The following is a 61,287-nucleotide window of genomic DNA, read 5'->3' on the forward strand; positions in this document are numbered from 1 at the left end:
TATGAACGCCTTGGACACTGTCACCCTGCACGTAGGCATCAGTTATGCATGCAGGCTGTGGCAGAAGTTACCATCACTGGCTCTTCCCTTGTGCTGGAGGTTTCTGCTGCTTTCAGGTCCAGGGTGCAGGCTGTGGGCTGAGAGCTTCCCCTCATGCACAGAGGGTGTAGCTTGTAAAATGAAAATACTAGGTTGCTGCTAACCTGCCCCCATTCAGGCTGAAAAAAAAACGTGTGAAGCATTCAAGCACAGTTCAACAAAGCATATCTGAAGGGATTGTAACCACAGGCTGGGAGGATAACCTTTTCTGCCAGCACATTAGCTTGGGAGGACATGCATCTGTAGCCCTGCCCCCTGTGTGGACTTTGTTAGATTATCTCTAGGGAGATGATTGCAAAGAGACCTGCTGCTTATTTCTAGCACTAAACCATGCAGCTCCTCCTTTGGGCTGCCACTGTGCTCCAGCTAATGGGGACAGCTACTCGGTTTGTCCATGTCTGCCTTAAAACTGGGTGAGACGTAATCTTTGTGTACGCCAAGCATGAGGTGGCTTACCCCTCCGTGAAACTCAGGTGAGCTGCTGCTTTGCTGATTGCAAACCAAGAGCATCTTCACAGGGAGCTTTGCTGCTGAAATCAAAGTGAAACTTTACCCTTGGCTTTCTTATTGCTACCTCCTGAGTCACCACATCCTTCTCTTGTCACCACCACTTTTCAGTTTAGAAAGTGGCAATGAGCCACAGTATTCAGCAGTAAGAGAGAACTGGGCCTGCGTGTGTGTGTGGAGGGATGAATTTACAGAGGGGTTAAATTTTGCTTTTTGAAAGCAGTGAGCACTGAAGGGTCCACCTGGGGAGTCAGTTGTTGGTGTGCTGTAATTTTACATTGCTTCCCTATGTTTCTTGTGGAGACAAGCCCCAAGGAATCTGAAGACTTGGCTTAGTTTCCTGATCCTGCAACAGATTTCCTGTCTTGCCCGGCCATGGGTAAGTCCTTTAGGTTCACATATTCAGGCTTGGGCTTTAATTTTAGCCCTGTAGCTTAAGATACCCAGAATCTGTCTTGCACATGTATTAATCACTTACAGCTCCAGCCAAAATTAACAGAAGCTGCCTGTACACAGAAGTGCACTGAAAATTAGATGCTACTTGGAAAAACAGGGCCAGGTCAGTCTTACTCAGCTAGCTCATATGTTTAGTGGGGATGATAACACCTGTCCAGCTGGGGAGACATCAAGCTAAACTAATTAATGTTAGTAAAGGATGTGAAGCTTTTTTTTTTTTTTGTAGCATTACTTGCACATGTAAAGGAGAAGAGCTATTTGAGCATTGTTGCTCCTGTTTTGGTCTTTTATTGGATTCAAATAAGGATAAACATTACCTCCTTCGCAGCAAGCTCACCTAAATGTTACATGCCCATAAAGAGGTTAGTTTTGCTTGGAAGGATTAGGGCATGAGATTTTGGTTCCTCTCACTTGTTTATGAGCATGAATTTACTACACATAAATCATTGCAGGTCAGAACATTGCTGTTGCCTTAACACAAGGTAAGAGAGCACAGAATCACTCTTTAATGTTGTGCAATTGGACAGGATTTGGCTTGTCCTGATTTTGTGTTTGGAGAACTCAGGCTGCCCTTTGTGCTTGATGTTTTACCTCTTTTTCTCTTGAAGGTCCAGTGGAGAAATCCAACTAGGCGCATTTGCATCACTCACTCACTGCCTGTTCTTTGTCTGTGTGCAGTGTTTTGCTGAAATTAAAGCACAGAGTTTTCCCCTTTGCTCGCAGTGGGATTTCCCAGCATTTCACAAGGCTGCTGTTGGATGAACACTCCAAGCTGGCACTGATGCTGAAAGAAGCAGTCATGTTTTCTTTATACCTGTTCCCTTTTATCTAGTCCAGGGTGCACGTGGCTGTAAGGTGGTCCAGGGCAAGGAAGAAATGTCGCTCAGAAAGTAACAGTTTCTGGGTTTTCATCAACCTTGCTTTACATGGTTCAGTTTCGTGACAGTGCTTAGCAGCAGGGCAAGAAGAGAAGCTGCAGGGAGCCAAGGCCCGATTCTTCAGGTGGCCTCGCATGGAGGTGGCTGCATGTGGTCTTACCATTTGCCACCCTAGGTCTCTTTGTCTTACTGCCACTATCTCTTGGTGGTGGGGGTGGTGGCAATAAGTTAATGTTACTCAGGACCTAGCAGCAAGGGGGTTGCTGTGGATAAAGACCCATATTGTGTCTTTCTGAACCCAAGGTTATCCCCCTCCCCCTTTCCATTCTTTGGTTTACTCAGCAGAGCTACCCTGATTCACATAAGCTAACAATCTGTTTGAGAAGAAACAATTAGGCCTGTAGAAGTTGTTGACATCGTATTTTTTTTTTTTTCAATGGCATAACGGGTACTCCAGCTAAGCTTGTCCCTTTGTGCTCTCCATCTCCAGCATTGCTACCAGATGCAACCCATGAGGATGGGGGCAGAACACTCCCCCTCCTCCTCCCCCCCCCAAATGGCCTGGACCAACAGGCTGCCCAAGACACTTAGCATTTCTCACAGCCCATGACGTGGCTCTTGAGCAGGCTGTTAATTGAAAACACTGTGCATTTCACTGCTCAAACTGGGCAGGCTCCCTGGCCAGCTGTGGACAGCTCGCCACGACCCCTGAGCCCACGGTGCTGGCAATTGCTGGGATGAGCCGCAGCGCCCGGGTAGGACGGGCTGTGGTTGCAGGAGGCCATCGGATCAGCTCGGGTGTCTTTTCCAGGAAGCTGAGTGCACGCTCCCTGCTTCTTCTTTTTCTGTGGTCGTTGGTTCAGCTTAAATCACATCCTGAAAACAGCATCCTGCTACAGAAGCGGCAGCGGTCCTGGAAACAGACTGCTTGTATAAAAAATCTTACGGGAGCCAGATGCCCCCTACCCTGACAAGGGTTGATCAGGTGGCTGGTGGTATCACCTTTCACTGCTCTTTGGCAAGGGGGGAAGCACAGAGTGACGGTGACTTTCCAGGTGGAGATGTAGTTAATTTTTGTTTAGGTGCTGTGGAGGGAAACAAGTCATTGTACACCACGCAGTGCCAGTGTAGAGACGGCAAGGGGGACTATAGGTGTCTAGAAGCACAGGAGTAATTCCTGAATGCAGGCCGCTGTGGATTTATGCTTTGTGAGGCTGGGTTAGATCGTCACCATGGCAAAGAAATCTATTAGCTGTATTTCCCGGGGGTGCCGGAGGCTCCGTGCATGTCTCTTGGGGCAGGGTGAATCTTCGGACGGCGGCGAGGGGAGAAACCCACGCTCAGCTGCGCGGCGAGCCTAACCCGCTCCCTGCCGAGGCCTTTCCCTGCCCAGGCTGCGTGTAGCAGGTGTCGCCGCGGAGGAAGAGGAGGCCGGGGCCCCGCTCCCAAGCCCGGCCGCCGTGTGCCGCCAGAGGGTGCTGCGCCGTGCCACCGCCCGGCCGGGGGGACAGCGGGGGCCGAGGGGAGCGAAAGGCTCCCCGGCCCCAAGGGGGAACGGGCCCAGCCCCGTCTCCCTGCCCTCCTGGCAGCAGAAAGCAGCTGGTTGTGGCTGCGGGCGTTGCTCGGCTACTTGGTTTGCTGGCCCTGCGGGATAGCTATCGCTGCCTGACAAACCTCAGCTCCCCCCGAAGAGAAGGCGTGTGGCCATATTGATCTGAGAGGGGGGAAATGTCGAGCACGCAGAGCGCGCGGCTGGCACATCTCGGGGCGGTGCGTGTGGAAAGCAGCGTCCGAGGCCCTTGAAAAAGGTCAGGTTTTGAGTGGGAGAGGTTTAAGGCAGCACCAAAGGCAGCGTTAGTCTGGGAACCACATCCCTCCGCTCGTCCTGTGTGCCGTGCAGCGTGTGACCGCTCCTCTCCCCATCAGCCGCGTGCCTTAGCGCCTGGTGGCCCACACGTCTGGGCTGTTGTGCAGAGCATTCCTTATACAGGCATCTCTTGGCACCACGGCAGTCCCCGGGAGCAGGATCGTAGGTTGAAATTCAGCCTTCTTGGAATAAGTAAATAGCAGGGGTTTATTTCCTATTAAGCTAGCTAGCAGATAGTTTGCTCGTTTTGCTGCAGTTTGCAGTCTCCAATGAGATACGGGTGGATACTTCTTGTTTTCCTTCCTCTTTATATTTCCAGTCTGGGAAACAGCAAAAAGTTAGTAAAAGAGCAACATCTGTGGGAGAGGGAGAGAAAGAGAAAGGGATGAGGCAGGCTGGCTAGGCAGCCAGCCTCAGGAGATGGTAAGACAGAAGAGCTATTCATTGTGAGAGCCAGTTGCTCCTCACCCTGCTAGATTATAAATTGGACACCTTATTAAGAGCTGATCCTCCGGCAGCCCCACCCAGGGCTGTGCTCACGCTCCTAACCAGAGGAACGTAATCCTGTTTCGCTCTGGGTGCCTGTAACTGGTTGAGCACATGTGCAAGCAGGACGGAGAATACGAGGCAGAAAGAAGCAGCAGCCTTCCTGGTTTATGTATCCTGGTTTAGGAAAATAAGCCAGGCTTTGGGGAGGGAACAGGGAGGAGGCTGCTTTGCACTAAAGCTTGGGCACATTATGATGCTACTTGCCTTACCAAATAATGAAACCTTTTTTTTTTTTTTTCTTGTTTTCGCAGTTGTAACTTAAAAATGCTGACTCATTGGCACTGTGTGCCAACCCAAATATTGCTGCTGGAATCAATCATCGGGAGAGCCTAGCGAGATATAACCCCACAGTGGCACAGGTTTTGGGTGGGCCTCTTTGGTGATTCCACGTTTCTTCTTCTGATGTTTTGCCCGGTCACTTCTTCCCTGTCACAGGTTTGGGCAGACTTAGAAAGATGTCATGTTGAATGGTTACTGTGAAAAATTCATGGGAATGTAAGGCTAACAAATTCAGCAAAGTTGTATCATCTTTGGCAAGACTTCTGAGCTTTACGACCTTCACACACCTTTTAACCATTCAAAAGGTTCTTGGACTTGCATTTGAAACACACAAAAGTATTGCCAGTTGTTGTCATAAATAAATATCTGATGTATTCTTCAGAGCTAATTTTTGTGCTGAAGAAAACAGAAATTAAAGACGCATATTCAGGTGCATTTCAGTGGTATTTTCTAGACTTGTTGACTTATTTTGCATCTCAAATAATTGAAAAGCAGCTTTTGTGTTTATTTTAGTTTATTGTTGTTTCAGACCTGATTACCTAGGGCACTGTGGTGTGGATTTTTTATTTTATGATTTTCTCTAGGTTTTCATTGCCTAACTGTTGCTGTTCTATTGAAAGGCTTGTGTGTGACTTTATGTATCTGCCTGTAATTACTTTATGAGCTCTTGAAAACAAACACAAAGCACCTTCAACATTTTTTTATTTCTTTTTCTCTCCTACATTTTACATAGGGCACTTTTTAGGTGTGCCAGCTTTGTTTCCTAATGAAACAATTTCTCTAATTCATGCTGTGTGTGTGTCTGTGCATGTGAATCCATTGTGCCCTAACTCCCCACATCCCCAAAAGTGCGGGCCTGCTGGTCAGTTTCAACTGAATTTAGCAAAAAACAGAGATTTCAAACTGAAGTTCCAATAACATTTTAAAAAGAAGAGGCACAAGAGAGAGCTTGTTCGTGCTAGAAACATCACGATGCTGTCAGCTCAGGTCACCTTTTGTCAGGCACCGGGGAACCCGCACTGGAGTGTGCCCTTGGAAATCAGACTTCATCGTGCCTGCCAGTCATGTACTACTTGTTAGTACTGGTGGTTTTGGTACAATTAGAATAGAGAAGGGAAGGCTGGGCTGAAAAACTGGAGTTTCCCTTTTGTTCTGGACTTCTGAGATTTATGGTTTTCTCCTGCTTTCTCCAGTTGGTCAGGACTCTGTAGTTGTGTCCTAGGCACCAGGGAACCTCTGTCCCTGGTGCACATATCCTTCAAATTGAGCATTTATTTTGTTACAGAGCAATATAACTATCAGATTCCAGTATAACTCTGGCTGTCCTTACACCATTATTTTTTTTTTTGCTAAGGTGATGAAGGCTTTGAAAATAAGGCCTTTGATTGACTGACACATTTTTGCACAGGGTATCTTTTCTAAATGTTTGTAGCAATCAAGCATAAGGGCCAAGTTCAAACTAGCAAGTCATCTGATCAGAAATAGTAGTGAAGGACAGAGGATTTTGTAGCAGCAGCTATCGGAGTTACCAGGAGGAATGAGTTCAGATAAACATTAAATCTCCAGTTAGTCTTAATGCCAGTGATGGAGAATGAATGGTATTATGGAAATGTGAAATACTTTCCTCCAGCATCGTCAGCCCAGGCTCTTGTGACGATTCAGCTTCTGCCAACATCTCTTCATTCATTTGCTGATCTCAGCCAAGCCCTTGAAGAGCTGGGTAATGGTGTTATTTGCATGGGAGGTGAAGATGATGTAGAGATGGGTGTCATATGTGTACTGCTGACAAGTCAGTCCATGGTGCCACTGAATCTTCTCTACAGGCTTTATATAGATATTGAACAGGCTGGCTGAGGGGAAAGAATCTTACATTATTCAGCAGGTGGAAAAGGTTCTGGAGGTTAAGGAAAGAGCAAGTGTTTATCATAAATCTCTTGAGTGTACTGGAGATTTATGTAAGGTTGTCTGAAGATGTACCAGCTCAGTTCCACAGGACTGCGGACAGACATTAATTTTCAAACAGCTGAGCTGGTTGGAGATCTTACAGCCATTCCAGATGCTTGCTAACAACCCTCTGCTGATGGCTCCTGTACCCATTGCTCTGCTGTTAGAAAAGGTGGTCCAAGGTCTTCCTAATCTGTCAGGTGAAGTCTGTCAGATAGTTTTCAGTGCTGACAAAGATGGTGTTAGTTGACCCAGCTGACATTGCTTTACCTTTAAGAGGGAGCATTTGCATTACCATGGTCTTTAGTAAGGAGGGACGGGGAGAAAAGAAGGCTTCAGCCTTTCCCACAGAACATGTCTGCAGCCTCAGACAGCTCCTGCATTGCCTCCTACAGGTCTGAAGATGGGCAAGGCATGTGTGTGAGGCTGGATACATCTACTGGAACAGATAATGTTGCTGCTGTTTCAGGTTTGTTTTTTTTTTTTTTTTTTTTTTTTTTTTTTTTGGGGTGGGGAGTAAATACATACTTGGATATTTTGTAAAAATCATGTGTACATGCTTTTTACAATACACGTAAAGTGCTTGTTTCTTACATGAGCAACTGGAACAGTGTGTGTGGAGCTGTGTCAGCCTCCTGTGTAAACAAGAGCTCTAGGGGATGGGTACCCAGTGCAGCAAAAACCCAGATACCTAAAAGTTTGTTATTATCCAGATTTACCAACAGCGATTTTACAAGAAATTTATGTTAATTATTATGTTAATACCACTGTGGTTAAAGCTGAACCAGAAAGTTGTAATAAAATGTGTAAGAATATTCAGTTGGGGCGAAGAAGAAAGCTCCTTTGCTCAAGGGTTCATTCAGAAATGTGAGAAAGCAGGAAGAAAATGTGCATGTGTTTTTTAAGGATTCTTCAGGATTTCCACATCCAAAAATACAGAACCATCAAAGAACCCTTGACCTGTACACAGACAAAACAGAGCAAGCAAGAATACTGGTCATCCTTAGTGGTCATCCTGATTCTGAACTGGGCCAGAATGGAGCATCCTACCTTAACAACAGTCCAAAACTGTAGTGGAATTTGGATTTGGATCCAAACTCAAGGCACAGGCTCTCCTCTAAATAAAAATAACTTGATCACAAGCTATTTCTGGGTGGTGACTTTCAGACAAGAAACGTAGGGCATACATAGGTTTTTACTTCTGTTAAATACATCTGGATGCCTTACTCCTTCCAGCTGATACTCTGAAGGTTCTTTCATCAGCTCAGAGCCAAATATCCCCAAATGGAAGGTAGAAGCTGTAGAACAACTGATATTATTCAAGGTATTTTTTTATTTTATTTTTTATTTTTTCCCCCAGAGAATATTCTGCCATTCTGGCGGCGGCTGCTGCTGCTGCTAAAACTTCTGTCATGGCCTGTGATGAACAGCATGTAATGTCAGTGCAAGATAAGAGCCAACAGTGTGTTGGAAAGACTTCTCCAAGTATGAATCCCCATGGATCTGGCTTTCTTGACAGGGAGGTGGTTAATGAAATAGCCACCCCTGACACCATTTACATAGCTGCCAAAACTGCCAATCACCATCCTTCTCCCTTCCCATGGCACCTGATAACAAATCTTCTGTTTTTTGCCTGTTTACTTGGATATACCTGACAGGATTAGTTTCTCTTCATGAAGAATGTGGTGGGATATAGCTGGCTTTAAGGTACAGGAAGCAAAGGAGGAAGCAGTATGCTGGGCCATTATTGTTAATGGCAGCAAGTAGCAAGTGCTAAAGCATGTTTTACATCAGCGTATTACTTTGTATGGTATCCTACTGGGAGTACTTGTGCTGTGCGCACCAGATGGGTGGCAGGAGGGTTTTGCTGCTGGGTTGTAAGGTAAGAGCGCTTTTCACCTTGGGAGCTCCAAGCAGGCTATAAACTTCAGTTAATTTAAAGCTCTGGTCCTTCTGAATTATTATACTGTTGTATTGAGGAGCACAGTGGATTTGCTGAAGATGTCACAGGAAGGTTATAAGCTAGAGCTTCTGACTCATAGCTGTGGGCTTTAATCGAAGGAGTTTTCTTCCTCTTAATATAACCTGCCTTCCTTCTCTTTGATATTATCCCTCCCTCTCCTAATCACTGGGTGACATCTGATCTCTGTGGCTCTTGTACAGCCTCCAAGACCTATTGTATTAGGTCCAAGACCTCAAGTTTCATTTCTGGCTGTTCTGAGTCTATCCCTGGCAATTCCAGGAGGCTCATCCTAAGACCAGCTGGGAGCCCCTGGAAAGTGGGGTACACCTTGGCGGTGGACCCTGCTGCGGAGCAGAGCTTTCCCAGAGGAACCAGCCAGAGAAATGATCACAGTGTCCTCCACTAAATGCTAGTGTGGAGGACACCCACGTGCTTCCTGCAGTTTCTGTTTAAGCGTAGTATTCTGTGCTCTCTGCCTGCGGTTGGTATGTAAAGCTGCTTTCTGTAGATTTAAAGCTGCTGCCTCCTTCAAAGTGGCTTTATTTTAGTGCCCAGTTCTGTGATTCCTACAGAGTCCTTAACCTAGGTAGTATCTAAAGTCCAAATGCTTTACTTAGACTTAAGTTAACTCATAGCATTGCTTCTATTGACATTAGATTTTCTTATCTTTAACTTCACAAATCGTTCTAGGGTTACTGTCTCTTTTTTCCTCTCCTTTAAGGATTTGCAGTTTGCCCTATGGATATCATGGCCCAAATCCTGCCCTAATTTACAACTGTAAGACCCCTGGAGGTGCATACATGCACATGAGAACACGACTAATAGGATGCTGAAGTCATCTCACTGTCCTGAAAAGTCACAGTGAGGACTGATGCTGGGAAATGTCATTTAAGATTATATAATTCTTGAATCTGTAAAATCCTGATGTACAGAAAGCTTTTTTCCTGGTGCTGTACTTTTATAGATAAAGGGAATTTCACTTTTTTTAATTTCAAATTTTAGATGCTGTACTACTAGATTGCCTTACTGGAGTTATAACACTTTTGTAACAGCATTTTACACAACACAGCACTTGTCCTGTCCTACCTAGTGGTAAAAGTTTATCTCCACCAGGAGATTTTTGTAGATTGAGAATTGAATTAAAATAATTTTTGACATTTGTACAGAGCCTGAAAATTCAGTTTTAAGTTCTGTTTTATAGAGGATAGTGTTCAGATTTTTTTTTTTTTTTTTTTTTACACCCAACTCCTTTATTTGCTTTGGGTCAATTGAAAGTTTTGATTTTGAGTTTTGCAGCTTACCTGATGCAATACAAACAGACAGAAAATTAAAATGACAGTCGTGTTTAATTTTTTATTATTATTATTATTATTTTTTTTAAAAAAAAAAAAAGCTAAGTTGCTCTGCAAACATAGTGAAAATAAATGTTTCAACGCTGCTGGAACACTTTGTTTTCCTGGTTTTCTTCCTAAACAAAATCCTGGCGAAACTAGCTGGATTTTGCGATGTGTTTTGGCTCCAGCAGAGCAGGATCCCAGCAGCATTTCTTCTGATGGATTGAGAAGAGCAGGAGCAGCAGAGCTCCCCGTGCGGAGGGTTTTGTTCCAGAAGAAGAGCACTCCCTGGCCCGTGAAGAGGAGCGATTCAACATGCCTTCCGTCCGGGGGTAGGAGGGGAAGGAGGGAGAGGGGGGACGAGGGTGCTTCCTTCGCAGTGCTCGCTCGGGGCTTCTGGCCAAGAATGCGAGTCTAAATTCAAGTCGGCGAGTGCTGTGCCAGATCCAGAGAGTTTGGGAGTCCCTTTGTCCAGAAGCTTGCAATACTTGAGGGAGTTGCCAAATGGGATGTGTGGCATCCATGTAATACATCTGACGCATGAAAACGGGTTCCCGTTGAGCTTACCGTGCTGCCTGAGGCAAAAGTACTTCTGATTCCCTGCATGATGCAGTAATCACCAGACTGCTGCTGCTCTTCTTAAACCCGGCTACAATGGCAGTTCAGGACAACCGCCAGCCTCGGGTCAGGCAGAGGCAGATGGCATGCATGCGGGGAGGAAAGGTAGGGCTGCCTTTGACCCTGCTCTCTCCCTGGGAAGGGAGGACCTGATAGCATTTGCATTTCTCCCTAGGCTCAACCATTAAGTCTGATGACAGAAATGAACCTTTCCCCCTGGACATGAGCCAAGAAACTTTTTTTTTTTTTTTTTTTCTTTCCCCTCCCGTCTCTTTCATAACCGTCATTTTCACGTATCTCTGGAACATATCACGTACTACTGTCATGTGCTGTAGGTGTGCTCCTCTTTTTATTCAGCTATGTTCTGCTTCCCATCTGCCAGGTGAGAGCCTCTCCTTGGCTAACTGATGCTCATTTGCCACAAGTAACAGGGCGGGCTGGAGCCATTGTTTGTGCCCCAGAGAGAGCCTCTGCATATTGAAGAGAGGGAAGTCTGCTCTGGAAACACCATTTAGCAGCCACTGTGAGCTGTGTCAACAGGGTCGTAGCATCCCGTGGGATGAGACTGTCTGTTTTCCCGTGCCTTGCCGTAAAGTTCAGCCAGTCGTGTTTGTGCAAATCCCTGGAGGGCTCTGAGGCTGAGCAGGTGTCAGCAAGGACATAGCTGGGGTTGCAGAACTCCTATTACAGGCTGTGCTGGATAGAGAGGAAATAGGTCTTGGTAAAAATTGTCTTTGTGTTTCATAGGGATGCCACTGGAGGACAATAATCAGGGGGAATCCTGCAATGACATTTCCCAAGCTAGTAGACTAAGGTGGGTTTCCCATTTTTCTACCAATAGGGGCAAGCCTAATATATATTAGTACCTCTGTTGAGTGATGTCCTGTGTCAATGGGTTGCAGAGGACTGCCTGTGGAGTAGCTCTGATACAGGACACATTGTCTTTGCAGAGGCGTCAGTTCAGCCGAGCTGGAGGTGGAACACAAGCAAGGTGGTTCAGTGCAGCGTGTTTCTGTCAGGTATGAATCCTTGCTAATGTGGGACTGAAAGAGCCCACTGAGGTGTGTGTCAAGAGGTTTATAACCCAACTCTATGCCTGGACTCAGACCATTGCTATAGAGACTAATGTAGATGCGTTCCCTCTAGCCCACATCCTCCTGAGATCAGTCATGATCCTGGCACACGTTCCTCCGGCTTTCTCTGACTTGTCAAAGCTGTTCTGCTGCACTGAGAGCAGGAACTTTGGACCAGAAAACAAGAGCTAAAGCTTTATTATTATTATTATTTTTATTTTCCTAGGGCTATTGCAGCCTGGGCAACTGTGCTGTTTCTTGGGCCATGGTTCAACCTCTCCAGCTCCACAGAGAGCAGCACTGCTTGTCCCCTGCAGCCGGTGCCAGGAGTGAGATTTCCATTGCAAAGCGGATCATGGTCTCTCCTGCCTTCCCTGGGTCAGGGACTGGAGAGCATGTCTTCCCTGGATATCTTATCAGCACAGGAGCAGGGGCTGCCCAACCCCTCACCATCTCTTCCATTTCCATCAGGGATGCTTTTTCCCTGTCTTCCCTGACAACAGTGAGCCATCCTCTGCCTTTCCGTCCCATGCTGGCTGTGAGTGAGGCTTTCTGTGTGTTCCTCCGGGGCAGCAGACTCGTTTCTAGTGCACTACAGGCAGGCCTCTATTCGGATGAACATCCCTGTTAAATATGTATGAAGCTGATTGACTGCAGCTTCCTACTTGTCCAGGTTTTATTCCTTTTTTTGTTCATTCGCAGATGCCTCCTGCTTTATTGGGACTTTTCTGAGAGGAGGAACGTGCTTGTCTCCGTGAGTTTTGACTTGTCTGAGAGGCTGCCCTCAATCTGTTTGTCTTTAAAACTTCCTCCCCTCCTCCTCCACTCCATCTCTCTCTTGCAGCTGCTGGACAGCTTTGTGACCACCAGTCAGGATGGCTGTTTGCCACTCTCTCATGATTGCTGCCATGTGCTGCTCTCCTTGTGCCTGCTGCCTGTGTTCTTCCCCAGTCAAAGAGGGATTCTCCTCCACAGAGGCTGGACACAGTTGTCCCTGGACTGAAGCAAGAGCTCATGCTTAGCTCTGACCCCACAGAAAGACTAACTTTATTTATTTATTTATTTATTTTATGGTGACCAGTGATTTTTGCCTTGTGTTTCTCAGTACTGTGTGAGGTTTTTATTCCCGTTCTGTCTGTAAATGCTTGGCATTTACATACCCATTGTCAGGGCTTTGACTCACCTATGCTTGGCAAGCAGCAGTGGCAGCTTTCTCAACCCAGATGTTTGCCGCCGCTCTACCACAGCCTACCAGGCAAACGAAACACATGCTCACACCTCAGCAGTGGCAAGGCCAAGCCTGCCAATTTCTTGAGAGCTCGTGACACAGCCAGGGTTGTGGCCGGCTCTCCTGTGGCTGGGAAGGCAAGGAGGAAGGGGGTGGCTTCACCGTGGCCACAGCAGCTCGATGAGCTGGAGCTTGCTTGTCAGCATTTCCAGTACTGGCAGTGAAGGTGGATCAGGAAGCTGGGGCTTTATAAAAAAGCTCATTGTTGTGAGTGGGGCAAAAATCCTATTGACGACGGTGTCTGCGTAAGGGCATACTCATCTAGTGATCTGGTTTAACCTACCTGCACCGTGCCTTAGGGCTTTGGCTGGGGTTTGCAGTAGTGCAAAAGGAACTTCAGTATCCAGCTGCTGCTGAAGTTTTGCCTTTCAGAGCTTTGGACATTGTAATTTCCTTTCCTCTCCAGTCATCAGGGAATCTCCCAGGATTAAATAAAAGCAAGAGAGATTTCCACATGCAGGCAGTGGCCTACAAGCTGGATTGTTACTTGCTGAAGCAAGGGCCAGTTAAAACACTGCCTTAGCCCAGCTGCCATCGTTAGCTCAGGGATTTTGGAGCGTATCAGCACAGTGACAAGACGTTTTGTCTGGAGGTGCAGTGTGAGCCACTTCAGAGGCTCCTCTCAGCAGCCCTGCTGGTGCCCCTGGGTGCCAGCTGGTAAGCCAGCTGATGCCTCAGCTGTCACTGGCCTGGGAAAGTGGACATCTTCTGTGCCCTGCTGCCTTCCCTAGAGGTTTTGTGCTGGGTGACAAGCACCTAGATAGGCCGGTGACATCAGGTGTCCCCATCCTGCTTCACCAGGGTAAGGAAGGGCTTCCCCCCTCCAAATCTGCCGTGCTCCTTCATCTCCCTGCTCTGACTGGGGCAGTGCTGGGCTCCTGCTGACACCCAGCCAAGGCTGCCTACAAAAGGGCGGTGGTGTGGATCAGGGTGGGCTGGCACCTGCTCTCCGGCCCACGTGGGCCTGGTGCAGAAAGGGGAGAACCCTTTGTGGCCTCCACGGCCAGGCCTCAGCATCCATCAGGGTGGCCTCTCTACACCACCAGGGCTCTTGTTTCTTTGGCCCTGCTTGTCCAGGTGAGCGATGTATTCAGCCCCATGGATGCTATAAATATCTGGTTACTTTGGTATTGATGAATCAACTCAAAACAACTCTTGGTAAAATCTCAGAAGGAAGAGCAAAATTTTTGTCGCAAAACTGTTAACCCAGGAGGCTGGCTGATGCTCTCATCCAACACTACAGTGCCTTTTCCTTTGATATTTTAATATGAAGCCATAAAGCCTGTCACTTTTTAATTTTATGATGGAAACACATTCACAACAACAAAAATATCAGGGAATTTAATACTGTTGAGGTCAAAGGATTAAAAAACATCCATCAATTTGTTTATCCCTCCACCTATGTCTTTTCTTGCACCTGTTTCCACAAGTGCTGGAGCATTCGTGTTTCATCTGTCTTTTCTGTGGCCAGATGAAATCATCCTGGAGCATGGGTGCGGTGGTGAAAGACGAGTGTGGTGGATTTACATCTCTGGGATAGAGAAGAAGCTGAAGAAAGATTCCCCAGTAAGCTGTCTCTTATTGTCAGTGTTAGCATCTTAGTCAGCACAAGCCCAGACTGCCAAAGTTGCGAAGTTGTGTGCTGTCACAGCCACAGCTTCTGCAGCTTCCTGGTTCCTTGGATTAAGCTGAGGATGAATCCTCCAGGAGCTGCTGTCCTCTGGCAGGGATGGCTGAGCACTGGTCGGATGAGTGTCAGGTGTCTGAAACTGAATGCATGGCCTTGCTCCTCTGGAAATTGCTAAAACCCCTCCCATTTGATTTTAGCAAGTAATCCTGAGGCCAGGTCCTGTAGCATGTTTAGTATCCATGGACACTGTCTAGAGCTGAAAAGTAGCAGGAGAAACCTCACACTTTGGAGAACTGTCTCCATGATACAGACATGATACTCAAGTGAGATATTGCGTAGTTAAGTGCCCTAAGTTTCTAGGAAGCAAGGATGTGCAGATATGTGACTCACCAGTGAAAAATTACTTCTAGTGACTCAAAGGCTTGGATGCAATTGTTTCGCAGTTTATCTCTGTACTCTACCATGGGTCCAAAATCCTGCTTCGGAGACTGGAGAAAGTTGGCAGTCTTAAGGATCCTCCCTGCTCTGGTGCAGCTCTCTGGATGGAGAGATTAACCTCTCATTGCCTCATCAGTACAGTCTAATTCATTTTGGGACTGTTACAACAAATGTGTCAGTAGCCCAAGGCTCCAGAAGCGTATTGGTGGCAGTTTTGCCTAAAAGGTGGACTTTTTTTTTTTGCCTAAAGGGTGGAAAGTTTTGCCTAAAAGGTGGCAGTGCAGGTCACTTGGGCTTTGCTGGGATTACTGCATGGTTTAAGGAGTCTCTACAAGACTCCTTAAAGGTGGTGTGCCAGTTTGGTACTGATCTTGTTATTTGAGGACCCTGTGGGTGCACTGAATCTTGGGTGGTCATGTCCAGGAAGAGACAGATCCAGATAGATTTAAAGCTGGGGAACCCCTCAACCCTTCCCTTTTTTTGCAAGCGGACTGTAGGAGATAGCAACCTTTGCCCTTATTCCCTGTGGTGTGTCTGATCAACCAGGAAACAGTTCCCAATGGGCAAAAGGTGAAATTTATATCCTCTGTAGTTTGTGTTTTAGTTTGCTATGGTTATCGCAAGGAACCAAACTGTACAAAACTTGAGTATTATGCATCCAGGTAGCTCATCTCCCCTGTCCTAAGACCAAAGCATGTGCTGCTGACAGCCTAGAAAAATAATATATTCATGGATGGGAGCAAAGAATATTTCTTCTCAAAGTTTGTAATAAAATTGCACTTAATTCATACCTCAGAAACCTAGCAAATCATGTTTATAAACTGAGTTTTCTTTTTCTTAAAACTAGGTCTTCAAATATAACTTGCCTTAAATATCTGAGACTGAAAGGCAAGCTTTTGAAAGAGAAGAAGCATGCCCTCATGTGGCAATATTTTTTCCTTATAATACCTGTTTATTTTGGTTTTAATTCCCAAATAATCTATTACAGTGAGTGATGTCATTACATCAGAATTGGCATACAGAACAGGCATTTTGATACAATGCTGGTGTATACACAAAATGTTCAGAAATAATTACATGGGTTCTGACTCCCTAGTTACTTGAGTCTGTGCATGAGTGCTTTTATTCCAAAATAAGAATAGCTCCACACAGGAATTCTAAAATAAATAAGGGTGTGAATTAAAACTTGTCCTGTCCTCTGCTATGTGGGAAAGTTGCTTTCCATGACTGAAAGCAAAGTTTAAAATTGTTACAAAGCCATGCGTGGACAACTTTGTTCTAAACCAGAATAATTGATCTTGAAGTCAATTTTAGACTAGGCCAAAATAAATCAAAAGCTAAGCAAATGGTCACAGAGCCTGAGTTGGCCTGAATAATTCACTTCAAAAATCCTACTATTTGTTGGGCTGGTAGAACTTCCTCACTGTGTCAGCATGAGGCCTTGCAAATGTGGGGGTAAAACTTTGGAAAAGTACCTGCATCTGTTGTAAATTTACATTTTTGACACAGAGATTGTGTTTTAAAAACCTAGCTGACACTGTTCTGATAAATGTTTTAAGGATCAGGAAGTTCTAGTCTTGCCTGAGATAGCATCATCTGCTTTTACCATAGATGGATTTTCTTTCTTTATTCCCTGAATTTAAACAGCAAATCTGATTTATAATAGTAACTGTGTCCTAGCAGTTTTAAAGTGCTCTTTTATAGCACTTTTTCACAGAATCACTGAATCACAGAATTGTAGGGGTTGAAAGGGACCTCAAGAGATCATTGGGTCCAACCCCCCTGCCAAAGCAGGTTCTGTAGAGCACGTAGCCCAGGTAGGCATCCAGACGGGCCTTGAATATCTCCAGAGAAGGAGACTCAGACTAAGATGTTACTATATTGATTCATGTTGTTTCTACTTCAAGACTAAACAAGTCCTGTGCATCTGTATGGGCCTGAACTACTTAAAGGCTTCGTAATAAAATAGCATCTCTGTATGTCTTTTTCAGTATTCAGAAAGCAGCCAACCAAATGATGAAAGCTAGGAAAGTTAAGTGTCTGAAATCCAGCTTATCCAGGGAATTCAACAATTTACAAGCGTCTTTTAAACCCTAGCATAATAAATAAATAATTTGTGCGATTACAGATGGATTGATATGTTTCACCCCAAGCACCATGAGGAGAATAAGCTAAAAAGGGATGAAGGTCATGGGATACCTGATTTAGAGGTATGTGACGGTCACCACCCTCCATTTCTGAGGGTGGTTTCCATGGGTCAGGGAATATGAGAAGTAGGAAACGGGGCAGCTGGCGATCGGCTAGGCTCCCCTTCACTCTGCTGGGGAGACCTGAACATGCACGACAGCTGTGGGTGGTCTGAGTTTTGGGTGCTTGAGCTGGAGGTTTTGGATATCAGCGTGGATATGCAAGTTCCTTTAAGAAGGCTTCAGGTTGAATGAGAAATGAATTCCTTAAATCTCTCCCCTAGGGTCTAATTGACTTCAGTGGAAGCGAAATCCATCCTCAAAGACAACACAGCAATCTTCATTCATCACATCCTCGACAATGCTCTGCTATTGAGTTTCCTTTGAAAAATGTTTTGTGCTGTAATCTTCTGGCTGGTTTTTTAACTGGTGCTGCTTACAAACCGCCGCTAGTTGTTGCATGTCTTGTAGTTTTTAGGGTTTTATTTCAGCTGCTTTGCAAAGTGTAAGGAAATGGATGATTAGCAAAATTCTTCCCAGTATTTTAGAAGCATTAGCAAATATTGAAGAAAGGGCAGTCACACCGTTGTTCTCACAGGAATTTTAACAGAAAGTAAGACTGCTATATTAGATACAATCCTGCTCTTAGAGTACCAATTCTCATACACCGTTTTTTGTACCTTGGTGCAAAACTCATATGTGAGAATGTGTACTTGTATGAAGCCAAATAATTCAGCACCACAAGAATCCCACCAGCTTCGTCTCCACACTAGTAACGAACACGGGTCTGGACACGTTCAACCAATTTGTTTGCCTGCAGAAACCATCTTGTACTGTTTACAGTCAACTATAGCAATGTCCTTCCAGTGTTGACTTTGATGCAGTAAACAGAAGTGCCAGTTCTGCTTTGCTTTGTCTTCTTGCTCTGCCCTAGGCTGTTCGTAGCTGTACTCCTCTTGCTGTTACCAGGCAGAGACGCTTTGGATCTGGAAAAAGGCGAGTATGGAGGCTCTGTTGGAGAAACTGAGTCAGCCCTCCAGTGGCTGGTTCATCCATGTGCCTCACTGCACGTTTGCATGGCCTCGGTCCCTGAGCTGGTGGGTGAGTTTCCAGCTGTGCCTGAGCAGCGCTAATGTCCTGGCAGCAGCTGCATGGGGGACCAAAGTGTACCAGCAGCACAGTTTAAGTGGAGCTGTTTGCTGATGCTGCTGACTAGATGAACTGGTCGACCGGCTAAATACCAGTGGCGCAGCAGCTTGAAAAGCTGCTCTGAAGAAGTGGGTGGGTCCCAGACACCTCCCCACTTGCTTTTGTGTCGCGCTCTCAAGCCTGGTTTCCGTCTTGTGGACACCCTTTGCTTCCTGCTCTTCTGCTTGTTTGGCAGATGCCAGCCAGCTGGCCGTGGTAGGCATTCACAAGTGAATAGAGACCTCTGTCAGACAAACAAAGCCTGCAGTTTTCTGCCCAGACCTAAAACCTTGAAGAAGGCACGAGACATCCAGTCACGATCCTGTCACTAGACTGTCAGTCTGAGGGAAAACCACAAGGAGATGAGTGATGGTGGCATCCCAGGGTGCAGCATGCTGGATGCTCTGCAGTTAGACCTGTAGTGGTGTGGCCTGAGGGCAGGTTGGTGGTTGTGAGATGTAGGATGCTTAAGGCACTGGATCTGAGTCCTCTCTTGGAAGCTATTCTTCCTAAGTCCTTCAGCAGTTTTTAATGTTTTCTGTTCAGAGTTTGGAATAGGCAACGCAGGGCTACAAGGCTCCTGTCACTCTTCCATGAGGGCCTTCACCCATGCAGGCCTGCAGAAACCTGCTGTGGCTTCCTGTAGCCATGGAGGTGCCATGAAGGCTGTTCTTGCTTCTCGACATACCCCAGCAAAACCCCGGCTGCTTGTTCTCCTACGTAACCAGCAGCACCAGTGGGACGTGGAGGTGGCCAGGAGGAGCAGCTGCTGAGGAACAGCCAGCTGTTCCCCCAGCCCCACAACACACAGGAGATGCTGTTGAGAAAGGTGGGGAACAGGCAGGGAGTGATGCCTCTGAGAATGAGCTGGGCCACTGCACTCGCTGTTCCCCGAGCCCATCTGCCTCTGCTTGTCAAAGGCGATGTCTGCACGGTGGTGGGAGGCTTTGAGGCATGTAGGCTGCAATCCAGCTGGCTCGGGTGCTGACCAGCTGGGAATCGCTGCCCCAGCCTTTAACCACCTGAGCGAGTCCCTGCGCTGCCACGTGAGGCTGGAAAGCTCACCCTAAAAAAGGCAGAGCTGCAGCCTTTTTGTCCTTGTTACCCCTGTTTGCAAGTGTAAAGGCAGTGGGGTTGGGACTGGGTGTCCTGTCTCAGCCAGGTTGTAGGGCAGCAGGTGTATGCATAGCCCCCTTCACTTAACTCTTCTTATGGTCCTCCAGGTTGCTCAGGCCACCTCTGAGGTCAGCTCAAGGTCCTGATATCTGATGGGTTCCATCTTTGACTTACAAGAAGAGCAGTGGTTGTCTGGGCCAGGAAACTCCCCAAAGCATATTTCCAGTTATGCTCCTCTTCCAGAAAGCCCTACAACAACAGGAATGTTGTACAAGAAGAGGACTTAAACTGGACTGTGGGATTTAACAGCACATGGACCCCCTCTGCCAACTGAAAGTTTGTGTAAATACCTTTTCAGGTAATGAGTTTTTCCCCACAAGTGGGGAGGGTATGTTTAGAGGAATGGCAGGTCTGCTATGCCAGGACTTCCAGTGAGAAATGGGTCTAGTACCGTCCACTAAAGGTAGACCATCTATTTGGAAGGCTCAAGTTGAGGAAACTCTTCAGGATAGCAGGATTTACCTTCATGTTTTAATGTGTGGAAGTAAATTTTGCCAAGAAGCAGCTTCTGTGGCTGTGGCAGAGGGAAGACCAGGAGGCCCTATGACATCTGCTCAGAAAACCTCCATGCAAGTCTGATGGACCAGAGAGATGTCCATACAATATACAGAAAGGTACTGTCAAAAACTGCAGGAGGATCTCTGTGCTGTGTTCTCTGGTGGTGTAAGAACAGCACAGACAATGACATGCAAGCTGGTAGATGAAGTGCCACCTACCCAATCACCACTTACGGTATATTCAACCCAAAAACCCAAGAGCCACCCCTTTTTTGAGGAGAGGTTTGATGAGATGCTAAGAAAGCAGAGGAGAAATGAGTTCATTTAGAGTTACTCTCCTACATTCTTTTCCCTGGTAGTTCTCAGAGAATTTTCCAAGGGATGCAGTTATTGTTACTCCAGCTTTACCAATGGGGAAACTGAGGCACACAACAGTACAGTGACTTATCTGTGGTCAGTGCAAAGCCTGGAGAAGGACCTTCATGTTTTGGGTCCTGCCCAGGTGCTCGATATGTGTTAAGTTATAAGTGGTATAAAAATAGCTGATCTGACATCTTAATTTATAAAGCCTAATTTCTGAAGGGAGGCAGGTAGAGCGGGAAAATTGGTAAGCTCTGCTGCTGCTGCTTTTTCTTGCTAGTCCTCCTGTCAGTTCCCTTTTACCATTTTACATATGGTCACTTGATACCAGCAGCTGCTTTGGGACATCTCTGTCTGTCACATCCTTCTTTTTATTGCAGTGTCCAAAAGCTTCAGAGTGCCACCAAAAAAAAAAAAAAAAAAAAAAAGGCATTAAAAAAAACGTACACTGTAGTAGCTGAGTTTCCTCCCAGGCTTGGTTCTAAACATGTCACTTTAATGATGTCTAAACTACGCAGTGCTTGATGAGCAAAACATTACTATCTTCTAGCCACATTTGTTTTCCCTGTCTCCCAGAGCACTATAGTCACCCAGGGAGAACTGCGTGTTCTACTTTGCTGCTGTAAAGCTATTATGGGTATGAAAAGTTCCCATTAATCTGCTCCACACATGGATGTTTCTGGATAAAGTTCAGTAGCCAGATCCCTCTTTCTTTGTGTGCATCAAACGAAGCAGAAAAACGCCTCCAATTTAAAGACACCAAATGAATAACCAAATAGATGAGATTAATTTTTGTTTAATCCACGTGGGCAGCAAAGCCAATGGCCAGTGTTTGTATGCAGACTTCTCCTGGGAGTTCATTACCAGCTGAGCCTGTAATAAGTTAATGCAGAGATTCCATGGAAATAGGGGGTTAATTATATGCAGAGGATGTTGGCCAATGTACAGCTCTGAACAACAAAAATAGCCCAAAGTCTTGTGCTTTGGATGTGGAATCAATTAACGAGGTCCACGGCATGTACCAGAATTTGTTAAGATAGTTGTTGAACTATAAGGATGCTTCATTATTTTTTTTTTCTCTAAAAAAGCTAAGAAAATAAGTGGATAATAGAAGACCAAGGACGGAAAGACATGAGACTGGTAATAAAACACTGGACTTTGGACTGGGGCCAGAGCAAGCTTTTCAATGGGCTTGAAGTTTGGACTGCAGCGGAGTTTGAACAGGCTTTCACTAACTTTCTGTAAGGCTGCAAGTACTAGACAGAGAGAAGAGGTTGCTGTTAGTTTACCAGCTCTCTGCTCTCTGCTGGCAAGAGCGTTACGCTGCTAATATGCTGTAGTCCTTAGACTGACTGATACCAGCATGTGGTACGGCATGCTGCAGGCTCAGCTCCGAAACTGAAGCATAAAAATCCTCCTCAATGCTGGCTGGCACAAACTTATTTTTTTCCCCCCTTTCCACATCTGGTCCCAATATAAAATGTGTCTTTCCGCCTTTTTTTTTTTTTCCTTGCCACATCGTTAGAAATGGCTTCTTTAAAAAAATATAGTGTCCCCCCTGCTCTGTATTTCTAGGTTTTAGAGTTGTGTGTATGTCTGGTAGTTTAATAACACAGTTTGGGTACTGAATAGAGTGCTGTGTGTTTCTAAAGGGATGTTGTTTCACAGAAAAGGCAGGCAGAGAACAAAGTGATTGCTTTTACTTCTCTTCCATTTTCAGAGTTATGAAATAGACTTTTGGTCATTACAAGTTTTCAAGGATCCCCTTGAACAGGTAGAATTCAAATTCAAAAGAAAAAGATCCAACCCATTTTCATCCCCTTTCATTTTAATACAAGCCTTGGGCATGCTCCAGATACTTCTGAACTTTCACAGCTTCCACTGCCTTTGTCTTTTTTTTTTTTTTTTTCTCTTTCTCTTCACAGACTTCATCCCTAAAGCCATTAGTTTGTTCCTAGAAATTATCTACTTCTTTGTGGTGTTTGTTGTGTTTTAGTTGTTGTTTGTTTTCCTCACAGAATCCACAGGCCAAAGCAAACAGCACTTCAGAAAAATGTTGCAAGACAACTCAGTTTTGAGCCAAGTGTCCCTGATAACTCCCCGGCACCTTTGCTGAAGCAGTAGGATGGTGTCACCCCCGGCGGAAGAAGGGGCTGCTGAGTCTCCATAGAAATCCCATCCCGTAAGATTTTTTTGAACTAATTAGTGTAGTCCTGAACAACTCTGTGGTCTTTAATTTGTGGGGTTCCCACCAGGTTCTTCTGTTTGTGCTCAGCCCCCTGTGGAGAGGTTGGGCTGGGACCTTTTAGCGTGTGGACCCCTGGAGGCACCTGGCAAGGTCTGGAGATTTCTGAGGGGCCCACATGAGGCCAAAAGTGCCCCTGAAGCCCCCTGCCCGGGCTGGCCAGGACCAGGGCAGGATTAATGCTGGGTGGTGGATCTTGTTGTTTTACAACAGTTCAAGGAGGCCAGCTGCAGGAGCGGGGACATGCTGGAGAACTGGACTTGGTTATCAGAGGCGATGCACGGGGACCACCCTGACCTCTGGCCTGCCCGCCTGGCTGCTTGCGGTTAAAGTATCACCAGCAAAGGTAGCTGTGGCATCTGCACAGCAGAGCTGGTGCGTGCCTCGCCTCCAAGGGCACCTGGGGACAAGGTTGGAGCAGCAGGAGGGGAAGATTATTTTCATGGCAGCTCGTTAGGCAGACGGGGAAGAAGACACAGAGGAGGTCAGGCAAGAGGAGGATGTAGTAGTCAAGTGGAGGCAACCTGCCTCAGGCAGGCAGGTCCATGAGGAGACACAGAAGCTATGGGGCTCGTTAGTTAAGGGCCCAGCCTGTCAAAGAAGCCATCACTAATAAGTGTGTTTTCTTAGACGTTGCGTGAGCATGGCCACCTTAGTTTGCCTGCAAGGCTACGTTTGACTTCAGCCACTGAGTTACAGGTGTGCTACCAGCGAACTTGGGCACGGCAGCATGCAGCTCCCCCATGCACCCTGTACCTAAGAGGTATTAGAGCATTAGGGGGCTGTTTCTGCTCTTTGGCTTGCCACCATTTTAGATGGGAAAGGTATGTCCCAGGTACCGAAGTTGAATATTATCACTCAACTGCCTCATTAGTATTCTGCAACTGGTTCAGTTAGGGTCAACATCAAAGGAAATATGAAAGTCCAGCCCCGTGCATAAATAAAGTGTAAGATAATGTCATTTTCTTGTTTTCTGAAGAATTTGGGGTTAAGGAAGGGAGTTCTGACAGCCTCTGGATTTGTTGTTTTTAGTTCTTCCTTGTTTGGAAGTGCTTTAGGATGGGGCAGCCAGCTGCTGACACAGCTGTGTAGTGCCACGTCCCGTGCCTTCAACTCAACTGAAACTATTCACAGAGCAAGAACAGACGACAGAGTCTAATTGCTTTGTAACTAATCTGAGTAAGGAAGTATAATTATGATAGCTATCACCAGGGGATGTTTCAAAGAGAATGCATGCTAGATACTGTGACTAAGCACTTAATTTTTTTCTGTCAAATTGCTTCCATCCCAGAAGCTAGAGCCCTACGTACATAATAGCTCTGTTGGCTTCAATGAGATACTCCAGCTAAGGTCAGTCGAGTACCTGCCCTGTCAGAGTGGGCCACAGGGCAGATGTGAGACACTGTGGTGTCACCTCATCCACACCTTTCCTCTCCTCCTGCAGGCTCCCAGCCCACAGGCTGCTTTTCAGCATTTTGCCTTTTATAGTTTTAAATGGGTCAAGCTACATCTGATTTACCTCTTAAACTACTTGATCATTTCCCTGTTGAAATTCAGATATTTGTTCACACTCAAATAAAAATACATATCAATATTTTATAATTTCTGCAGTGTATCCCCAGGCACAAATTATATTGTAATATTAAATTGGCTAGCTTGTTTTAATAGTTCCCGGCTTTTGGTTTTACGTAACACTGCAGGTGTGAATATAGTAGAAATACCGTAGGTGTGAATTGTTATGTTAGCGTAATAGTTTGTACTTTATTGTACTTTATTGCTTAATTGGCTTCTTCCATAAGGTTTCTGCAGTTATTACTAGGAAATAATGCCAAGCTTTTCCAGGAAAAGAGTGATACAGGTTTACTAAGGTCAGTCTGATTTCATTGCATGACTGGGTGTGGGAAGTGAATGAAAGATGTCATTAAGTGAATTAAGAGAGTGCTTATTGATTTTTTAATAAAAAGTAGAGCAAGCTAAAAGATGCTCCTTGTTATGCATAGATATTTGTAGACCCTAAGAGCCCTTTGGGAAAACAGCTGGTTGTATTTTCTGGCAAAGGAAGCCCTCTCCCATATTTCGGGGATTCCCAGGTGGTAGGTGCTTGCATACTCTGTGATCTCCTCTTCTCTCTTTGTCCTTCCCACTGCCGTGCTTCTGCCAGAAGACAAAAGAAGATCAAAGTTGTTTTTACAGCAACACATAGGCCCTGATGCCATGGCCACCGTAACCTAAGGGAACACGCCCCTGAGCCACCCCACCCCACCCAGTCCCAAAGCAGGGGGGATGCAGGCAGCCCTTCGCATCAGCACAAGGCCCCCCAGAACCTTGTGGGTCTCGCTGCTGCGCCAGTGAATTGAAAGGACAGGGAGAAGGCACATGGGTCTGCCACTTGAGCATCAAGATATCTCCTGTAGGCATGGAGACACTGTGGTGTGGGGACCAAGGGTATATTTCAGTGGTTGGAATGAGTGAAAGCTGCTACTCCTGTGAGTCACTCAAATTCCCTCCACATAGTCTTGCAAAATGGTTTCTCCTCTCCCTTCTTCTCCTCAACAGTTTGCCTACTCATGCTCAAGTTCACGTTTGCTTCTGTTCTTCATTTAAGTTCTGTTCTTCATTTAAGTTCTGTTCTTTGTTTAAGTTCTGTTCTTCATTTGGTGTCTGTCTGGAACTGCTGCCTTAGAGTAGGGATATATATTTGCTTTCAGCTGGGTGAAATTTTTATACCTAGCATCTTGTTTTGAGGAACAGTAGGGTAACTGAATACCCTACTTTCATCATACGTTCATTATGCAGAATCGGAAACTTTTGATTTGCCCTTCTTGTATTTTCCAAAAAATTAACGAAAAGCATGTCTGGGCAAGAGCTACAAAATATGGATGCAAAGGTAGGTTTCAAAGGTGCAGCGTTTTGCATGGGGTCCCCAAAACAATGGGATATTATGTGTGCTGAATCTTGCCATAACAGAAATCAGACTGAAAATCTTCACAGCTGAAAGCCCAATGCACACAGCATTAACTGTGGGGTTAACAGGACCTAGCAATGCCATGGATTGTCCTTTTGTATGGCTGAGGCATATAAAGTATAGTACCTGTGTCTTCCTTTTTCTGGGTCTCACCAGGTCCAACCCCTGGAGAATGAGTACCTTTGATCTGTGTTTTGCTGTCTGCCCAGGAAAACCTATGTTACTGCAAATCCAGGCAAAGCATAAAATGATCCTCTTTCCTATCTAAGCAGAAATGCAGTGTGCTCCAACCCTGCTGACTCTGAAAGCCAGCCCTGCCCTGTTTTGGTCCATATGAATGGTAAGGACTATTGGAAAAGCTCAACCAACCTCAACAGCATAATCTACACAATGAATTTTGGAGTACTTTGGGAAGTACTTTTTTTTTTTTTTTTTTTCTTTTCACCTTATGCATCTCCATGGAAACCCTTGTAGTTCTGCAGGTACATACTGAATTATGAAGGAGCTGGAGGCACTTAGAGAGCTGGAACATGATTAGTAACTGTCAAATTATAGGTAACACTTAAAATCACTTAAATATCTCCTCCCCCCTTACCTTCCTATCTTTGTTATTAGGAACTGGGACATGAGCCTGTGGCTAACCTGTCATTCCTTGATGTAGTCTGTTTGTGGTTGGAGAAGATCTGAAGCCCTGGGCAAGGAGTTCAGAAACTTTAGGACAAAGTCTTGACCTGGAAGAAAAATGCAGTATCGGTGAGCTGCAGCTCCAAGGATCACATGAGGGAGTAGCTGGTATGTGCATGCCAACACAAGAGTCCTCAGACTCTTTCATCATGAGAACCACATCTTGACTGCCAGATAAACCACCTTCTTTTGTACTTGCAATTGCAAAATAGCTCTTTAGCAGCTCTAGCAATTGCTCAGAGAGAAATGAAATAGAAAAACATTTCATGCATCCTTACTATAGCAGGTGTTTCTACAAAAAAAGACTAATTGTGCATTTTCATTTGGCCTTTTGCTGCTTCTCTGCTCTGTGTCTGAACTGCTTCCTCTGCCAGGAGAAGAGTAGAGCCAGCCAACTTTTTGCAGACCTCTGACAGTGTGTTTAGGCTTGTCAATTTTAGGGTTGTTTTGTTGTATGTATTTTGGTATTTTTTTTTTTAGATGCACCGAGTAAATTGTATTTATTCTGCTGTCATGCGGTGTTTTGTAGAAAAAAATAAGAAGCAACATTTCTTTCTCATTCCTGTTTGCCATGAAGGCCTCAGTCTTGTATTAAATTACAGGAGAAACCCAGAAACAGTTAATCGAATGTTAAACAAAACGAATGAGGCTTGCACGGTGCCCCGAAGGTCATTAGACTCAAGGTCTGAGCGGCTGCCAAGGGGAGCGAGCTCCAACGCAGGAGCACTCATCTGAGAAATCCCCACTGCTGGATGTGGAGGGGTCGAACCTTGGCTCTGGCTGCAGGCGCCTCCCAGCTGATCTCAGCTGCCATGGCTGGACATGGGGTAGGACCTCTTCCCTTCTCGTACTCTAGTCCAGAGAGATTTGCAGGTGGGTGGGGTGGAAGGACTGGCCTATTGCTCCAGCCACTTAGCTGTGGAGCTAGCAGGTAGCTCTAAAATCATAAAGACAGACTGTCGCTGGAAGTTAAGTCTGATGAAAGGGCCCCTGAAGTTTGGAAGTGGCACAGAGTCGAGGAGTGGAGTAGGTAGTGCAGAGGGACCCCAGTGGTCAGCTATGCATCTTCTGAACTGTTCTCCATCCCACCCACATCTTTCTCTCCCCAAAACAGTGACTCTGTGGAGGAACTGCTGGTTTATTTTCCCCTTGAGTCCTGTCTCTTTCCAGCTTTGAGGTGGGAGTAAAACCACAGGATATGGATGCAAGATGGAAACAGAGAGGCACATCATTGTCTGTTCAACTTAAAAGTTCTTCCAGTGCCGCTATCTGGGTTATAGAAGAGCTTAGACTAAATGGAGTCATGAAGTGACAGCTCTTATGAGCAAGGATGAAGATGCATCCAGGTGCCCATACACTGTTACTCATGAATGTTAAGCCTATAGATCAAACTGATTCCTATAGATCAGTTTGTGTATCTGTAGGATGGTCTTGCTGTTTTATTCCTCATTCATGCCATAATTACAGGAATCCTTTATGCCAGTGTAAACATTGATCTCACTGCATGTTGGAATTACATAGTATTTAAGATGGGGAGAGCTGGAATAACAAGAATGTGTATTTTCTGAAAAAGTAGAAGGTTTCTGAAGGAGGAGTTTTCCCAGAGGGAGCTAAGTTTACAGATCTAACTCATTCAGGCCTTTCTGGTTCTGAGGCTGACACACACATGCACAAACACACATGGTCCAGTATCTATTTCATGGACACATTCTTCCCATCTCAGTGCGTAAAGGTCTTGAAAGCAATAGCTACTGGCAGTACCCCAATTCAACATAACTAATAGGTCCTTCCCAGTTACAAAATCACTAAGGACACATGCCTAAAGGAAAGCGTTGCTTAAACTACCTTGCTGTCAGAAGCAATGAAACAAGCTGTGTGTCCTTTTGGGCTTGATTTGTGGGTTCTTTGTTTTTTCAGTCTTGGTTTGCTGACCGCATCTCAAGAACTGGGTTGCTAGAGCAACCTCACTACCATAACTCCTGCAAGTAATCCAATGGTCTGCAGGAGTTTTTAGATATAATAATAAACTTGAATGGGGTCTTTATTATTGTCCAACTTTCATGGATTAATAGGCTGCAACCGGAAGAAAAAAAAGGACAGATCTGGCTCTCTGTAAACTATCTCTGACTCAGTGGATCTGCTTGGATTTAAGAGGGCATGTCCTACCTCTATACTTAAAACAGGTATTTTGGATCAGCATCAAGTGGCCTAACACTGCTGACTTACACATAGCATCTTCAGTTTACATCTTCTTAGTGTTTGAACCTGGTGTTACGTGTGTAGACATGTAATTACTGGAGTGACACTGCCTCCTTGCAGCTCAGTATTTGACCTTCTGCTTACTTGTGTGTGTTTGTAGCGTGAGTACAGAGATATGGAAGTACATCTATGAACAGAAAATATCTATGCTTTACTGTCTTTTCCTGTGTACCTAGGTGGGAAATCTTAGCTACAATAACTATCCAAGAAAGCTTTTTGACGCAAATAATCATCAGAGGAAACAAATGCCCTTGTGGTTTCTACAGGGTAAGTACATCCTGAATCTCCAGGCTAACAGGAACAGTTCTTTACAGGCTGACATTCATTTTCCAGGTCTAAATTTCAGTTAAGAGTTTGTTTTTACATTGGCATCCCTCCTAGCAATTGTTACACTGCCTATTCATACTTCTCAGCCTAGAGGAGCCATGGCGAGGTTTTATCTTAGTGGTCTCTATCTCTATGGTCACCAAAACAGTTTAGGCATATTCTTTGAACAAAATTAATTATCATCAGGTTATCTAGGAGTTTGACTCAGGCACTGTATTTCACTAATAAGCATCCATTTAAAGAGCTTGTATTTAAAAAGAATTGTTATCTAACGCTTACTGGCAGGTTTTGAATCTTACATCCCTGTTGAGATTGATTTCCTGTACATGCCTAATTACTGATGACACAGTAAGATATAAGCTGAAGAGCTATCTTGCAACTGAAAAAAAAAAAAAAGCTTTAAGCTAAGTTCCCTTTGGCTCTTCATTTTTTTTCATTTAGTAAAGTCACCATGGAAGGATCCTCCTCCAAGTACTTGCAGCAGTATAAGCAGTGTGTACAAAACAAGTCCAGACATCAAACAGGGCAACTCCCAAAATGTCTCTGCATTTGTAAACATGCTTCACATCTGCTCAGCTTTGCAGTAAGCATGAAATCTAAAACTTGGGATATCTGTTCTATTCGTTTGAATGGATGCTAGTTCATGCTGTGGTTTGATGAGATGGAGGCTGCAGCTGCAGCTGGCTTGAGAAAGTGTTTTAAGAAAAATAACACCCTGAAGAATGAAAGATATTTTTGTTTAAAAAAAGAAAAATAGAAAATGAACAGTTGCCTGATTTGATTTACAGTGCAGCCCAATGAATAGCTGTAGGAGCAAATGCCTAAGCACTGCACTGCAACATAGGGAAGGGGAGAGAACAGGAAGCCGTAAGAGTAACTTTTAGCCTTTTCTTGGGAGCCAAGAAAAGGATCGGAAGGATGCTCACTGATGATAAGAACATGGAGGGAAGGAGGAGAGCTTCTGTTTCACAGAGATACATGTCCTTTATGCCAGAGTATGTGTGAAAATGGCTGGGGAGCCTTTACTGAAGTTGTGTTAGACCACAACTATGGACTGGCCTGCTTCAGCAGGGGTACTTTCCCAAATAAAATCTTTCAGTGAGAATGTGAGCGTGACACTTTATATGTATGTAAAGGGCAAGGGCTTGTTCCCAAGTTAGAAAGATAATACACTTCATCAGTGAAAGGCAGTTTTATACCAGCATAGCTACCTGCATAGCAGGGACAGTACTCTTAGAGACTACATCAATTAAAAATGTATATATAGTAGTACCCACCTATATTTGGTACATAATTATAACATATGGAGAGTGTGTGGAGAGCAGTCCTAAGATGTGTGCCTAAAGCAAGTGGCATGAGATGACCTTTGTCCATGGTAGGACACTAAATAAAACTGTTTTAAGCATCAGTGCAATGTTGTAGGCACTACAACGTCTCCTGGATCCAGCTGCTGGAAGAAGTTTTGCCCACTGTCCTTTTTCTGCAAGTTACATTTCTAAGATTTACTGACGGAGCTGATTATCTGATCTACCTCATGCATTTCAGTCACAAATCTACCTGTACATCTGACCATCAGAAAGGGTGTCAGCCCATAGCCTGAGGCTTTTGGCTTGGGGGAAATCATACTGAGTACAGGAGTGAGCTGACCAAGACCAATCTAGACTTTGAAGAGTTTGGGCAGTCTGAAGTTAAAAGAAGAGTCTAACCATTTTACAAGCTTGTATGCTATTTGATTCTGTAAATACAAGCACTATGAATCATGCTGTCACCGGACCACTTTCTTACATTAGTTAGTTTAACTATTTTCTTTCTCTCCTCATGCCAGTGTCTGGTCAGACTTCCAGCCTAGAGCATTTATTTCCATGGGAAATGCTCTTCTTTGTTTAAAGGATTTTTGTAGATGTAGAGACAGTAAATCTGTCACCAGTTAAATGTGTTAAGCACAATTTCAAGAGTGCTGCAACCTCCCAGAAAACCTTGGGCTTCAGGATGTAAATGTTAAATAACGTGTAGCAAAATCTGTGTGTATATGTCAGTGGGGGAGAAAGGGAAAAGTAATGCATCCTAACAGGTAAGTCGATGTCTGCTGCTCAAGGACTTGAAAATGGCTTGACTTTCTGTCCGTGACAAAACTGCACTTTATACGTGCTCTGTGGCTTGTGTCACTTGGCCCTGTCCCAGCTGTAGCTCTAGTGTGGCTGTATGTCAGCTATCCAGTGTGAGTTATTATTTATATGACAGCAGAATCCAGAAGATTAAGCTAGGACTGTACCCCATTGTGTAAGGCACTGTGCAAATACATAACTAACTCTGAAGATCTTATGCTCTGAAAAGACCAGCAAAGAGAGCAGGAAGGAAAAGGGAAAGAGAGGGAGAAATGAGGAAATACATCCAGGGTCGCGCAGCATGGAAGCAAGGCAGCAGAGCTTCTGCTCCTGGGTGGTGGCTGTTCTCATGCCTTCCCAGCAGCAAGTGCTGTGTCACTTAGTACTGCAGAAGGTAACTTTTGGGTAAGATCTATGCACAGGACTTTTCCCACTGTGACTGTGACAATGTAAGAGCATTTCTCTTCCTGTATGACTGCTATATCCTACTGCCAGAGTTACTGTCCTAATGCCCTGGTCAGTGAAAAAAGGCTGCATAGTGGTCTTTCTAGGGCAAAGTCCAGCTTTCCAGGTCCAAACTGCTTGCGTTCAACAGGTCACTGGTATAGCTGTAGGTAATGCCCGCTAGCCTGCGCAGACTGCTTCGGGCTAAAAGATGCTGTGCGAAGGATGTGACGTTACTAATGCAGTCAGTTATCCAAGGGAGCTAAGGTTATTTTTGTTCTTTGTTGTTTTTCTAGCTCACAAAAATGTCAGATATTCTCCAGAGTACAATAGACCTCAGCCATGCCGCTCCTGCCTGTTTCTATTCATCTCCTTAATAGGAGTGAGGGAGCAGCGACAGGGCAGCCCCCTGCAATATCACCATCCTTCCTGAATCTTGTGAGTGACGAGGCGGGTAGGAAATGATGGCAGAGTGCTGATGAGATTAGCACTTCTTGATCTTCATGGTGTAAGAAATCCCCAGGACTAACTCATCCTTCAAGATCCTCAGTGAGTAATAGGTGTTTTATCATCCTTTCAATTAGAAAGCATTTATCAGCAATCTTTGCTAACTCACTGCATGAACTGACCTGTCATTCACAGCCTCAGCCCTTGGAACTGGTAATTAAATTTAGCAATGTCTCAACAGCTCTGACTGAAATATGCAGTATGTTTCCATGTGGGCAGGCAGACACTTTGGGTTTTCCTTCCCGAAAGGAAAGGATTTCAGGAAAAGTGAATGAATGGTCCCAGATGCATAAGCAGACACAAGCCAGTACCTGCAATCATCAAATCCTTGCAAGCATCGTGGGACATGGAGCGGCTCCGCCAGGGCTAGGGTCTTTTCTTTGGGTTAGTTGACATAAGATAGGACCAACACACAGAGCTCTCTAGCCAAACATACCTGTTTCATCTCAACACTTACCGAGCTGCCTGGTTTGGGGCTGTGAAGGAGAAACATGCCTCATTCTTGACCCCTTACTCAACTTCAGAGTTTCATATCCATACCTAAACTCATGTCAAGCTATGGCACCAGAGGACATGTTTTATTGACGATGTAAACATTAAAAAGTCAGCCAGTCTCATGCAGAAGGAGCTTATTTAAGGAGTTAGACCCTATGGAAAAATGTCGAAATACTGTGTGTTACCCTGAGATTTCCCAGGATTGACCAGCCAATAATTTTACATGCATGAAGGTGGTGAACAGAGGTCTGTTCCCCTATAAAAGAGTAAAATGGCTGCATTTTTGGGTTTGCAGGGATACGGTTTTGCAAACTGCAATTCCAAATGGACTGGAAGTTTGTTTTTCATGGTGGAGCTGTGCTGTGTTGGAAACAACTTCCTTACATCAAGATTACACTGTAATAACTTGAAGATAATGCTAGTAATATCACTGGTACTGCTGACATTGAGACTGTATCTCTCTTGTTATTTCTTGGCTTTTCTCTAAGGTGTCCAGGTATCATTTTCTTTTTAAGATGAGAAGAAATTTGAGTTTTTTTTTCTGCACTGAGATGTTACTTCTAGTACAGGAACTTCTTTTCCCTTAGTTGTCTAAATTTTTGGTTGATGCTCGTTGATATAGGCTGATTTTCAGTAGCTAACCCACTGCTTTTTTTAAGCAAACTTTGCTCTGAAAATACACATCTTAAAAAAAAAAAAAACACACACAACACCACCACCAAAAAAACAAACTAACCCTCTTCACAACTGCCAAGGGGCACCAAAATGCCAGCATCCCCACTTAATTCCAGAATTAAGTTCAAGTTGCCTGGTTTGGGGTTTTGGAGGAAACACGCAATTTGCAGAGTTCACTGAACCTCACAGAGATTTGGTTTTGCATTTGTCTGGAACTGCCCTGAAATATTCCTTAGCCCATTTTACCACAAGAAATATCCTGAGGGGATTTTTCTTCTTTTTTTTCCCCTTTTGCTACAACAGCCTTGTCTCCATGCTGTCTTAAGGAGACCACCTACGATTTAAAGAAATAAAGACCTCCGTGAAAAGTACAGGCCAAACCTGATATTTAAGGGCCAGCTCCCCACAGTATTTATCTAGTTGCCAGAGCTGGTTGAACCACAGAAGAAAAAAAAAATAATAAAAGCATTATCATGTGAGGACTGGGAGGGTAACCTCTGTTAAAAAACAGCAACAAAAACAAAACCAGCCACCTGAAAACAATGGGAAGAGTGCCAAGGAGAGGAAAGGAAAAGGACTGTGATATTTATGAGGTATAGTAAATAATAGCACTGGGAGGTAGCACAGCTTCCAAGGTATGTGCTTCACGAGCGTAAAGCAGCAGACATACTTCCTCAGTTTTGGAGCTAGGGAAAGGGCCCTGCCTAATATGATTTATTTAAGAAGTTTCCCTGTGTTTTTAAGGGGGAAAAGTGGTCCTGGACAGGGAAAAATGATGGAACTTGGACAGCAGAATATGTTTTCTTTTTTCTTTGAAGCTACCCAAAGGTTCCTTGAAGCTTCCTCCTCTCCAAAAATCATGTGTGCTAAATTCAGCCCAAAAAAAGAGAAGGAAAGAAACCATTACAATTTAGTGCAAAGGTCACTTTTTTTCTCACCAAGGCTCTAAGCAGGGACATAAATTATAGGGTATCTGTTTCAGGCCCCTTTCAATATACTGCTCCTATAAGAGCTCCAGAGTAAAATAATCCTCTAGAGATCCGAGGCAGCATGTTATTAGCAGAAGCTCATAGGTTACTTTTACTGGTGTCTTGGGTACCTTTATGCTGAAGTGTTAGCATCAGCTTGAGAGCACATAATCTTTCTCCTGTGTCTAATTATATATTCACTGTGCGGGCAACAGAATATTCATATGTATTTAATTAGTAAAAAGATTATGTTTTAAACCCACAGAAGCAAGGCAGGAAGAAGTAAGGATGAAAACTCAAGTAGCCCTTAAATTGCCCTTTTATCTCAATGTATTGCTTACTGCCTGGGAGCCCCCAAGCCCCAGTGTGAAAGATACTGTAAAAACATTTAAATATAAAGTCATAGTTGAATAAGCTACAACCAGAGTGAAAACCTAGACCTCTGTTGCGCTAATGATCAATTAAATTCTTCCTCATTTGCACCAGCCCATAAGGAAATGGAAATGTGTAGGGTTTGTGTCTACTCAGTACCTCAGTTGGCCAGCCTATAATGTCTGTGGTGTGAGCTAAAAATCTTCCATCATTGGTAAAAGCAGTTCATTATCTGCTTTAGAAATTTCTCATTTACATTTTCCCATTGCAGAATATCAGGTAAAGTTCTCAAGAATTTGCATTATAGCAGGGGTTTATATTAAAATATAAACTGTAAAGGCTGTACACTTGACAATATAATGCCATCGCTTTATCTTTTGAAAAGCCTTTTTTTTTTTTTTTTTTTTTTTTGGTGTGGTAAGTTTATTGGGTTTTGCAGGTGCTTTCTGAAATGCAGTGGCGACACAACTATATGACGTTGTTGCAGTTAAGTATTTACCACAGAGCCTGTGGCTAGGGAAGTGACCATGGAACTGGGAAGATGGAGGCTCACTTTGTGTTTCTGCCAATTCACTTATTGTGTAGCCTTGGGTGAATTCTTTCAGCTGAAATCTTCAAGAGTGATCACCTTGCTGACTATCGATCGACTGCCTCAAGGAGACAGCAGATTTCCAACCGGTCAGTGTGCCCCCAAGGAACACATCTCTAGGCTCACGAGGTGCCTGGTGCCCCAGCCAAAATCTGGGTCAGGCTGACTTCATACAACTTTGGCTCTGCTTCTCCCTGGTCAAGTAGTATAATAAGTCTCAGAGAAATATAGATTGGAAAGGACTACTGGAAGGACAACTACAAAGTAAAGCCTTCTTCCATTAGATCAGGTCTTCCCCTAGTCAAGAGAGGCACCTACAGATACAGGTTTTTCCAACATATGGTCTGCAGTATCTGACTTGGTGCAAAGAGTACAAGACCAAAAGGAAAAATAATAAATAAATAAAAGCTGAAAAAACAACTCCAAGAGTTAGAGAGAATGGTTTCCAATGCAGTTGGGGGATTTGGTCTTGCCTTAACAAATTGCAGACAATTAAAATATGCCATTGCTTTTGAGGATCAATCAGCACAGTGGGAAATTATGATAATGACTGCCCTTCACTGGGCCATGGCTGTCTTAACACTGCTCTCAGTGCCTGTTTTTTGGAAGCTGCATACTTTCCCCAGAAAAGGGTGTCAAAATATATCTGCTCAGTATCCAAAACTTGAATATTCACAAAGGTTTTGTCCTGGAAATACAGGACCTCAGTGACAGCAGAATAGGAAATAGAGGGCCTCTTTATGCTTAGCTCTATCATACAACATAGCTATTGTTTGTTTGTTTGTTTTTCCACACATCTAGGCTGGGATCATTGGGCCATATGCAGAGAATGAATTGGGATAGTGAATTTATTCCTTTAGCAGTTTTTAAAACCATCACATGCCTGTGTACACACAGTGTGTGGAATTTGTCATACAACGACTTCTGTTTTCTTTGAAATGCCCTTATAAAAGATTTGAAAGGAATCTCAAAGAATGAAAGACATTGAGGGACTAACTGCAGATCTCTGCATAGAGCACAGGACCGGCAGCCATGACTCCTGTGTTGTGGTCACCTATTCTTGCTATAGACACTTATTGTGGGAAGCATAGATGATAGTACCTGAATGGTTTCCTCCTAGCTCTGCAATAATTGCTGGGTGATTTTTTTATTAGCTCTGCAGACCTGGATCTTCAAAAGTATTTGGATACCTAGTTTGTGTGGTGTGCTTTTTTTTTTTTTTTCCCCACTGATTTGTATAGTTTGGAGGATATGGTCATAGGACCTGATTCTAAAAGCTCTGAGTGCTGTGACTGCAGCAAAGCAGTGATTCCTGAGCTAGTCTTAAATAAGCAGGCATGAGTTCCTCAAAACCTCTTTGCTGCGGCATTACAAAGCAGTGGATTTTACTTGTCTTGCCTCCATGGGATAGGAGAGCACACTCAGGTTTGTGTTGCTGTAGCTACACTGCTCTTCCATCTGAGATAGTTCATGAAAAGCTGGCTCAATTATCACAGCTCTCCACTAGAGACAAACATCAGAGTTGCTGAGAGCAGCCGGACGACTACCCATTACCTGTGGCCAGCCAAGCCCACACTCTCTTTTCAGCTTGTCCCATCTCCTGCACTCAGACGGGTTGAGGTTTGCTGCAGAAAGCTGTTTTATAGTGTTTTGAGATCCCAGATTGCTCCAGGTCTGAAATACAGCAAGCCCTTGACTCCAGACTTGACCCATCTTTTGCACCGAGGAAATACCAGCTAATAGGAGTCCTGATGCAAGTAAATGACTGGCTGTGCTGATTCTTTAATAAAGAAAATATGTTAAAGCCAAACTTTCTTTTCACTTACCTCTATAGCTCTGCTCATTCAGAGATGTAATTGGAGGCAGAGTTCATGTCAGTGGGGCTTCTGAGAAACAGCTTGGTTAGCTTTTATTTATTTATTTATTTATTTAACCTGAGGGGGATAAGTGGGAGTTTGCCCCGCTGTGGAAGGGGATATTCAAGGGGCTGGAGACCTTCTGGCTTGTGGCATGGCTGGTCACATCCTACCCTGTACTGGCTGGATATTGAGGAGGAAGGTGTGAGACTGCCACTGCAATTGTAAGCACAACCTAACAAGCTCTAAATGTGATCGAAAAGCTCTGGGAAAGGGAGGGTTAGCAGGAGGGTATGCACAACAGAGGAGTGTGGTTTTGGGAAGCTGGAGAAGGAATACACATCCTTTCTCTGTTTCTTTCTGTTTTCCCATCCTCAAACACCATCAGTTTCAAGCATGCCTCTGTAACATCAGGGCTGGAGATTCAGGCTTTGTTTTCTTTCTTTTAAGAACAGGGGAAAAGAAAGGATCAAACCAGACTCTGCAGTGACTTCTTAAGGCTCTGGTTACATGGTATGGCTTTTCAAAGCATTGTGCAAAATTGTCTTTGCAGCTCCAGAGGAATATGACCAGATACACCTCCAGATTCACAGCACTGCAGGCTGAATTAACTGAAAACTTCTGGTCAGTCTGGGTACTTCCAAAGTTTATGCCACTTATCAGGTACCTAAAGATGAAGGTTTTTGAGACACATTTTTTTTTTTTTTTTTTCCCAGCTGCTAATCTCATGGGGAAAATTGCATTAATTTACATTGAGGGTCTTAACATTTTAGTTTAAATTATGTGAGTGTTTGCATCACACTAGCAAAGCTGAAGTTAAACCAGTGCATCTTTCTCATAAAGATAACATTTATGAGGAAAAAAAAAAAGATAAAACACATAAATAAAGTCTGTGAACTGGGAGGACAGCATTGAAGGCGAAGTGCAACCTTGCAGCTTCCCATAGCTCTCTTTCACTTCACTTTTCGAGTCAGTCACGAGCGCTGGAGCAGAGGGCAGCTAACTCTTCCCACTTCACATCGTCCTCCATGGGCAGCAGGAGTGCCGGTGGGGCTTGGGGCAGTGAGACCACTGCTTGGTGGGCGAGGTGGACCAAGAGGCATCACAGTCCTCTGTAGCATGAAGTGTGTCTCCCAGAGGCAGCCCTTTGTCCCTTGGTGGGAGGATGAGGTGAAGAAATAACTCTCAGCCCACTTCCCACACTGTAACCTCCAGGTCTTTACCTCTGTGCAAGGTTTAGCAACCCCTGCAGTGGGTGGAGAGACAGCTTTTGTGTTCCTGCTTGCTTTCCCACTCAGAGCAGTCTGATCCTTCACCAAAGTCCATTGCTCCAAACCATCTGCAACGTATATATCTGTTGTGAATACAGTTCATGACTCTGATCCCAACTTGGGGTTTGTGGATGTCCACATCCATATGGAAGTGGAGGTTTCCCCACTTCCCAAGCCATGGGTCTCAACTCAAGAGCCCTGACCAGAGCTGCTGGTGGGGAAGGGCAGTGCAGGTTGTGTTGTCCTCCTATGATCTGACCCCAAATCATAGGAGGACATGTCAGATCTGCTGTCAGGAGGCAGCAGATTTCTTGGTTAGCTTGTGCTTGCTGACACAAAATAGGGAAAAAAATGAATTGGGGAAGGTGGGTTTTGCCTTCTTCATCCTTACATTTTGTGCAGGTGTGAAGCTCCAAAGATGTAAAATTTAGCTAAAGCCATTGACTTCAGCTTTTTTCATACTGGAAACTTGGTCACCTTCCCAGGAGCAGAATTTGGCCGAGAAGCCCACAGCTGGCTATAGTCAGCATTTAGTCAGTAAGGAGGGTTGGGGCCAGGAGGAGCTACAGGATGGGCCTGGCCTGTGGCCGGCCCTATCTCGCCACTTGAGTGAGAGTGGTGCCCAGTATTTTGGTTGGGCTGAGGACAAGGGCTTCCTATGGAGAGCAGGTGTGGCTGAGTCCACAGGGCTTGTTACCACCTCTGCTGGTGAGCTGAGGGACAAGAAAGGAGGCTCTCCCTGGAGGAGTCCTCAGAGTTGCAGCTGCAGAAATCCCAAAGCAAAACAGCAGGAAGCCGGCTGGGTAAACATGGAAAGTGCTTGGAAATAAATGCCCCACAGAGGCACAGGCAACCTTTCCAAAATTGGCTTCCACCTGGGTTAGCCCGGGGGGCGGCCATCAGGCTGCAGGGGCCTGCTGGCGTCCCACACGAGGCAGTCAATGTGGAGGCACAACAAGGGGCCAGCACCAGGCCCTGCTGGAGGCCAAAACCCTCCTTCCTGGGGCCTGGAGCAAAGTTGAAGGCATTAAGCAAGACAGAGGGCCTAGCCCAGCAGATGCATGGTTTGTGAAGGCGGTGGGGTGAGGACACGGGGGGGCTGTGATACAGAGATGTCCCCGCACATGCATGCAACCCTGCATGCATCGGTGCTGCGATGCTTTTAATGTGCTAACATGTTTTACGATGCAGTGCGAGTGAAACAAAATAGTGGCTCCTGGCTCCTCGTAACTTGTGTAAACTCCAGATGTGACAATCCTGCTGCTGGCAAAGGGAGCTGTTTATCCCCGTGCTCTCCTCGCACTGAATTAGCTCCCACTATTAAGAGCCTGCTGAAAATGTGCCTGTGTGCTACCAAATGGCTGCCTAATTGTGCCTCTGTCCCTTCCTGGAGCCACACATGAGAAGTGCAATCCAAATTCCTGGGCAAACCATGCAGGGCCCTCGAGAGCACTTTTTTGACCCCCCCCCCCCCCCCCCCCCTGGGGGAGTGAATGTCAATTCCAGAAGAATAATGAGGATTAGGGCAAGGGGAAAATGAGTGGCTTAAACAGCTCCAAACTGCAGCAGGGCTCAGCAAAACGTGTCCTTCTCCCCTTCTCCCCTCCCCTTGCAGACTTTTTTTTTTTTTTTTTTTTTTTTTTCTTTCTTTCTTGCAAGGGGAAGGAGGAAAGAGGGCCTCTGCCTCTGGGTTGTGAAATGGGCAGAAGAGGAACAACTGCAATTCCCTGAAAGCCCCCAACCCCAGCAAGAGTGATGGGGCATGGGCATAGGAATAGGGCGCAGTGATGGGGCACGGTGGTAGCCGCCGTGTGCGGCTCTCCTGCTGCCTCTCCCAGCACCCAGGCACTGGTTGTTGGGGATTAGGGGGAACAGATGCACATAAGATGCTTATGGCCTTTTCCAGACACAAGGCTGCTTTCCAATCAGCTCAGAGGAGACAGGGTAATTAGATGGAGTTGCAGGCAGGGAGCAGGGGGGAATTAACTTGTTACTCAACCAGAGACTGCAAGCCCACCTCCTCCATTCCTCCACCCATTTTTCCCCTCCATTCCTCTGCTCACTCTCTCATTTCAAAGCTTTTTTTTTTTATTTTTATTTTTATTTTTTTTCTTTCTTTCTTTCTTTCTTTCTTTTTCCATGTGTGGCAGCTGATGATGGCTGGCTGCTGCCAAACAGGTCTGGCCTCTGCAGCTGGGACTCTCTCCATACTTAAGGAGGGCGATGAATCAGCCGTGTCCTTCAGAAAAGGTGACGTCTCCTGGATGTGCTGCTGGGATGCTCAGTACCCCTCCCCGTGAGCGTGCATATTAGGGCAGCTTTGGCTGGAGTGCACATCAGGCAAAAATCTGAATTGGGTCAGGCTGGTCCCAAAAAAGCACCAGGAACTGGGGTTTCTTCCTCTACCCCCGGAGTGTAACCACTATAGAGAGAGGCTGCAATTCCTGGGCTGCATCGTGCCTGGCAGCTCTGTGATGATGCAGGGGATTTTTCCTTTTTAATTTCTTTAAAATGTTGTTTGAGCATGCTTACACTTCCAGTGCATTGTTATCTTTGGAGAGATTTTGCTGGTTAAAGTTTTCCAAATGTGGAGACCTGTCCCGTCACCACTATTCAGATGGCAGCTGTGACAAGGTAATTGTCCTCAGGCCCCACAGGCAGTGATCACATCTGTGATTAAGAAGCTCACTGCTGCATTTGTTACCAGCTCCCCCCACAAGCTCCTGCCTTGCTTGTTTAGCTTCTGAGGCCAGCCTATGCTGCTGTTTACTGGGAGAGCAGTGCTCTTCTCCAAGATGTTTTGTTTCAAAACCATCAGAATGTCCCAGGGCTTTTGAAAGGGGCTTTACTGTGTCACGAAAGGCAGTGTTCCCCATGGAAAGATTTTTTCCAAATGACAGGTCAGTTAGGCAGTAAACAGATGAGAGAGGATCACCATTATAGCTGTAATTGAGCAGAGAAAAGCTGACCCCAGCTCTAAGGCAAAGAAACCAGCCAGTGTCTAAACTTCTCCAAAGGAACGTGCTGCTCCTTACTGGTGGTACCCTTGAGCACATCCTGTAGATAATTTTCTGAGATTGACATTAACCTCTTCTCGTATGTATGCACAGAGATTGAGTGTTGAAATCCACTCGAGAGCTGGATGGAAAATTTCTGACAATGGTTTGCTGTCAGGAAATGCTGGTTCAGCAAGAGGAAAAGATGTCAACTTCAACAGTAAAAAAAAGGATCAGAAAGAAGCAGAAAAAATGATACCATTGAAGATAGCCTCCTGAGGGCTTTTTGAAGCAGTGTGGTTTATTTTTCAGTGCTGTGTTTTTATTGCTCAAGTTGACATGGCCAGAGCAGTGGCTGCATCATCTTTTTCCAGTGGCTTTGTTCAGTACGTGGCAGAGAAGAGCTTGTGTGCACCCAACACCTCCATATAATAAGGGAGACATTAACAGTGCAAATGGGGGGAAAGGAATTCTCTCCAGTGTCCCATCTTGTGTAAGAAAAGTACTGCTATACAGCACAAAACTCCCTCAGAGATGTGCTCGGGCCACTCCTGAAGCCATCTTATCCCCATCTCCTGGCTACGTGAGATAGCCAACCACCTAGGAAAGCTGTCAGCACCCTTGTGCCTCAGCACACTGCTTGTTTATGTACCTCTAGTGCCTGAGGTCCAGTAATTCTAAAAATGGCATCTTTCCTGAATGTCCAAGCCCTCGTAGGAGGACAAAAATAAATACCCAGAACAGGAATAAGACATGGGTGAACTGAAAGGATAAACACGTGTTGCATGGCAAGTATGTGCAGCACTGCTTACTGCTCTGCATTTTTTCTCTGAGATTGCAAAGTAAACAGACAAAAAATATATGTTGAGGCAAAAACCTAAGCTAAACAGTATTCTAGTACAGTTCTGGAAACAGCCAACCAAAAAAATCCTCCCAAAATACACAGCTTCACTACAGAGGATGGTTTTTTGGGTCAGGACCATCCCAGGTAGCATTAAAACCAGACTTGAGTCCCTCATGCACTTTAGCACAAATATCATAAATAGATTATTACTGTGAGATAGCAATTAAAGTGATCGACCAGCCTAATCGCTCTCCTGGTGCAACACAGGCAGCACGTCTTCCTTCAATACGGGGCAGGCCATGCAGCAAATCCCCTTGGAGACATGGGATGGTGGGAGGATCAGGGGGTGATGCCTGCAATTTGCATCAGGATATTGCACGTTCCGAGCAGGGCCAGGTTTGTGTTTGTCGCTGGGTGGGTGCAGCAGCCTCAGTGCTTGTGCACAGCCACATGCCCACTTGTTCCCCAGAAGGAAACCTTGCACGTTTCTGAGGCTTCCTTTGGTATTTCTCCTGATGGGGAGGTATCTGTCTCAGTAGCAGTGCTTGTGCTTGGTGGGGGATATAGGGGGGGGACATCACTTTTCTGATAACAAGGATGTGGCCTGTAAAGTTGTGACTCCCCTCTGCTGGCATGCGGGGTGCTGGGACTGGCCTGCAATGTTTTCTGTCTCTCTCTGGAACATCTGAATTGAATACCACAGTGCTAACACGCGACAGGTAGTTTTGTGGTGAATGTACTGGCAGAACCAATGTGTATTTCAGTGATACTAAGAGTTTTGTAGCTGTTACTCATTACCAGGACAAGGACCGCCTACACATTTCCCTATCAGTTTCTGCAGTAGCAGCACTTGTCTGGAAAACCTGCCCATCTGCCTCCCCCCAGGCACTCGCCTGCTCTGCCCCCTACATGATCTCTCCAGGCCATGCTGCCCGTTAAGCATTTCCCCGAGCTACAGGGGACAGACTGAATGTCTGGGAATGTGTGCACACCTCACATGACCTGAAACAGCTTTTTTTTTTTTTTTTCCCTCCTGTTGCTAGATCACTCAGGTACTCCCACTTTGACTCTCCCTTTCTTACTTCTGGGGTGTTTTTAGCTGGCAGTGTGGCCCTGGGGCAGCTTGACATCCACGTGTGCAGCACTCAGCACCGAGGCGCAGGCTGACCTGCTTGCAGGCTCCATGCACCGCTGCTCTAACGCCGACAATGATTTTTCATGCAAGATACTGGAAGAAGGAAGTAGCTGTTTCCAGTAAGCCACATATTAATCAGGAGCTGGATTTCTGGGGCCTTTTGCTTGCTTGTGTTCCTCTCGGAGCTGCTCGCCTCTAACCAGGATGCTTTGAGCCTCTGAGCCTTTGTCAGCCCTGCTGGGGTCTGGCATTTGTCAGTCACTTGGAAGATGGGAGCTTAAGTGGGAGCTTTTCCCTGTTGCCAAATGCCATCCATATTTAGGGAGGCTTCTAGTCCTAGCCTCAGAAAAGCTGTCGGTTCTTGCTGCAGGGTGATGCTCCTGCCAGCCATCAGGCAACAGGGGAGAGGCAGGGATGCCCAGGGCTCCCTGATAATGCCTGGATTTCACCTCCCGCACGTGATGCAGCTGTTTTGCAGCTTGAGCTTGCGAGCGCTGTTCAAAACTGAAGAGCATGGGAGAAGAGGAAGAAAAAAATAGTTTCTCCTCTCTACTCTGCCTGTGCTTGTCATGCTGCTGCTCTCCTCCTCCTGCCCTGCTCCCCAGCTTCTTGGCAGATTCGCTGCCATTGCAAATGTACGTGACTAATCTGTTACTTGAGGAACGGGGAAGGCGTTTTCACAGGCTGGAATGACCCAGCCTGTCAGGAAGCCGATGGGATTCACCGCTGGGAAAAGTGTTTTCAGAGGGCTGGTGCCCTTGTTAAACGATGGGAGAGAGATACTCATCGGAGGATGAGATGCTGCCAATGTGGCCTCCATTAGAGAGGCGGCCATCCTCCTCCCAGCCCGGGAGGCTGCAGCAAGACAGTACATCCCCCCTCTCCCACCCCATGCCTTTCCCTTACGGTGGCAGGCATGCTCACTTGAGGAGGGAGTGCAGGGGCAGTCGTTGAAAGTCTGGCCTTGAGATTACGGCAGGTCCTTGCTCATTCCTCTCATTATCAGCTCACAGGGAGGCTGGAGGCTGCAGGGACCTGAATGCCCCGACCAGAACACAGCTGCAGCCATCGCCTCCATGGCCACGTCTTGCTCTGTTTCAGCCGTGCTTCTTTAAGTGATTCAGGGGCTCGGGGCCAGAGGGCTCTCTGCCTTGCAGAGCTGATCCTGGTGATTTGGGGTGATGTGCCAGGAGGCCTGTGAGGCGAATGTCATTTCATCATTGTTCTCCTGGGAGAGGTAGAGGCATCCAGCATGGGAACAACGGGGGTGGGGGGCAGGGGTTAATCAGGAGAAATGGGATAAATTAAAACAGGGAAACTGTAGGCAAAAAAATGTATTGGGGAAAAACATATGTTTTATAATAAACATTACATGTTTAAATGCTTGCGAGCCAAGAATTATTTGCTGAAAAAATAAGTAAATTCCAGGGAATGACTAAATTATTGGATCAGCTCCTAACTAGGTACCAAGGAAATGTGTTGGATCAGTCTGTCAGTGTGCATTACTAGCCCAGTTCTAGAAAATATACCTCAGGAAGCACCAGCTTTCCTGGCTTTCCACTGATCATAATACCAAAGTGAAATCTTTTGATGTGAAGGGCTTGTGCATTCACTAACTTACAGTGCCATCTAGCCCCATCTCAGACTTAAGACGTCTACGAATGGTTGCTAATTTTGTTCCTGTAACTTGGAGGCTGAGTCACTTTAGCTCGAACCCACCTCTTTGGTCATGTGCTTGTGGATGGAAGTGTACCTTGGTGTGTATCTGGCGGATATATTTGTAAAGAGTCACCCATGAGTCGCAAGTGTAAATGCCCGAGGGGGAGCCAGCCCAACCGGACACGTAGTGTGTGTGCTCATGGTTACTGTGTGTGGGGACTGCAGCTCGGTGTTGCTTAAGCCTGCCTGACACTTCCCATTGATACGACCTGACTTTCAATGGCTTAGAAATCTGATGGAGTGCAACTGCTTGGGCTGAAACCTTCCCGTGATGCCTGCTTGCCTCAGGCTGGTTATGGAGACCTTCCCCCAAGGATGTGTTCTGTGTCACTCCCATGCATGAGCTATGGACCGACACGTGGCTTTGCCCATCCTGAAAAAATGAGAAGGCAAATGTGAAAGCGATAGTGTCACTACCATTCGCATTGCAACATGCGGCGGGAGCGAGGGTGGTAGCTCCGTCCGTGCCCCTGCGCAGTTTGCCTCCCCCATAGCAGCTGCATCCTCCCCTGAGAGATGGGGCACGCTGAGAGGTCGGTGAGCGTGGGGCAGGAAGGATGCTGTGGGCTCCCGGCACCAGCGTTCAGCTCGCCTGAGGCCTGGGAGACCCAAAGCTGCTGGGTTGGCTCCTTGGGCATCGTCTTTTTGCCCACAAGGGCCCTGGAGAGCTCCAGGGGTGCTGCCAGGGGCTGTGGGTTTAGTGCAGTGCAGTGGGTTGGAGGCTTATGCAGGCGTGAGCCTTTCTGCCTTGCAAAAGACTGATGTGGGGAAGCTGACAGGACTGCCAAAGGTAGCCAAGTAAACTTCTGCTATAGAGGAAAAACCTTTAACCTAAGTGCGTGTGGATTGCCAGAGTGTTGTTTTGCACTTTCTCCTGTACGTTTCCTTTCCTCCTTGTGCGCTAGCAGTAACGTCCGTGGCCAGACTTGTGCTCACAGCCTGGAATGAAGCCGACTGCAATTACATCCTCGGGGAGTTGCTCAACGGGGGCTTTGTGGATGTGGGACGCAGAGTTTGGTGGAGTCTGTCACTGCTGCACATGTGCTTTTGGACCTCCAAGTGCACTTACCCAGCCTTCAGCTTTGTGTGTGCTTGTGGGAACGGGGAGCAGAAGGCTCGGGAACAGGCTCAGCCTGCTGCACATCTGGAGGCAGTAACTTGAGTCAAAGTATATGCGTCCTGTAATTCAAACTTTTTTTTTTTCCCCCCCTGCATTAGCAATCAGCGCATCAGCACTGAAATGCTTCCCTTTAAATGGCAGCCACCCTGTGCCCACTGTACTCAGTGTGGGTCCACACTTTCTGTGAGTGTAGAGGAATTTGGAGCTAGGTTTTGGGGTCAGGCCTCTCTCGCTGTACTTCCTTTATCTCCCAAGGCAGCAAGCAGCACATGCTGTGGCAATGTAATCATTTAATCCAGGCTGGCGAAACCTGTTCTCCAGATGAACGACTGGCGTATCGTTTGCTCTGTAGCTCTGCATATGAATGCATTGTTTGTTGGGGCGGCAAGACATCGCTGCCAGTTTTCCATCCAATTTCCAGTAAAGCCCAGCCTCAGCCTGATGGTGAAGCTGCTTCCAGCTCCTTCCCTCTCCTCCTGCACCACGTTTGCTGCAGCCGCTGTGGTCTGAGGGCCCTCCCTCCCTGGCTGCTCGCTGCGGATGCGGTGGGTGCAGAGGTAAGGAACCTGCCAGGCGAAATCAGCCCTCAGAGGAGTGCATCAGGCCAGTGGAGATCAGAACAGGAACGTGTTTGCCTGGGGAGGCAGGTGATACCTGAACGGGTGCAGCCAAAACTAACAAAGGTGTGTTCTGAGAGATAGGGTTTGATCTTTAGCCCCTGATAGAAAACTTACTTTGGCTGGGGAGGCTGCTGAACCAAACCCGTCCATGAGGGCGTATAGCTGTTGCAGATTGCTGGGGGATAGATGTGACAGCAGTGCTTTGGAGGGGAACAATTGCTGTTGTAACTGCTGTGGGTTCACAGGGCAGGAGAGAGGTGCTTCTTTTGTTTTAGGCCCCTGACATCCTCATTTCTGAGTGCCAGACACGAGGGGCTGGTGGCTCATTGCACACCTATGTTTCCTGAGTGCCTACCACTAAAACACTGTTCTCTCCCAAGTGCCAGCGTTTCTCTCTGTGGGCAGCCTTTCCTGCTCTGCTGCGGGAGGCTGCTAGCCCTTGTTTGCAGCTTCTCTGGTTTCAGCTTCCATCTCTCTCCCAGATTTTGTAATAGGAGTCGTCTGGACGGCCAAGGAACAGCTGACTACCTCACCGCCCAGCCGATGGCACAGTGCAGGCACGTCATCTGTGAGGGGACTTCGCAGCCACTGCTCCTGCGGACAGCACCAGAAGCTCTCCGTGTGAATATGCAGTGGTTTTGCTGCTGCCTGCTTTCTCTCTGGCTTAAGGAGGAAGCCTGAGCCTTGGGCTGAGGCTCTTCCAGAGCCAGCTCATGCCCCTTGGATTTCTTGTCCTTGCATTGCCTCTGAGGCAGGATGGAGAGCAGAAAGCTGCTTACATTCAGACTGCATTTCAAATTTCTTCAAAACGACTTTTTCAAGAAAGGCACGTTTTCAGGGCCAGCACCGTGAGGCTGGCTCAGCCTCCAGACACACTTTCCAAATCTTGCTGCCCAGAATAGCATGCTCTAAAAACACACTGCAGCCCCCCTGCTGTAGCTGGCCCAGCCTTTCACCGTGTCTGTACAACGAGGCTTTCCTTTCAGCTCAGATGGCAGTGGTCTCATGCAGATGGCTGCAGAAGACCCCTTCACAAGGGCAGTTCTCCTTCCAGGCTTGGTTGGCTTGGCCTCATCTGAACTGTGTGAGGCGAGGAGCTTTGAGGCCCCTTGCTCCGATTTTACAGTACCCCCGTTTGCCTCCTGTTTCAATCTGTCTCTGATCAATAGCTCTAGCTGGTGTAGATAGCTTTTCATGGGTACATTTTATTGCTCATGGATGATGCCAGACTGACCAATGTGGGCATATGAAGTAATCTGGGCAGTGGCTAAACGAGTTCCCCATGGCTTTCCCAGCATGGCTGTCGTGGAGCAACCCCCTCTGTGGGTTATTTCAGTGCTCTGTCCAGCTTTGACCCATCAGCCGGGACTGAAAAATCTGTTCCCGCTGCCACAGTACTTAACACTGCTTTTACTGTTTTCAGACAACGCTTTGGAAACCCTCTCATTGATTTGAATGGGCTTGGGATCCAGCCTGGTGTTCTTGCACATTGCAGAGTTCAGCTGATTTTTCTTGCTTGCTTTTTCTTACACACCTCCAGGATCTGCCCTGTGCCATGGAGCATCCCGTGGGGCGTTCAGAGGGTGCAGCTCTGGGCATCGCCATGTTGCCAGCACTGCGACGGGGGAGGTGAGCGCATGTACACCGCTCAGGACAGCGCGTGCTCAGGGGGTAGGAAGTTTGGAGGGATCATTCATATTTTATCTTCATTTTAGCATGGCTCAGATTTGTCAGCAAGACACCGCAGTCCTGAAACTTAAAGCCTGAGGCAGAGCTGGGAAGGAAATTGCAGAGCTCCTGGGCCTCTGTCTAGGGCTTTAGCAGTGGCTCTGGTCAAACACTCCCCCTTCCTAAAAGCAGAGAGGTGTCAAAGTGCAGTGTTTGCATTTATTACATCAAGTCCACCTGTTCAACCTCCTGCCTTCTCGTAATTTTTTTTTTTTTTTTCTTTCAAGGGTAACTAATAAGGAAGTGAGCAAACCTTGCCTGAAGTTTTTCTTCTTGCTGCCTCTGTGTCCCACCCCCAGGCTCCCCATGGCAGGTGTTGCAGAGGCGAAAGTCAGCGCCCCTGCAGAGCAAGACGAGAAGCACCCAAAGTCACCTCTTCCTCTGCGTGCAACCCAGAACCCAGAACTCCCACATCTCGCCCGGCTTGCAGCCCAGCTGTCTGAAGCCACAGGCAGCAGGGGTGGATAGCAGCCGGCTGCTCGTTGCGCTGCAGCCTGGGCGATGGGGGAGATAGTGGGGAGGATCTCTTGGTGCAAGTATGAGCATGAATCCACTGAAGAAATATTAACTCTAGCTGCGAAAGAAGAGGAATATCAAGCAAGGAAGCAAACACACACACAAGACTCAGACTCATGCAGTGCTGGAGGGTTTGGTTGTGTCTGAGTTTTTTCTCGGCATTCAGTCCTCCCAACACGACTCCACCACTGGAGCAACAGCTGGGCTGCTGAGGAGCAACGCGGCGCTGCCAGCTCGAGCCGTGCAGGGCGATAGGTGGGGATTTCCTTGAAGCCCTTGTGTCTCCCTGCCAGAGTGCTGAGATCACCTGGGAATCTTGGCTTTCGATGTAAGAAAAAGAGAAAGAAGCTAATTAAAAAAAAAAAAAAAAAAAGAGAGAGAGAGAGACTCAAGCACTCATGAGTGTACAGAGAAATTTTAAAATGGGAAATGCGTGTGACCTATAGCCAAATAATAACTGAAAGCGTGTTACAGATAACATCCTGGTCTTCAACTTGAAAGCTAAATAGCAAATGCTTTTGGAACTCTTTAAAACCTTGCTTGACGCTATCAGTGTTGAGGAATGTGAACTGGTGTATTGGTTAAACTGCTCGGGAACGGCCTGAATGCAGCAGCTGAAACAGCAGCAGTAGCATTCAAGTTGCCCTTTGGCACTCGAGGCTGCACAGGGCACGTGCTTCAGCTCCCCATTGCCCAGGTGAGCGGAGGCCAGGCTGTGTTGGCCTGTGTTTGCTCTCAGCTCTGCCCCTGGATGGCAGCATTTCTACTGGTGCAGCAAGGAAAAACTGCTCTGGGAAAAAAAACACGGGCAGATGAGGCTTTTGGGTACCGCCAGGTTAACGTGTTGGAAGGCAGAGTGACCTGGCGTGCCTGCTTGATGACCAGCAGCGCTGCAGCCTGTTGCAGCTGGGAGGGGAGGCTTACTCACAGCTGCAGCCCTGTTGCATCTGCAGGGCAAAGAACAGTGAAAATTTTGCTACTTTGGACACTAACTCATGGCAGCAGGTGGCTTTAGCTGTGGCAAGTGACAGTTAATGCTTCCTGCTCCTGGCTGCTCCCTTTAGCCAGAGGTTACTGCAGAGGTGGTAGTGGTGGCCAAACAAAGGGTGTGCTGGTCCCTCAAAGATTAACTCTAAGGCCTTCAGATGTTTCACCAAGTGAGCTGCTGGTCCAGTCCATGAATATCTCTGTCTTGCCATTTTTATTTTGAATGTTAGACTCTGCCTGCAAAGATGAAGCCTCTTCTGGCCTCAGTTTTCAGTATTGCTGCTGTTCTTTCTTTCTGTCCTCTCTCTTCATTGCCTTGACCATGGGTAGAGGGGCAGGGGCTTTCAGTACCTGCATGTTCCCATCCTGTGTGTGAGCAGTGCTCCGCACGAAGCGGGCCATGGGGAGCTGGAGAAGCTGCAGGTAAGCATCCAAGAAGTCATGCTGGCCTTCTCAATGAGGCACTGTGCTTTGCATGGTTAGGGCAGCAGAAACAGGACTCACGAGTGACGGAGCAAAATCAGTGATTACTATTTGGCAGGAGATGCTTAAACTTTGTCAAGCCAGGCAAGTATCTCCATTGTGGTCTCTGACTCACAATTCAAATATGCTGGGAACATTTGAGGGGGCTGGGTCAGTTCTTCAAGCAGTGGGAAAAACAAGGCTTTAATACATTGCCGCGTAGCTTTGGGTCTGTGCTCCACTGTTCTGCTTTTCTTTGAGGAAACTGGTGTGGCTGGTGGGGCGGAGAGGGAGGTGTTGTGAAACCACACGCACACACACATGTGCCAGGACTGATTCTGATCCCTTCTGACAACGTTTCATACTCCTTCGGCTGCAGTGACAGAGTTGCAACGCGTGTGACCTAACCTCTCTGAGGTGAGCTGAGGAGCAGGCTGTCTGTGGTCACCACCACATCCCCACCTCTGCTGCAGCATCCTGGCTGAGCTGCTCCATGCAGCGGGGCTCATGGTGGAGCACAGGAGATGATAAAGCCCTGCGACCACCCAGGGCATGCACCAATGCTCTTGCTGAAGGTGCTTTCTGCTGATACAGGGGGCAACGCGGATAGGACCAGGCATCCTTCCCTAGATCCCACTGCTGCATATGGTGCTCCTGCCCACCAGCCCCTGCCCTGGTGGCTCCTCATTGTGTCCCCTGCTCGGGGATACTCCTGGTGCCCCGAGCACGGCTGGGAGAGGGGTGGCCGTGTGGCAGAACTGCCACTAGCTCTGCCGTGCAGCCGGCTGCTGGGACGCGAGGCTCTGCTCGTCTCGCCTCACAGCCTGGCTTCCTGTGTGTTCTTCCCCGTTATGGTTTTGACCAGAAATTCCATTTTTGACCCGAAAAATCTTCCAGATGAAAATTTAATTAAAAAAGTGATGTATTCCCACAAGAAACTTCAGTTTCAGCAAATAAGCGCTTTTTTTTTTTTTTTTTTTTTTTTTTTTTTTAATGAAAAACCATTTTATTCACACACGAAAAATGATATCCAAACTGGCTCCCATTGAGCCCACTGTAGAGCATTATACTTGTAAAAGTTCTAGAGATTTGTTTAATAAAAAATATTCACGATTCACAATTAGCATCCATTAGGCATACAGATCACAAAGAACTAGTACCACAAGGGAGGTTCTCCTATACTGGACATGGTCCGTCTGTGAGTCATTAAATCATGAACTGTGATCTGTAAATGTTGCTGGCAGTAGAGAAGTGGGATGAAGAAGAAGTGGGAGCGTTAACCCAAAGAAGAGGAGTTTGTTCCTTTTGTGTCACCTTGCTGATCACAGGCTTCGGCATCATGCCTTTCCACGCAGCAAAAGTGAAGGTATTTTCCTCCGTCTGATGCGATTTGTAAATATTTTCCTGATGCAGAGGTCTTTGCTGGCAGCTGTTGTTGGCTGCACATTTACTTGGGATCATCACATGCAGAGAATGGCTGTTGGCTTGGGCAGAGCAGCTGCTCGGGGCCGGATGAGACTCCTTGGGATTCAGTGCAACGTACAGAAAGCCTGCTGGTGGCAAGGTGCACGTCCACACAGTAGAAATCTTTGTAAAGCCATCAACAAAGGCCAAATAAAATAACCTGTAGGAAGTCAACAGCGGGAAGAAGCAGAGACAGGGTGTGTGTGTGTATTTATGTGAACAAAAGAATGATAAACTGTAAACTATGAAATATCTGCTTGCTCATTAATGCGTCTGCTTCTGACTAATGCTGGGGTGTTCCTGCTGCCCAGCAGCCAGAGTGCAAACAAGGGGACGGCTGTGACTTAGTGCCCAATATTTAAACACACGGGGGCAATTCAGGCCACCCACACTCCTATGTAAATACAACTTCTGCAGAGTCATTTCAGACTGGACCTGGGGGCAGTCAGGGCAAAACTGGCCCTTATGTGGCCGGTGCAGGGACTGGGGGCCAGGCATTGCCTTCTGCTAGCCCAGGGAGCCCCTGCTTGCTCCTCGGGACTTGCGTGCACCTAGCTGTGGGCAGAGCTGGCTCCTGATGCTAATTGGACTTTTTTCTAGCTCAGTAAGTACAATTTTGCATGTAAATGTGAGTGTGGAACAGATCTGGACTCGATTAGCTCCTGAGTCCTTGACAAAAAGCCGTAATTGTTTATCCAGATGATTTTTCTTTGTCTCCCTTTTATTTTCTCGGCACTTAAAAACCTAGGTTTTAATGAGCTCGTAAAATAAATAAGTGGGTGTCGATTACAGCGGTATACAAGGCGTGAGAGAAAGCCTTCCCTTCTCCTTAGCAGCAGCGAGCGCTGCCCTGATGCAGGGTGCAGCTCCTCTCCCAGCGCCTGGGGGCCTGGTGGCAGCAGGGACACGATTTCAGACACAAGGCTTAGCCTGGGGCTCCCGTCACAGATGTGACAGACCCGTGACATGTATCATTTTTCCTGGTAGGCAGTGAAATTGGTGCTCGTGTCGCTACCTGGGGCACAGGCTTTCTGGAGGAGGGGCAAGAGAAGGAAATATGAAAAAATGTTGTATTTATCAGGGTAATCTAGTCTAGGACAAGCACTAAAACATTTTAATCACAATCATATGGCTATGTGTCACTGCAGGGCAGAATTCAGGCTGTTTGTATGCCTCAGTTGCACATTGCCACACTTCAACAAGTTTGAATTTATTTTAGGCATAACTTTAACTCTGATTTCCCTGGGTTTGCGATGCCTGATCTGGAAATATGTGCAACCTCTCTATGATGTTCTTTGCTCTTAAATTAGGCTTTCCACTTTAAATCCATTTATTTCTGTTGGCTTGGTCATAGCAGAGGCTGTCATTTCCTGCCCTGTGGAGTTTGCAGTTTGGATGGACAGGACAGTGCATCAGAATAAAGGGATACAGTAGTAAAAGCTGTGATGGATAGCAAAGGCACCAAGCATTTTCAGGGCTGCTGTGCGTACAGCTCAGTTACTTCTTTAATTGTTCACACCTGGCCATTCACTACATAAATGCATGACTGCCCTTCATGCACAGGTGCTTTTGTTTGGGGGGCAGGATGAGAAAGTGAATTTTGGTGTCAGGCTGTGGAGGAGATGCTGGGATGCCAGTCCTGAGTAAGGGCAATCTGAGCATGGATTTTTCCCATCGGAAAAATGTGTTGTGGTGGGAAATGCTGGTGACTTAGCAAGATTTGGGGATATCTTTAACATATTTTTTCAGAGGAAGGCTCTTCCTTGCTTGGAGGGAAGCAGCATTTTCCCTGGAGCTGCTCTGGATGTGGCTCCTGCCTGCATCCATTGCTTCCTCCCCCAGATTCGAGCTCCTTCCTGCCTGGCTTCTTGCTACACAGCATCTAGAGACACGGTGCATATGTTTTCTCTCTTGTGTGTTTTCATCCCCTCTCTCCCTCACTTTTCCTTCCCATCCACCCATGCCCTACCCTCTGACTAAAGCAAAATTAAGAAAAATTGCCCCCCCCCCCCTTTTTTTTTTTGGCAGCAGGCCTTCCCAGGGGCCCAAGCTAACAGAAGCCTGAGCCCTGACTCTGTGCTATGGCCAGAGCGGAGCAGCACCTCACTGGCAGATACGCCGCCTTAAAGGAGAAGGGATGCTTTCTTTCCCCATCCCTGTTTGCTTCCTGGCTCCCGCTGGGAGGAGACTGCTTGTCCTAGACCCAGGGCTACCCGGTCACCTCCCTAAGCTCCTCTCTTCCCTGCAGGCTTGTCCCTAGCTGTAGAGTTGGTCTCTGAGCAAAACCTCCTGTAGTTAATGCAAGCCTGGCTGTAGATTTCAGCAAGCTTCGGATGAGGCCTTTCCAGGACTTGCAGTTTTCCTCCGGCTCGCTTGTCGGATGCCAAGTGATGAGGCTTCCAGGGCTGCTCCTGAGGGACGGCTCCAGCACATATATCTTGCTGTCAGGAAGCTTTTCCTGCTGCTCTGCCGAATTTTTCTTCTTTTCAAATGTCATCCCAGCACTCCTACTCTGCGTGCACTTTCTGCACTTCTCGCTGCCTCTGAGCACACTGGTGCCTTTCTCCCTGCTGCCGGGGCCCTTCCGGTGCTTGCTGGCTGCTGCTCACTTTTCTTGCACTTGCTGTTGCTTAGCCAGGCTGGGCACACTATCTTACAGCTCATTTCCCTTTATAAATCAAACCTTCAAGCCAGTGTTTTTTTTTTTTTTTTTTTTTTTTTTTTTTTTGCCTACTCCCTGTGACAATGGAGTGATTTTTTTTTTTTTTTTTGGGCGTCTGCCCCATGGTGCAGAGCATTTTTCCCTCCCACTCAGGTTGATGAGGTTTTTGGGGTAAAGTCCTGCTTGTCTTTCTTCTGATGGATTTCATGGCTGTGAGGCTGCCGCCTCTGGGCCAAGTTTGGTCTGGGTGGGCAATGGCCTTGCGTTCGTGGGGACGGAAGGGAAGGAGAGGTGGCCTCTGCCTCAAGCTATGTGAAGTGGCTGAATATGCCTCATTTCTCTATAAAGCCAGGCTAAACATGCATCCTTCCAGGGAGAAAAGCAGCACCAGGATAACGGCAGCTCTCCTTCTCCTGCATCCAAACTCTTTGCTACGGTATCGAGCCAGTCTTTGCTGATGGCTGATGAGAAGGTGCTATGAAGGAAGCAGAGCAAAAAGCTGCGATCCATCCCGCTCATCCCCACATACTTTTTGGGGTCCCGCTTCCATGCTGCGAGCAATCCAAGTTTCACTGTGCGAGTGTGACCGTGCAGGTTGCCATGACAGCTCCTAGGAGAAACTGGGTCAGGCCTGCAGCCTCAGGGAGGGGACGTGCCGCGGTGGCATGGTTGTCACCCCCAAGCCCGTGGAGCAGAGGCCTTCCAGCGCTCGTGAGCTAACTGGCTGCATCCCTTCCTTGTGTCCCGGGAGGAAACAAAAGAGTTGTTAGCCAAGGAGTTAACCAATTTGTAACTTGGTTACCATTTTAAACTTTATGTGCCTAAAATTGTTGGTTGTAACCTGCACCACTGTCATGGCAACAGATATGTATATATACATGTGTGTGTGTATATATATATATATATTCGAAAGTGCAAGGAGAACAACTTTCCTTGGCCATAAGTAACTTGTCAGAGAAGATGTGGAGTAAGAACATCTTGGAACAAAGCACTGAGGGGGCTGGCAATACAAGGCCAGCTCAGGCCTGAAGGCCTAAATACAGGATCCCTTCTAAGTTAAAGCAGAGAACAGAAGGTGCTTTGGCCAGTGAATTTCCTTTAAAAATAGCGGTCTTCATGGGTTTAAGACCATGATTAGAAGTGTGCCACTGTTTTGATACCAAAGTAGATTTTTCAAAAGAAAAATAGGCTGGAGTGTTCATTGATTATTAACACATCTGGAGAATGTGGTTACAAGCCTTTCAGGGGAGGATGGCTGAGCAATGGAAAAGCTGTCCTCTTTTCCAGCCATTTACCCTCCTCACCTTCCGTATCTTCTTGTCCAGGGTATTACATTGATTTGTTAATTCCCCTTTTCTCCTCCTCCGTGCCACTTTCTAGATAAATGACAGGAATGGCTAAGATCTGGGCACCCTCCTTGGAAATCAAGAGGTTCTGGTGAGGCACATTGACAGCCCCTGTGGCAGAAAGCAAATTCACTGCTGTTTCTTTCCTTCCACATCACAGGTAACAGTCTTTATTAAATGCAATAGCAGACACCAGTGGCCTATTGCCTTGTGGGTCCTGTATTACTGGCAGCTTCACCACAAGAGAGTTTCAGGCTTAACTCTGTCTCTACTCTTGTGCTGAGTAGGCCCCTGACAAGTACTAGTGTGACCTGTTTAACAGTGCGTCTACATAATACGTGGTTATTGCTGTATCAAAGATGGTAGGCACAACATATCAATGCATGCACCGAACTGCATTTTGTATACACACACATGCAGGTCCAGTTCCAACCTCTGCTCCATAAAATTGGTGTTGATTTTAAGGATTTGCTGCTGCCTTTTACAGCCTCTTTCTTGCTACAGAGGTAAGCAGCAGCAGGCTGTTTGCGTGGCAAACAGCCACAGGCCTGTGGCGTGGCACTCTGTGTTGGGTGGCTGGAGGCACGCTGAGCCTGTTGTCACCTGCTAATATCGAGCCAGCCATTGGAAAGAGGCATCTCTCTTTCTAGATTGATAGCAAGTGTTGTGCTGCTGGGACAGTGTGTATCTGGGACAGCACTTTATCCAGGACAGTGAAATGATGACCCTTAGTTGGGCTTTCTGAGCTCTACCACTGCATGAGTAGTGGTTATGCATTTGGAAATCAAATTCAGCCTTGGTTAAATATGCTGGCAGAGGGGGGTGCACTCAGGCTGGAGCAGGCGCGGGGTCTCTCTCCATGGGGACAAATGGAGCACCCTGGAGGCATCAAAACATGCAAATCCTTCCTGCCAGCATCCTCATGGCCCAGTTTTCCTTTCCGTCTTGGCCATTATCTCTTCTCCAAGTTCATCTGGAAGCATTTCTTTTAAATGTGTCTAGAGTCCCAGAAGGAAGCTTAATCACTTCAGCATCCTCCTCATGCACGGTGTACCTGGGGTGCCGGATGGCTGAATAACCTCTTATGCACTGAGAGCCATTAGCATTTGAATTAGTGACATGAGGATAACAGGCGATTATCCCATTTAACAGCTGTTGAGTGCTGTTAAAGGGACACTGTCAAGAAGTAGGAACAAAAGTGTGGTTGTTTTTTTCTTTTCCAGTGAGGGCTTCCATGACTTGTATGAATACTAACAGCCTCTCGAACGTGGTGAAGCTTCCATGGGGACATCTTATAATCTGAAAACCTTGTCTCTGTGCAGAACTGGGAACCTAAATGCAACCAGAGTCTACCAGCACGTGAGAGTGAGAAAGTGGAACTGTCCCCCAGCAGAAAGGGAAGTGGTCCCCTGTATTTGTGAGCTAGGCTAAGCCAGGAGTAAAGGGAAGCAGTCACAAGCAAGCTGCAAAAAGAAGTAATCGATTCCAGGGGCAGGAAGAACCAGGCACCAGTGACAGCCCTCTCAGCAATACAAAGGATGAACAAAACTCTCCCTTAGGATTTAGCTACATCTAGAGGAGAAGAACATCTTGAAAGTGTATGATCTATCATGCTGCCACATAAGGAAACCTTTCTGTATGCAGATATTTTTTTCTAGAGAAGACGAAAGTTGAGAAAGTGTGGGATAGATGAGTGGATGGTGAGGTGGGTTGAGAACTGGCTGACTGGCCAAGCTCAGAGGGTAGTGATCGGCAGAGCAGAGTCTGGCTGGAGGCCTGTGACTAGCGGTGTTCCCCAGGGGTCGGTGCTGGGTCTGGTCTTGTTCAACATCTTCATCGACGACCTTGATGAGGGAAGAGTGTCTGCCTTCAGCAAGTACGCCGACGACACAAAGCTGGGAGGAGTGGCTGACACGCCAGAAGGCTGTGCTGCCATTCAGTGAGACCTGGACAGGCTGGAGAGATGGGCAGGAAGAAACCAAATGAGGCTTAACAAGAGCAAGTGCAGAGTCCTGCACCTGGGAAGGAACAACCGGACGTATCATTACAGGCTGGGGGATGACCTGCTGGAGAGGAGCTCTGAGGAGAAGGACCTGGGGGTCCTGGTGGACAACAGGTTGACCATGAGCCAGCAGTGTGCCCTGGTGGCCAAGAGGGTTAATGGGATCCTGGCGCGCATTAAAAGGAGCGTGGCCAGCAGGTCAAGGGAGGTGATCCTCCCCCTCTACTTTGCCCTGGTCAGGCCTCACCTGGCGTACCATGTCCAGTTCTGGGATCCCTGTTACAAAAAAGACAGGGACCTCCTGGAAAGAGTGCAGCGGAGGGCCACAATGATGATACAGAGCCTGGAGCATCTTCCCTGTGAAGAAAGGCTGAGAGACTTGGGTCTGTTCAGCCTGGAGAAGAGGAGACTGAGAGGGGATCTTATCAATGTGTACAAATATCTGAGGGGTGGGAGACAGAAGGATGTAGCTAACCTCTTCTCGGTGGTTTGTGGGGATAGGACAAGGGGCAACAGCCGCAAAATAGAACACAGGAAGTTCCGCACTGACATGCGAAAGAACTTCTGAGAGTGATGGAGCACTGGAACAGGCTGCCTAGAGAGGTTGTGGAGTCTCCTTCTCTGGAGATATTCAAGGCCCGTCTGGACACCTACCTGGGCAGCCTGCTCTGAGGAACCTGCTTTGGCAGGGGGGTTGGACCTGATGATCTTTTGAGGTCCCTTCCAACCCCTACAGTTCTGTGATTCTGTGATTCTGTGAACAGTAATTATTACAGTTAATAGTCTAGGTGATACTGCAATACAGATAAGTCTCAGCCATGGTCCTTGACTCCATATCTCTTGTGTTAAGCAGAAGTCAGGAAAATTGTCCTTGCCGTCACAGGGAAGTGTTGTCCACACTCCCACATCAAAGACTCTCCTTGTCTCCCATCCAATGTTTCAAACATGACTCATTTTGAGTCTCTGCCTTTTATTTTGAGCAGGCTGATGCTGCTGCACTTCTAAAGGAATTCTCCCTCTGCCAGATCCCACTGTGATTCTCATAGCCAGCTCTTCAGCTCCTTCAGGTGCTTTGCCAGTGCCTGACCGCCTTTTTGAAAGCTGGCTCAGACTGCAAATGCTGGGATGGTTGTGGAAAATTGGCTTGCACTTCTCCTCAGAAAACAGCATCTCTCAGAAAACAGAAGTAAAAGTCCAGGCTGAAGGTAAAGGGACATACCAACGTGGGCAAAGTGAACTGTCTTTTTTGTTCCTATGTGACACCTGTGGAAGGGCCGAAGTGCTGTGCTGGATTAAGGCAGCAGCAAGCAGCCTGTTTTGGGCAGTGCTGAGCACCCCAGGGCTTTCAGGCCAAGCCAAAAAGCTTCATATCAGACACTTAAGGGTTTGGTTGCCTGGAGGGGGACCTTCTTCCTAACATCGTGTAGTGTCTGGTGCCATATTACGAAACCTGAGGGCTCATGTCTAACTGGAAATACTATGACTGTCCATCTGCATGTGATGCACCATGCTGGGTCCTAAGCCTGTGGCATGAGGCGTATCTTGGGGCAGGTTGTCTGTGCAATCTAAGAAAAACACTTAAAGCTGGTGAAGTTGTCTCTGGGCCATAAGAAATGGACAAACTGAAATATTTTACTAGCCCTTTCTGTAGAGCTGGCTGTTTTGACCTCCTCTTCTATAACAAGCCATGGGAGATGGCCTATGGTGTAAAATATTTTTCCACAAGTCCTTTCCAACGTTCTACACCATTTTTTTCATCTCTCTTTGTAATCTCTTCTTTCTCTTGTAGCTAACATCCTCTGAGGCGGGTACAGTGGCAACACCTGAGCACAGGTGAGACTGTAGAAACATTATAAAGATTCCTCCTATTAAGTCCTCCCTAGTTATTTTTGCCCTCTGTGGTGACCACTTACGGGCTAAGCAATGGAAGCATTATTTCCCTTACAAAGTAGTGGTAGTAGCAAAGATGGAGATGCCTGTTTTTAACATTGCTTGTTACTAAGCAGACCTTTTCCATACCATCCTTACCACTTATCTGACCATTAAATCTGCAAATACATGCAAGTGGTATTTACTGTGTTGTTACATGTACCTAGAGGCAGATGGTGAGCCAGTACCAAAGCTCACATTTCTGTACCTTTATGCAACATCTTGGGAGCTGGATTAAATCTCTGCCTTAGTTGGGGCTTCACAGGGGCCTCTGCATGCATCCAGGACCTGGACTGAAAGATTCCAGCCTTGCCAAGATCTAAGCCCATCTTAAACCAAACTTGCTACATGCCTTGAAATCTAAGCCCTCTCCTGCGCTCTCTCTCCTGACAGCACCAAGCATAACTCAGAAGTCACCATGGCTGAGATGTTGTCCCCATTGCCTCCAGCTGCTATCGGTCAGAATGATCAGGAGGAGGAGCTGGCAAGCTCCCCAGAATTGCTGCCGATCTCAACCATGTTATTTCAGGGTATTTTTCTTCATATATTATTAATAAAGGAATGTTGAAAACACTTCCTCCACCTCCCACCCCCTTGTAAGCTTTCCAAAGAGCCACGCTGAGGTTTCGAGACACCGCTGTGTGCATTGCTGGTGTCTCAGTCACCTGGGTGTCCTCCTTTTTTTTTCCATGTTAGGTGGCCTGGTTCAGCTGACATTGCAGCATCCCGTCGTGCTGTGCGGGGGCTGTACGGCGTGGGGAGCTGGGGGAGCTGGGGGACCAAGCCCAGGGCAGAGGGGTGAATCTCCCCTTGCACCAATGTGGGAAAAAGAGTGGGAAGAACATCTTGCTGCCCTAGGGCTGGAGCCGAGCCTGTGGAAAGTCTCCCCATGACCTCAAGGCATGTGAAGGGCCGTTGTTAATCAGCATAAGGAGATCAGTCCGGACTGTCCTGTGAGCAGGGCTCGCAGCAGGCTGTGTGGGACTCAGGTGACCCTGAGGACACCAGCAGCTGCCCATGCTGCCCTGACTCACCCGCACGCAGTGCAGGGAGGAGAGGACGATGGCAGTGGCTATCTCAGCAGGCTTCCCAAGCCAGGGCCTAGATGGCACCCTGTTTGAGAGATGCCTGAGCCCACTTCACATGGCCAGATGGGGGGCTAATCCCACTCCTGTGGGCACCACTGCTGTGCTGCAGCCGTGGGCTGTCCCTCATGGTTTGTCCTCCTGGACATCACTGCCACGACATGCACCCACTGCTTGTGGAGGTACATGTGCAAGATGGGTACTGCCAGCAAAAGTGAAACCCACCTGTGGAGTTTCCTTGGGAGAACCCTCCCCACTGACAAGTTTGGGAGTGAAGCAGCACAGAAATCTACTCATGTTTCCTTGGGTAACACCCAGGCCTGGGGAAAATTTCCCAGGAGATCACCCTCAAACACGCACATGCAACCCTCATCCCAAAGCTCTGCCGTTCTGCTAGCCACCCAAGAGCAGAGAGTTATTAGACAGAAGGATTCATCCACTGGAATTTGATCTGTGCAGTGCAGTCATCCTTTTCTGGCATAGTTACTGTAGGTCCTCTTCTCAGAGAGAAGTGGATGCATGAAGTAGCTGACATCTGCTTTGTGATGAGATGAACTGCACCTTCGGTACTTCGGTTTCT

General features: G+C 46.7%; 2 long non-coding RNA genes across 4 annotated transcripts; both read left to right on the plus strand.

Annotated features, from left to right (window-relative positions):
• The first annotated feature begins 6,906 nt into the window (after positions 1–6,906).
• LOC118162729 lies at positions 6,907–10,038 on the plus strand. The gene is made up of 4 exons (XR_004748588.1): positions 6,907–7,048; positions 7,816–7,903; positions 8,743–9,027; positions 9,264–10,038. It is a non-coding gene; the product is annotated as an uncharacterized LOC118162729 (long non-coding RNA).
• Positions 10,039–26,895: 16,857 nt separating this feature from the next.
• On the plus strand, positions 26,896–60,195 carry LOC118162728. Of its 3 annotated transcripts, none has more exons than XR_004748585.1 (4): positions 26,896–27,051; positions 28,660–28,750; positions 47,009–48,155; positions 48,482–49,573. It is a non-coding gene; the product is annotated as an uncharacterized LOC118162728 (long non-coding RNA). The 3 variants fall into 3 exon arrangements; XR_004748586.1 differs by lacking the exons at positions 47,009–48,155; positions 48,482–49,573 and adding exons at positions 53,433–53,576; positions 60,016–60,195 and having other exon boundaries at positions 26,906–27,051; XR_004748587.1 differs by having other exon boundaries at positions 26,906–27,051; positions 47,950–48,155.
• The last annotated feature ends 1,092 nt before the right edge of the window (positions 60,196–61,287 follow it).

Source organism: Oxyura jamaicensis, chromosome 2, assembly GCF_011077185.1.
Source record: "Oxyura jamaicensis isolate SHBP4307 breed ruddy duck chromosome 2, BPBGC_Ojam_1.0, whole genome shotgun sequence".
NCBI lineage: Eukaryota > Metazoa > Chordata > Aves > Anseriformes > Anatidae > Oxyura > Oxyura jamaicensis.